Source organism: Haemaphysalis longicornis, unplaced genomic scaffold (assembly GCF_048455015.1).
Source record: "Haemaphysalis longicornis isolate Haplotype H1 unplaced genomic scaffold, Haemaphysalis longicornis Haplotype H1 scaffold_5, whole genome shotgun sequence".
NCBI lineage: Eukaryota > Metazoa > Arthropoda > Arachnida > Ixodida > Ixodidae > Haemaphysalis > Haemaphysalis longicornis.
This window is the reverse complement of record NW_027526385.1, coordinates 161,135,445-161,207,533: the sequence shown is the minus strand read 5'-3', so window position 1 is coordinate 161,207,533 and position 72,089 is coordinate 161,135,445. Positions and strand designations below refer to the sequence as shown.

The following is a 72,089-nucleotide window of genomic DNA, read 5'->3' as shown; positions in this document are numbered from 1 at the left end:
AATCACGTCTGTACCCTTTACGCTTTCAAAAATACACAAACGTTGTGACTGCTTCACAGCAAAGTATGTATTTCATTTCCAAGGCAAAGAAAACGGTAAATCTCAGTCGTGGACTTGCTGCAAAAGAAGCCGCAACAGTGAGGAGAGCGACGCGCGCCTTCTTTCGAAATGGGCCGCAAGGGGAATTTCAGTGGCGCTCCAACCGACCGCGCTCATGGCGCATTCTCTAAATACAAACTCACCGGTAGCAATTGGAAAGCAGCCTCATAGCTTACCCAGCTTTTTTCCCTGTGCTTCAAGGAAAAATCTTCGCCGCTGTTAATTTCGAAGTTACCACAAATAAGTGAGTGAATTTCTAATTCACCCGTAACGGGTGAATTTTTCGTCATCCCACCCCATTAAAGGTATTTCCGTTTCATAGGTACAACTTACAGCTGACGAGCGGTGTGCCGTACAGACACCCGGTAATAGTGCGTCGCTACTTATTTACCAATGCAGATATTGGTGATATATTTGTTACAGATTATCAACAGGAGAATACCACTTGTGCATGCAAAGGAACCGCGGGTGTACTTGATGTTATCGGCGGGTCGGCGTTTGAAGTCCCGAACAAAAAATATACACGGTCGAGCTCTTGCCTGCCATTTTTGCAAAGAAGATTTCTGGGCTACCGTTTTTCGCGTGAATGATTATCCCGCTTTCAATTTTCATTTAACACAGGCTACTTTTATTTCCTGCAAGCTCAACAAACTTTACTCTATGCAGTGGATGTCCCGGGTAGGTTACTGCTTCCAGGAGCCCGGCCTGCTGGACCTGCTGACCTCGTACGAGATTCTTTACTTGGTGGGCCGTCTGCGAGGAATTGCAGAATCTGACCTTCACCAAATTGTAGAGAGCCTCATCCGTGCCACCGACCTCGAGGCGTGTGCCGCCCAGAGATGTGATACTTACAGGTGAAATATTAGGCCGGGGTTTACATTTTGTGGAAGCGATATCCACATCAGTTCAAGTGCTCGCAGTTCTAGAAGAGACAACGGTACAAACATATCGAATAACACGCTGCTTTTGGCAACAAAAGCGGCAAATTTTAGTGCATAGTTCTTTTGTACATTGTTTCCTGCAATGCCCACCACCTTCAGTTACATAGCCTGTACGAATGAATGTTTCTGGCTCATATTATTGACACATTTACGGGGAGACGCTGGCACGTTGTGTCTTATTGTAGATGTATTTACAAAGTTGAAAACCAATTAGGGACTCCTCCTTGGTGCCAGAGCGGACGCCTGGCCTAACCTAGCTCCCAGCCTTCTACAGCGATACCCCCACGCGCTCCATGATTCACTGTTCTCGTCGTCTGGGACGCTTCCTTCAGAAGGATAAGTTACAATACCATTACATCAACAATATTTTTCATTATTCGTATATCAAGCACTGCAATACGCCGCTTTGAGTCCACACCACCCTAAATGACCAACTATCCTCTGCCTTTGTCAAATGACTTCGGCAAGAGGCCGTGTCTAAAGTGGATGTAAGGCCAATTTTACCGCTGCAAGTAGCCACCGCTCCTTTCCGAGCGTTCACATTGAGTTCCGAAAAAAGGTAGCCGCACCAGAGTTACTGTGAGCCCGCACACACCACAACGTGGCACTACTATGTAGGCCACAAACACGAAGGCATCTTTGCAGTGCGTATGGTAGGGTGTGCGTGGCTTTTCGGTCGTCGTCCTGTCTGTGCTGATTAACCCTATTGACTTCACTTCCAGTATACCGCCCACTCCACATTCCCTAGTCCCACCTACTTCTCTCTCCTCCCCCACTCTATTTACCCTCTTTACCAATTTGCCTTCTCACCTCTCTCCCGCACTTCCTCATTCAAGCAAACCTCACCTCTTCAACCTCCGGCCTCGTTTTGTTGAGGTCTCACATACCAATGACTCAGCTATACAAAACATAGGCATGTCGAAGGATGGGCGACGTAGGTTAGGGAGGCTAATTGAAACTATTAAAATTTACACATTTACAAACAACGTACCAGAGACTCCAAAACTCGTGTTCGCATCTTCTGAAACTGACAACGCGGTGAAACTACGCACTGAAATTCTGAGAGTATTGCTAGGAAAAACCCTGCCAAAACACGTAATGGAATACTACACCATGGGAACTATAACTGTTTCATGCAAATTGTTGCTGCCTAAACAAACCATGACCAGATTGTTTGACGCACTATATGAGGCGCAAGTCTTCGGTTTCTGTGTTTCATGAACTGGCTTTCGGGGTATGGAGAATTGGAGAAACAGAAGCAGCTGGACGTGTGGTCACCGCAAGCACGAGCCGGCTGTTTACCGCCGGGAAGGGGTACAATGGTATGGGGGAAGACGGGGCAGCTGCCGCGCGGGCAACACTGACCTCCTTGCAAGGTAAACTTCCCGACAGCGAAAAATAGGACGGAACTGGTTACGGTGAGGGAGAGAAATGAACCTTTGAAGGTGCTGTTTGTGGATTCGGGGTAGTGGGGACGGCCCGGTCGGAACATTGAAAATAAAGTTGACCACGAGATCAAGACAAGGTGAATTGGGGTGTCCTCGTTATATTAACATTACGTCTTTATCCTCGCGCGTATTGTTGTAGGCTGCGGCATTGAATAAGTATGTGAGATCTTATCTGAACCAATACGTAGTTCTGGTTACGACATGTCTAGGCGACGCTCACGGCTCTGATGATCGCCTTAGAAGTAGATGTTCGTAGGACCAAGTAACCGGTTAAACAAAAATGAAGCCACAGCCTGATGCAGGAAAACAGCTGATTGAATCAGACACAAATGAAAGGCCTACTTTTTCGGTTTAGGCGAAAGTTGGGTTGGGCAGATCATGCATATAAAATGATGGACAAAGCTTGGAGGACTGTTTACAGAATCACTACCATAGAAGCAGAAGCACAATAGGAACGAACAAAGATGTCGACGAAGGAGCTACTGAAATTGTAGCGCTCGTAATAAAGCTGAAAAACTTTAAACCAATCCGCCTTGCCAATGTGGATGACCTGTGGAGCTGTATCATTCACAAATTCGTTTCTCGTACACAGCCGCCGCCCCGCACCGCGCATAACTGAGCCCTCACCCGTTTCGCCAACATTTAACGTTGCCACGTCGCCCCATTGTGGAAAGAGTAGGCAGCCACAAGTACATTATAAATTGATTGATTGATTGATTGATTGATTGATTGATTGATTGATTGATTGATTGATTGATTGATTGATTGATTGATTGATTGATTGATTGATTGATTGATTGATTGATTGATTGATTGATTGATTGATTGATTGATTTCAGGGTTTAACGCGCCGATGCAACGCAGGCGATGAGGCGCGCCGTAGTGGAGGGCTCCGGATTGATTTTGACCGGCCTGGGTTCTTTATCGTGCGCCGACATCTCGTACACGGGCACTTTTGCTTTTCGCCGCCAGCAGAAATGCATTGTAGATTAGCACTGACGATATCTGGAAAGTTATCAATCACCATTAAACCATAATTGTACTCGCAGAAACCAAGTACAGCACAAATCTATCCGCAAGGAGGTGTCAAGAAACACCTTTTGAAATTCCCATCTGCATCCCGCTGCTCATCCAATTTACTTGCCTGGTAACATCGCCCCTTCAGCACAACCTCGTCGTCACGGTTGAGCGCCGCGGCGAGGAGATTCTACCCGCACCCACCCGCGCGACTAAATAACATGGTATTCGCTGCTACTCTCTCTAAGTGGAAATTGCATTTACATTAGCAGCGTTCGGCTTCATGAGCTGTGTGCTGTTTTGTTCTTTAGAAACCGATTCAGTGCTCTCATCAAGCATGTTATATGTTGCATGAGTAGATGTCAGGTTCTTTGTTTTCCTGTGTATACGCCAGCTGTCAGCACGCGCTTACTAGTTCGCTTTGTGCCTTCATATTTATGTGCTTGATGTTTTTGGGAAAAGGAAACACTCGACTAGGTACCCATATACAGCTTCGCACTAAACATGGTGATATGAGGCGTGGGTAGTCTTTGCGTGAGGTCTTTGTACTATAAGTGACCTTGCCGACGCTGTTGATCATAATGACAATATTATGCCGGTGATAACATTGATGCTGCTACTATAACGGGCCCACCTACGCGTTACGGGAGCCTTTACAACCAGGGAGTTTTAATAAAAACTGTTGCCATTCGTATCAGTACCTGACTCTCAAGCGACCTGCAGGGCCTTCGGTAATACTACCGTTTCTCACGTGTCAACGACACTTCTATACCAACCCGAAAGCGGTATTTTTTGCTTACAGATATCTTCGTAAGTCGCTAATGCGCGATTATGTAAGCCATTCGACGGTGACATCACTGAGACTTGGTACGCACCGTGCACACTGCACAACTTTGGTTAGTTGCTTTGATGGGAAATAATGGCGTTTTAGATGGCCGAATGGAACCAGTGGAGGGTCCGTATACCTTTAACGCCGTAGTGCAGTGCCATCAAAGCCCTTAATGACCTTTTATTTTGCGGTCTCTCGTTTCTTTTGTTTATGTTGCCACGCCAAGACACGAGCAAGAAATGCGGTGCCTAAGCAGTTCGCGGTAAAAACTTGAAGATAAAAAAGAAACCTACAACTTGAACTATAACTTTCTTCGCTCATGTCTCTCGTGCTGCCACTGCAAGATGAAAGACTAAGCGCCATAAAACAGCAAACAACTTGCACCTTCCTGCGACTGCGGAGTTTACGTCAAATACGGGCTGACAAAACAACTACCAACAAAGAGTGGCGCGTGCACTGTAGAACACCTACACAACGCTCCTGCTTATTATGTTGTGTCTCGTATTGTGTGTCGTGCGTTGGAAAGCGTTTTTTTCATCTGCCACACAATAGAACTGCTCCTGCGTTATTTATTTATTTATTTATTTATTTATTTATTTATTTATTTATTTATTTATTTATTTATTTATTTATTTATTTATTATTCATCTATTTATTGAGACGAAGAGGAAGAGGAGTTGATCGCGGTCCACCGTGGTCGCTCCAACTATAAATACGAGATTTTATTGCAGTTTTCGCCACAACACGTAATTGGTGACCCTAAATTTCCTTAGAATTGCCCAAAATTCCATTCAAGACATCGTTTTCCTCCTACATGCATTTTTATGCATTCAGCCTGCGGCTGACAACCGTGCAGTACGCTGAGTGCCCCGGGGTGAAGAACTGCTGCCTGCGCTGGCTACGGCCCATCATGACGTGTTTCTAACAGATGCAGTACGCCTCTCTACAGATGAGGCGACCCCACCACATGGCATTTCCTTAGGCCGCAAGCGACAGGCCCCACCGACGGGTGACCCTATAGGAATGAAAACCACAGCAGGCTCTGGCACAAGCGCGGATGTGGGGCTCACTGAACAGCAGCGCAAGGAAAAAATCGCCGATGCTAATTCAGACTACACGAATTCCACAAGCCCGAAGCGCCAACGCAACGACAACGATGGTCTTCATATGCCGTGAACATCGCGCGAAGACACCCTCGAGGCTGTCAGCGGAGTGTGGGAGAAGCCACGGAGTTGTCGGCAACGCCAGGTGGACAAAACGGTCCCACCTGTGCCTTCACCTAAACGAGTCAGTAATGAACGCCGTGAGCTCGGTACACGCGTCTTAAAGGTTCATCTGATGGAGCACACCAATGTAACGAAATTACCCGTTCATCTCCTGCAACAGGCAATCTACCGCCTCGCTGGAGACCCACAGCTGACCACGTATTTTACCATGAAAACTAATAATAATTCCAATAGCATTACTGTGACCACAAGGGACTCTGAACATGCCGAGCGACTTCTACGATTAAGCGTCATCCCTATTTAGCCCGACATGCACCTCCAGGTGCATGTATATCAACGTCCTACTGTCACGATTTAGCCCTGCATTCGTGAACCTGGGAGGGTCTGGGTACCCTCCAGCCGAGTGACGACACGCGGCGTGCTGGTGGTGACGGTGACTGACCGAGAGCAGCCGTGATCGTCGGTGTTTATTCTCCAGCTGTCGCACAAAGTTTCCAACCGAGCCTGGTGGGGCCACTGGACTTAGCGGCCAACAAACATTAGGGTCGGGGGGCGCCACACGCTTGTTCCACCCCTCACCCCCAAGTTTGTTCATCCAATGCAACCACAAAACAACCTGTCACCCCGGCGAGTAGCGGTCTGGGGGTCTCCGTTGTCTCGCACTTCGCCTGAGCACCGGTGTTAATGCAGGTGAGGCAGCACCAAGTGCTGCCGGTGTCCCTCTCGCACCGTCCGTCAGACTTGTAGGTGGCACCGGACTTACACATGGCGCCAGAATGGCGCGCGTAGCACCAGCCCCTGGTGCTGTGCTGGCAGCGGCCGGTGTAGTTGGCTCCCCTGCCTGCTGGCTTCTTGAAGGGGCGGCTGAGGTCGCCAGACGAGGCCTCACATGGTAGGCGTGCCGGTGCCACGTGGTCCCGTCCGACATCCGGACGAGCAGCGACGGCGCACTGGCAGGAGAGACCACATGTCCTGCAGACCAGCGTGGACCAGGCTGGAAGTTCCTGGCGAAGACAGGAGCACCAGACACCGGCAAGGGCCCAGGACGGCAACCTCGGTCGGCCGCCAGCTTCTGCTTGAGCTGCTTCTGGTGCGCTGTAGACCGGAGGTCTGGGTGCAACACGTCGAATGGTGTCTTCACCATCCGGCCCAACAGGAGCTCGCAGGGGGCACGGCCCTTGACGTCGTGGGGTGTGGTCTGGTACTGGAACAGAACTCGGGCAACTTGCGTCGGGAAATCCCCAGCCTTCCTCTTCTTGAGCTTGTCTTTAACCGTCTGCACCACCGGCTCGGCAGCACCATTCGACGCAGGGTGGTACGGCAGAACCATCATCCCACGGACTCCGTTCTTTGTCAGCCAGGCCACGTACTCCTCGCTGGCGAAAGCGGGTCCATTGTGGGACACGATGACGTCCGGCAATCCCTGGTCTGCGAAGACTTGCCTCAGCGCCGCAATGGTTGCTCCTGCCGAGGGAGTGGGGACTGGCAGTACCTGGGCCCACTTGGAGAAGGCGTCCACCATCACCAGGAGGTAGTGGCCCTTGAAGGGGCCCCCGAAGTCCACGTGCAGGCGGGACCAGGGCCTCTCCGGGAATGGCCAGGGGGTGATCTCCACATGGCACGACGCTCGCTGGTTCTCCTGGCAGACTTTGCAGCTCTGCACGATGCGAGCATTGTCCTGGTCCAGGTCAGGCCACCAAATATGGGACCGAGCCACCATCTTGGTCTTCTCCACGCTCTCATTAGGAAGGCGACGAAGATTGCGCTAGGCATTCCGATCAATGCCAGCACCAAGCGACTTCTTGAGACAGGAACGCACAATACGCTGGAGGAGATCGTAGCCGTCCACAGGTACAACCAACACCTCAGACTCCAAGCAACGGTTCCAGGGCAACAGATACTTCAGTGTCTAGGGTACACATCCCAGCAGCCTATTTTACGACTGGAACGTCTCAGCCCGCGCACGGCCAACCTACTCAAAGTTGCACCCATACCAAGACACATGCATTGCCAACGAAACAAGGTCAGAAGGAGCATTCGAGCCAAATACCTCGATAAACGAGCAGCTGCGGACCAATTCAACAACTACGTATACACAGATGCAGCAGTAACAGACACAGCAGCAAGCATAGCGTATGCTGACCTCAAAGGAAAATTGGAGTACCAGCAGTGCATCCCCCTTATGAAGCCCATCTGGGCTGAACTCACCGCCATCGCCACCGCCATTGACCACACATCCAGCCCCACGAAGAACACGTACAAATACACTGACTCAAAAAGCGCCTGTCACCAACTTCTAAGCATGGAACTGCCACAAGCCATAGCTACGGCCATCAACAACAGCATCAGGGGATCCGTAACAGTGTACTGGATACCTGGGCATGAAGGAATGGCAGGCAACGAAAAAGCTAATCAGCTGGCCCGAGAAGCCGCAGCCCGGGCTCCTGCCAACTTCGAACCAACTCAAACGCTCAAGGTCCCAACAGTACCTAAATTGAAGGACTACTCCACGGGAAGGAGGGAACTGCCACAGCTCTCTGACACGCTCACAAGACGCCAAGCAACCCTAATAAGACAAGCTCAAACGGACACCTTGGACACTCCAGCTAGACTACACAAGATATAGGGAGATCCTGACACACCACACCCTACTTGCTCTACCTGTAACGTCATACTCGACCAAGATCACATACTCTGGAACTGCACAACCATACACAACACTTAAAACACACCCAACAAAGGATGCCTGACCGCAACAAGCACCACCGAAGAGCAAAGGCAACTGGCGGCGTACATCAGGCAGCGGCTTGAAGACGTCACCAGAGGTTCTCTGGAATGTGAGGACTAAACAGGCCTGCGTGCATATTTTTAATAAAAGCTTTTCTCTCTCTCTCTCTCCACGCCTGGATTACCCACTTGCAGCAACTGCAACACCCTGGACCGCAGGCTCTGTGGAATCACCACCCTGAACCCCACTGCAGGCAGCTCTGCTGCAGGCTCAGCTCGGCGGCCTTGTGGATGTACGTCCGTTCAGCCAACTCCTCCCCTCGGGACACCACCTTGACCACCTGCGACATGACTGGGTCCCGGCTGGTCGCCTACGACACTGCCGATCTGGACAGCACTTCCAGGTAAGCGTGCTCCAGCATGAACACCTCGGCAGGTTCAGGAACCGCAGCAGGCACCTCCGGCAGGGGCAGTCGGCTCAGGGCGTCAGCAGGTGCCAGGTCCTTTCCCGGACGATAGACCAGCCGGTAGCTGTAGGCCGCGAGCCTCAAGGCCCAGCGCACCATTCGAGGCGACGCCTGCACTGGGACCGCCTTGTCAGGCCCCAGCAGTCCCAGCAACGGCTTGTGGTCCGTGACCGCCTCGAGCTCCCGGCCCCACAGGTACTGGTGAAAGCACTCAACTCCGAACATGGGGGCCACGCCTTCCTTGTCCAGTTGGCTCTACCGCTGTTCTGCAGCATGAAGCCGACGGGACGCAAACGACGCAGGCCGTTCCTGGCCATTCTTCTTCCGGTGGGCCAGGATGGCTCCCACACCGTACGGCGACGCAGCTACAGTCAGGACGACAGCCTTGGCCGGATCGAAGTGCACCAGCACCGGAGCCTTGTTGATCAGCTCCTTGCTGCGCTGGAAGGCCAAGTCCTGTTCCTTCTCCCAGGCCCACTGCTGTCCATCTCGAAGCAGAAGATGGAATGTCTGCAGATGCGACGACAGGTTCGGCAGGAAGCTCCTGTAGAAGTTTACGAGGCCGAGGTAGCTCTGCAGCTCTTTCTTGTTCTGAGGCTTGGGCGCCTTGCACACAGCCTCAACCTTTCGGGGTGCCGGGGCGAGGCCTGCCTTGGAAATGACGTGGCCCAGGTACTCAACCCTGGGGGCCAAGAACACGCACTTCTCCAGCTTGAGCTTCAGCCCGGCATTCTGCTATCGTGCGAGGACGTTATGCAGGTTTTGCGGGTGGTCCTCGTCATCTGTACCGGTCACCAGGATGTCATCCGAGTACAGCGCCAGGTGCACCATGCCCCTGAACAGGTTGTCCATCTCCCTCTGGAAAATGGCAGGACATGAGGCCACGCCGAATGGTAGGCGTGTGTACTGGAAGAGTCCCAGCGTTGTCAAAATGGTGACATACTTCCGGGACGACTCCTGGAGCACCAGCTGCTGGTACACATCTCTGAGGTCGAGCTTGGTGAACTTCTGTCCCCCAGACAAAGCTGACCAGAGATCTTCAATGCGGGGCACCGGGTACTTTTACATGGTAGCGACGGGGTTGATGGTGACCTTTAAGTCCCCGCAGATCCTTACAATGCCGTCTTGCTTGAGGACTGGCATGATGGGAGCGGCCCACTCCGACGATTTCACGGGCACCAGGATCTCGTCTCTCTGCAACCGTTGCAGCTCCTGGGTGACCCCGTCTTTCAGGGCGAACGGCAGTGGGAGCGGCTTGAAAAACCGGGGCCAGGCTCCCTCTGGAACATGAATGCTTGCCGCCATGCCAATGAATGTGCCCACCCCGGGCTGGAACAAGGCCTAGAACTTGGTCAGGAGGATCGGGACGTCTACCACCGCCTGCACTGTTTCCTGGTACTGTGGCAGCCGCACGCCCAACGCCTGGATCCAGTTCCTGCCCAGCCGCATCGGTGACGGCCCCTTGGTCAGGTACAGGAGCAGGGTTGCCTCCCTGTCGCCAAGGCGAACGATGACCCGGGCTTGACCCTCGACCTAGGCCAGCTGTCCGGAGTAGCTGCGCAGCATGACGCCCGACGCCTCGACGGACACGCCAGGAAAGGTGCGCTTGAAGGCTTTCCCGGCCATGACCGACACACTGGCCCCCGTTTCCAGCTCCATGGAGATGGGTCGCCCGCAGACTTTGACGGTCAGCATATACGGCGGCACAGACGAATGACGTATGTCCGTGTGCCACATGTCGAAAATCAGCGGTTCTTCGGCCACGACGTGAAGCGTAGCCGTTGCACCCGAAGCTCCAGCCGCACGCCCCCGCCACCTACACTTGCGCCGGCTCCGTTGGCCGTGGGCTTGCGGGGAACACGTGCTTGCCCCCGGCTGCTGCGTCTGTCCGTTCGCCGTCGTCCCCCCTCGGCACGCCCGAGCAATGTGCCCAGTTCTTCCACAGGCAAAGCACTCCACTTGCGCGAACTGACACTGTGAGGTGGGTGATCACCACCGCACCGACTGCACCTGCCATGCCGTGTCGCCATCTTGTTCACCGCCGGCTTCGTCGACGGTGAGCCGGCCGCACGCGATATCTCGCCCGCATCCTTGGCCGCAGCTTCCACCGCCAGCGCTGCCTTCACGGCGTTGTCCAGCGAGGCGTCGGGAATTTCCAGGAGTCGCGTCTGCACGGCGGGGTCATTGATGCCGCAGACGAAGCGGTCCCGGAGCAGCGAGTCGAGCTGGTCCCCGAAGGCGCAGCCGCTCGCCAGCCCTCGCAGCGCTGCGACGAACTGCCCGAGAGTCTATCCTTCTCGGCGGCTCTGGTTGTTGAAGCGGAAGCGCTCCATTAACATCGACGGAGCGTGGCTGAAGTGCGAGCGTAGCGTCGCGAGCAGATCACCCAGCGACTTGTGACGCGCGTGGCCGGCTTGAGGAGGTCGAGCAGGAGAGCGAAGACGCGGGTCCCGCAGCTGGCCAGGAAAATGTCGGGCTGTTTTGCCTCGGGTGTATCGCTCGCCCGTAAAAACACGTCGACTTGTTCCTCGTAGACCGGCCACGCGGACCCTTCACCGTCGAACGGCTCGAGCCTCCCGTACAGCGGCATGGCGCAATGGCGGCCGGCGTGGGGGGGCAGTGTCTCGGCGTTCGTGGTACCTTCGGTCTCTCCGCGGGCTTCGTCCCTCATTGCCAGTGTCACAATTTAGCCCCGCATTCGTGAACCTGGGGGGGGGTCTGGTTACCCTCCAGCCGAGTGACGACAGGCAGCGTGCTCGTGGTGACGGTGACTGACCGAAAGCTGCCGTGCTCGTCGGTGATTATTCGCCAGCAGTCGCACAATGTTTCCCACCGAGCCTGGTGGGGGCACTGAACTTAGCGGCCAACGAAGATTAGGGTCGGGGGGCGCCACACCCTTCTTACACCTACCCGAGGCATTACACGTGGCGTCATAAATAAGTGCGACCGAGGAACCGATAACAATACGCTCATGCGCGCTCTTAAAGCTGATGGCGTGGCTATACTCGCTGCACGCCCCATGGGTCGTAATAGAACAGTGCTTATACATTTCGCTTCCGGCATCGTTCCCCGGTTTGTAACTTACCACGATTTCTTACGCCGTGTGCAAATTTACCAGGCAAAGTCACTAATTTGCCCACGTTGTCACATACCAGGGCGTAAGGCACGTAGCAGTCCTTCCCTAACTATTATCTGTAAAGAATGTGGTCGATACCACGACTTGAAGAACTCTCCAGGTCTGTGTCCTTATAAGAAACAGGCACAGCACTGTGTGCATTGTAAAAAGACGGACAACTCGCAACTAGCCCAGACTGTCCAGCTCACACTCACTTCGTCGAAATGCTGAAATTACGCCAGCAACAAAACCGCTTTCAAAACCGTTACCAACACGGCAACCGTCAACGACGACTTACAGACCCCGGTGACTCGCCCTGAACCGTTGCATCGAAAGCTTCAGAAATACGCTATCTCAGTCAAGACTCCACGCCGCTGGAATCCGCCGTCAGCTACGAGGACGATCCCATAATTGCTGAACTACAACAAGTGCGTCAAAAAGCCAAGATACAATTCACTGAGGAGATGGCAGCTCTTCAGAAACAAATTGTGTTGCTCAAATGTAACCATGAGCAGCGAATGAATGACATAAAGAAACACATAGTCACACATAGACAGAATCTCTCAATCAAGCAAGCATGAAGCAAGCTTTAAGCAAACAACACTCTCGAAAGGCAACAAACCACCTCACCTGCCACTTCTCGTTGCCAGGCTGATACCTCGCCGGACCAACCACAGTTTCGGGTTAATTTACAAGCCCCCAGTCATCACGAAATTCTCCTCATGTCAGAAGAAGACACAAAAGATACAGCAACACTCCGAGTGGAACGCCACCAGGACATGCAATTATTTCAGCAATGCATGCAACAAATAGCGCAACAGCCAAATGAGACTCAGTAGACTCTGCAACGCATTGCCATGTAGTTAGACGTGTCTACCGGTCACAACCCTGCAACCATAGCGTATGCCGTCGTCTAAGCCTTATTCGCACCCTGATGCTCTTCAATGGAACTGCCGTTCTCTCAAGTACAGTGCCGCAGACTCTGCCGCCATATTCATCAGGAAGGACATACCTCACACCCAGGTTGATACCTCTTCTTATTGTAAAGAAATACTGGAAACAGTTGCTGTCCGCTGCACTATTAACAATACGAGAATCTCTTAGCATCTCAATACGCCCGCACTACAACAGATTATCGAGCTACTCCTGGCATTGAATATTCTTGGCTACCTAACTTACGCCAGCAATACCCGCATGGCAAACTCCTCTTCGTTGGAGATTTCAACGCTAAACACCTGGCTTGGCACCACAATACATCGAACCTTCGCAGCCAAGCACTTGTCGATAACGCTACAAGAGCAGGGCTGCAACTTCAGAACGATCTCGATTACCCACTGGTCACGGGCTTCACGCAAATCACGTACACTACCGTCGATCTCACGTGGGCCTGAAACGGTGTAGTTGGCGAATGGCGCTGTGGTACAGACCCCATGGGTTCCGATCACTACCCTATATGGATAACATCGGCAGACACAACTTCTCGTTGCAAATATCGTAGCACAGTGGTAGACTGGGAAGGCTTTCGCTCCCTCATAGCGGAATACGAGCACACTTTACCGTAAGCCACTAAATTAGCTCGTGCTGTCAAGCATGCCACCAGACATTTTCACGTCTGGGACGACCCTCCGACACCTGACAAACACTTCACCAACATTTGGTCGACCCGCGAGAACTTCCACCTTCAATATCTCAGCAGTGGAAAACAATTGAGACTTACTCAAAGTTCGGAACAAAACAGCACAAGCTAGACGATACACCAAGCACCTCAGAGGAACTCGCTGTCTTGACCACTGCGCAAGCTTAATTGAACTAACCGGCTCTTATAAGCTGTGGCGCCCTTACAAAGCTCTCTTTGGTACAACAAATTCCCTTAACACCACGCAAAACATCCTGCTTGTTCAGTCTATAGGCGAAGATGAACTGTAACGAGTTGCAGCCCAGTCATTCTTCCCCCAATATAACGTATACGACTCTACTATCTACGCCCCAATCTACGGTGATCACCTGAAGCCTGAGGACACATTCTTCACCATTCAAGAACAGCACATAGCGCTTGAGGCTGTTCATGTCAAGAGCGCTCCTGGGAAGGACAAAATTAATTGGCAAATGCTCCGTAACCTTGATGAGAAATCTGAAGAACAGTTTTTAGCGGAAATTAACATAGTAATCTGGGATACTCCCTGTTGAAAGGAAGTACTCTGTTGTGCACTAAATACCAAAACCTAAAAAACCCCTACTTCCATTTCGAATCTTCCTCCCATTTCACTCACATCCACTCTTTGCAAGTTGATAGAGAGCATGATCTTTACTCGTCTCACTTACCTACTCGAGACAGCGAGTGACGCCAGTTACCACCCTGCACAAACCGGGTTTAGGCCCGGTCTCACCACTCGTGACAGCCTGCTCTTATTACGACCAATGCTAGCGAAAAATTCGAGAAAGAATGTTAAGACAGCTCCAGGAGTCCTTCTTACTATTGACCTAAAGAAAGCGAATTGAACATCTTTGAAGTGTCCAGGACTCCACGCGGAGCACACCTCTTGCAAACGAAGTAACGTTACGTGTTTGGAGGTCTGGCTCTACCCACCCACAGCCATAGCCAAGCAGGTGTTTGTCTCTTTGGGGGACTTCGCTCTCGCCACTGGCGTCCATCTGAGAATGTAAAGTTTTCCCCAATCGACACCACCCTCCCCACCCACCCCCACATAGACCAACTCGTTATCCTTATGTCAATAAAGTTTCATTTATTTATTTATTTATTTATTTATTTATTTATTTTTTATTGTTCATTTATTTATTTATTTATTTATTGGTTTATTTATTTATTTATTTATTTATTTATTTATTTATTTATTTATTTATTTATTTATTTATTTATTTATTTATTTATTTATTTATTTATTTATTTATTTATTTATTTGTTTATTTATTTATTTATTTATTTATTTATTTATTTATTTATTACATATACCTACACCGCCGAGGTGGCATTATTGCAGGGGGGTTCGAATCTTGTCGCATAAAGCAATCACAAAAAAGGGCAAACACAAAAGGGCAACATCACTTAGAAATACAATGGCGTAGCATAATACACAACTGTTACATGACACATCACAAAACCATCAATGGCAATGTGAAAATCAGATGCGGCAACTACTTCACTAGGAAGAGCATTCCAATCTTAAATCGTTTTAGGAAAAAATGAGTATTTAAAGACATCAATGCGGCACTGATACGGTCTACTTCTTCTTGGGTTATCTCGTCTAGCAGTGATGTATTGAGGTTCTTTCATATAAATGTTTCTGTTAATTCCTGTCTTATTACTCAGAATGATAAATAAAAACTTTAACCTCAATACTTTCCTACGTGCTGCCAAAGTTTTCCATCCAAGTGCGTCAACAATACTTGAGCTTCTGACAGTGAAATCATAATAGCTAATTAGTATTGATATAACGCAACAATGTTTTGTGTCCGTACCTTTCTGCCCCTCGTGACATTTCTACGGCTCCACTTACTCCACCTCGATACAGCGGCGGCAACAAACGCAAGCTGGGAGTGGCCATCGCTCTCATGGGAATGCCTCCTCTCGTGTTTCTGGACGACCCGTACGTCGGTATGGACGTGATGGCGCGCCGCAAAATCCTCAAGGTTCTCAACACGCTGAAGATGCAGGGCAGAAACACCATTGTTCTCAGCTCACACAAGTAAGGAACTACTACTTCGAATGCGTGCTAGTATGTTAAATGTAGGGAAGAAACACCAGTGTTCTCAGCTCACACAAGTAAGGAACTACTACTTCCAATGCTTGCCGGTATGTAAGATGCATGGCTAGGAAACATCAAGTCACCAGCAAGTAGGTGGTTCTGAAAACACGCGAAGTCTCTCTACACAACTCTGCTTACGTCTACACAACAAATGCGGTGGACAACTGCCACCTCTGGGCATTTAGTTCTGCGTGGTTCGGTGATTGCTCTCTCTGGGCTGGACTAAGCCAAAAATGGCTTAAAAGTCCTGCTATGCCAATTGCGGACGGAGGAAAGTTTCTAGCTCAGATATAAATTCGTTAAAATTTTGCTAAAGCAGCCAGATCGAATGAATAAAACTATCCTAACATTTCTAATACATCACAAAAATCAGTTAAAATGCATTGTGTATAAAACAAAGGTATTGGTTATACTTTCATCAATTGGGTTCATTTGCCGTAAAAACCCTCTGAAACTCACCTTTAAAACTAAATACGGTTGACACAAACAGCCTTGAGAAAAATACTTGCGCTCTAGCAGAAAATATGAGGTAGAAGCCTCTCTAATATCACGTGTCAGCAACCAAGATTGGCAACTCTTTCCATTTCTTCTGAAGGTTGTCGCAAGAAAATCATGCTTTATTTTATGAAAATGTCAAGTTTCTGATACCTGAAACATCGACCATGGCTATTGCCGCGCATGGAATATTTGACATTCGCCTACAGTTCGACGCGGCACTTTAGCAAAAATTTCCCCAGTGGGATGTTTTGTAACCTAAATAAATGTGAGTATACAGTGTGGAGAAAATAGAGGTATCCAATAAAGGGAAGGAAAACCAACCGACCATTTTTAAAGTATCGGCCGAAGGACTTCACGTGTAGAATGAGAACATTTAGTACAACAATCTCTCAAACTTGCCACGGGGTTTGCAGCCTCTAGAACCATTGTAAAACAGCAAAATTACTTCATTTCTTGCTGTTCCAAATTTGTCGAATTGATAAAAATTGTGGCTGATGCCCCTTTTATAAGAATGGGTAACACACCAAAGTGAAATGTTCCTTCACAGGAGCATGTAAATTTTCATTGTGCATCCATTGAACTTGCACATATTCATTTATATTACGTCATATGGCACCGTTAGACGCATCAATATTAGATACTGGATTGTACGCGCTGGAACATCGCGTAAATCCGGCTGAAACCACAACCACTTCAAAACCATGCACACGAAACTGAACCGAAACCGAAAGCAGCAACTGGCGCGGCGTGCTTCAATTCACCCGCGTCCCGCCTACGTGAAGACGCTGGCATAGAGGCCCCGACTGTCGGCGCTCATAATGTCATGATGAACTACTTCGCTTCACTTCTGCACGGCACCACCGTCTGAATAAATAAGGTAGTGAAAAATATATAGGGCGCGTTCGTAGACCACCTTGCGCTTGAATTCGTAGCCCAGTAGGCAGTGCGCTGTGTACCTCCCGTTGTGGCGAGAGAGTTCGTGGCTCAAATCCGGGCGCAGTCGGGTGGAGTCGATTGGATTGAATAAACTTTATTTAAGCCGTCAGAACTATGTTTTTACGCGCGTGACGCGGGCCTCGGCGTCGTCCTGGTGGCTCGGTACTACTCAGCTGAGACGTGAGCTAGCCGTTGCGACTCGCGTGTCCCATGCCTTTCGAGCGCCCGCAGGACCTGCAGAACGGCCCAGTGTTGATGTTCGTAGGTGTAGCTCCTTGTGGGTTCTGCAATCCGTGGCGGGATGTGTTCTTGATGTCTCTTCTACAGGGTTCATGAGACAGTCCCACAAGATGTGCTTCTGGTCTGCAGTCTCCCTGCAGCATAGCTGGCACTTGTCGGTCGGGTACGCCTCCGGATGCATTCGCTGCATTCGAGCCTGATTACGTTGGTACCCCGCCTAAAGCTTTCATAGTAGCACTGCCTCCGCCCTGCTCAACACCGGGTCCGGAGGTGGGAAGGTCTTAGGAGCCAGACGGTAGGCTTTGGGGATTTCGCCATAATCTGTCATTCGGTCCTGAGAACCGAAACACGTTGGACGGTCAGTTGCGGCAGCGCGGTTGGTTAGTGCTCGCACCTCCGCATGTGCGCTTCCGTTGTGGTTCGCGTTCTTCGTCAACGCTTCTTTGTCTGCATGCGCCGGGATCCACTCGACTCGAATACTTCTTGGGCCATGTAGACATGCACTGCGTAGCACCTGCAAAGCTTCTTTGCAAATGCGTCCCTTCGTGTAGTTCCAAACTGCCGTTCTTGAGTAGCTGATCACCGACTGGTAGCCTGTGTTGGTAATGGCCAGGGCGATGGCCACCTGCTATGCGCGTTCTGCCTCGGTGCACTTGACGCCTGCCGATGTCACAGTGTCTCCGGTGGTTGCGTCTATGAAACGGCAGCGAAGGCTTCATGTTGATATTCCGCCGCATCTACGTAGCTTATCCTGGGCGTGTAGGTCGATGAGGGCCTTGGCCCTTGCTACCAACCTACTCTTGTTGTAGTCGCGGCTAATGTTTTTCGGTAGTAGATTCACCCTGATACGGCGACGTATCTCGTCCGCGATGGTGAGTTTGTTGTCATCTCCGCTGTGGCGTACGTACCCTAGGTCCTCTAGGATCACTCTTCCAGTCTTCGTTGTAGAGAGACGTTCGAGCTGGTCCGTACGTTTTGCTTCCGCTATCTCCGCGAGCGCAATATGGACTCCTAAATTGAGGAAAAGCGGTGTGCTTATAGATTTAAACAGGCTTAGCGTGGACATATAGGCCCTCCTAATGATGGCGTGGATCTTATTACGCTGGTGCTGTAACCAGTTGTGGTAGGCCACGACATACGTGATGTGGCTGATCAGAAAGGAGTGGACATGTCTGATGAAACTGTCATGTTTCATGTCAGCTTTCCGTGGTGTGACTCGTAGCATGAGCCTCATTGCGTCCGCGGTATTGGCTGTGATGCGAGCGATTGCCTCGCCGTTTTTCGGTGCCATTCGATGACCATGCCGAATACTCTGCTCTAGCTGACTTCGGGAACAACTTTATCAGATTGCGTAGTGATCCTGACCGTGCGTTGTTGTCTGTCTGTGATGCGACCCCTCCGTGGCTGAATAACAATAGGTTCCGATTTCTTTGGAGAACAAACAAGTCCTGACCCATCCAAATGTTCTTCAATGGCGTCCACTGCTTCTTGTAGTTTCGTCTCAACGTGACCGTCGAAACCCCTGTTTATTCACAGTGTAAGATCATCGGCATAGATTGTGGGCCGGATTCCTACTCTGGTGAGTCTGTTGGCTACTCCAATCATTACTAGAGTGAATAGTAATTGCGACATCATGGACCCTTGCGGATTGCCAGTGATGGCGAGCTTCTTATCCTCTAATTGTAAATGACCAGCTCTTAGCTGAGCGGTTCTACCCGTTAGGAAGTCCTGGATGTAGTTACAGCTCCGTTCACCCATGTTGAGCTTAGACACTTGCGACAACATCGCAGAATGTTTTGCCGTATCGAAAGAAGTCTGGATATCAAGCCCGAGGGTCGCCTTATTGTCTCTTGAGGCACCAGAGTCGTCAATGATTTCGTGCCTCAACTGAGGCATCGAATCTTGGGTAATTAACCTCTTTCGTAAGCCAAAAACCGTGGTTGGGTATAGTTCCTCTCTCTCCAGGTAATCCTGCCATCGATTCATCAGGACATGGGCTAGCACCTTCCCTACACACAACGTAAGCGATATTGGCCCAAAATTGTCGATGTCCGGCGGTTTACCTGGCTTAGGGGGGAGAATGTTGTTCGCTGTTTTCCACTGTCGTGGCGGTGATCCTGTTTTCTAACACTTGTTGTTGAATTTCGTTAGGTTTTCAAATGAGAGGTCATCTAGATTCCTGAGAGTCTTGTTTGTTATTAAGTCCGGACCACATGCAAATTTGCTCCTCAAGTCAAGTAGTGCTACTCGAACCTCTTCAACATCGATTGCCCGATCAAGCCTTTCGTTTGGTAGTCATTGGTATGGAACCCATTGCACAATTGTGGTAGGTGGTATGTATTTGTCGTTGATTTTCTTGATTATTTCCTCTTCACTGTGTTTTGTATGGCGTGGTGCATAAGCTTGGTTTCTCTATCACGTTGATGGGACTTGCATATAGTGTAATTCAAGAGACGGCAGGTCCTTCCGCAATGCAACTGTCCATCCGCTGCGTCGCCGATCTCATTCCACTGCTTCACGCAGAGCACGCGGCAGTGTCCTTAGATCGCCCTGTTGAGCTCAGCCATCTTCTTTCTGAGTCCCCTATTCAGCCGTTGTTTCTTCTAACGTTTCAGCAAGGACCGTTTAGCCTCGATGATGTGTGCTACTTTGCTGTCCATTTGCTCAATTTCTGCATGCGTCTCAATTGTTTCTGTAGCTTGTCGTACATCCTTGGTAAGCTCCCTGTTCCAGGCTTCTATGTCCTTGATTTCATAGTGTTCCTCGGGCCTATGGTCTCTGAAGGCGTTCCGTGCGTCCTGATGCTTGTATCGTTGTATTCCGGGATCTGTGCGGTATTACGTATTACGTATGGCTTGTTAGCTCCAGCCGACATGTCTTTTAAAAATCTGGCAAGTTTTTTCATATCTTTCACTCATATTCACTCCAACTGTCTCAGAAAGAGTATTCCTTTGCCACCCCTGCCACTAAAATGCTTATATTGTCTCACGCGTACAGCTGTCACTCTATTCGTATCTCGTCTCGCTCTTCCTACGGCATGAATTTGCTGAAGTACAGTGCTCACGGATTGAAACTTGACACTGCGAGCGCTTAGCCTGCGGTACATGCAGCGCTGCCCGTGCACGCCAGTGGAAGCTAGGTGTTGCATTGTGGTATACCTCGAGGATGAGAGCGTTTTAACCGTAGGCTTGCAGCTTCCAGTTGCCAATGAGCGGGACTGCGGTTCCCCGCAGCGACAGCGGGGCGCTGCGAGCCTGGAGCGCAGGAGCGCGTTTGTGCGCCGGTGGCAGTAGCCCGGCGGTCCGCGCAGCCAATTTCGTGACATCGTCTGCTCGCGCGCTGTTCTTACGCGTGCTTTTCCGATGCGACACAGTAATGTGAATGCAAGGCGTGGTCACGCTTATCTGAATAAAACGAGCGTCTGCACGAAGGAACAGCCAACCTTAATCCATGCTATAAACTAAAAAAAAAAGAGGAGAGCCGACGAAGTACTAATGCACCGCACGACACGCGAACGTGCCTGCAATGGAGTCTTTCCTTTTTGCTAGATTACATCCTGTAATAAAGTTTGCTGTTCCTTCGTACAGAAGTTTCTTTTATTCAGATGAGCGTGACTGTGCCTTACATGAACATTCCTGTGCCGCATTGGAAGGGCACGCGTAACAAGAGCGCGTGCACACGATGTCGCGAAATCGTCTGCGCGCACAGCTGGGCTACTACCGTCGGTGCACAAACGCGTTCCAGCGCTCCGGGCTCGCAGCGCCCCGCTGTCACAGCGGGGAACCGCAGTCCCACACATTGGTGACCGGAAGCAGCAAGCCTTCGGTTAAAACGCTCTCATCATCGTGGTATACCACAATCCAACACCTAGCTTTCACTGGCATCCACGGGCGGTGCTGCATGTACCGCAAGCCAAGCGCTCGCAGTGTCGCGTTTCAATCCGTGAGCACTGTACATTCAATTTTTCGGACTACCATGGCTCGCGGTTCGTCTACCGGAGCCGTTTGTTGCTTTAAGCGTCTGGCAATTCCAACACAGGGTCTGCGCTAGGGCGCGAAGGCTTTGTGTATTTGACTGTCGAAAAAAATCTGAAACGTGCAGTTCGCAAAAATAAACAGCCTAGTATTTTTATTAAACACTGCGATTAAGGAATACTCAGGTATTCACGATACCGTCAAATATCCCTGATCTTTTATTTTTGCTGAAGAATGTTCACCAGTGCAAAGGGTGTATAAAGGTCAAGTGGTTTGGAAAACATTTTCTGTTATTTGCATTGGAAACAGCGCGAAAAAACGTGGGAGAAATCGACGAGAACCACGACCGCTGCCTTTATAGGGTTGTAGCTCAAGAAATCTGTTAGGCTTTGAGCCGAGTGATTGATTTGAGGGGCCGAGAGGCGAACCACAACTTTTTTTGTGTTGCCAAAGAAAATTATTGCCTTGAAACCTTCACGCCATTTTTCCTATCATAAGGCTGCTTATATAGCAATGTTGGAGTAATTGTATATATGTAAAATACAGCCAATTTGGAATCCACTTTTATCGCACAATGCCGGCAAGGGGCTATAAAAATCGAGTTTGTAGGGGGTTTTCGGCAGCTGTTGTGGCAACTGGAACTTTTTTCAGGAAGTGGACCTTGGTTACTTGCATTCAAATTCAGACTACTCAGGTCCCGTCGGAGATAAACATCTTTACGGCCACCCAACGACCTTAGCCAACAAACCCAATGCTTTCTGGGAATCATGGGGACGTGGGTTTGTAGGATTTAATTGTAATGGAGCAGTAAGCTGTGTGACATTACGGAGAAGGTGGCAGTATAAAACATGAAAGCGTAAACCATCCAGGTTTCACCAGAGATACAATGTGCGCTGTAGTAAAGGCCTTCAGAATAATTTTGGCAACCTGGGGATTTTTATCGTGTGGTAAAATCTCAACACAAGGGCGTTTTCACAGTTCACCTCTACCTGAAAAGCCGCCACCGCGTCGGGGATCATACCCCCGTCCTTCGGCTGAATAGCACAACGACGTAGCCACTGAGCCACCGTTGGGGCAGAACCTGAAAGTCGCCAACGGTTGAGACCCACGTGCTAGCCTAATTTTCCTGTGGCGGTTTTTGATATTGCCAAGAAGGTAAATGCGGTGGTGATTGAGCTTTGTTCTGGCCTGCACAGCATGGAAGACGCCGAGTACTCGTGCGACCGCATCACAATTATGGTGTCTGGTCGAATGGAATGTCTGGGCTCAATTCAGCACCTGAAGGAGAAGTTTTGCAAGGGCTACCGCCTCGAGTTCCTGCTGAAACGGGGAGGGGGCCATGATCCTGCCCAGTTCGTGACCGCTGTGCTTGAGCAATTTCCAGGAATCAAGCTTTCCGAGAGGCACGATGTAAGTCTGCCTGCCACAACATTTCGTTCTTACGTACGCACAAGTTTACCCCTTTCGGTGGGATTTAAAACGTAAAGAAACATTGTAATAAGCTGTGTCGTGTCCCCAATCCGACCTAAAGCCTTATGAACAGAAACCGTCAAAGAATTGATCTTATAAGTTAGTTTAATTAAGAAATCACAAACAATTGGGTAGATCTGCTCGGTCTTAACCCGGGCTCTGCGCGTCCGTAAACGAAAGTCTAAATTCAGGCCACAGAGGCCGAACAGAGCGCTCCTTCAAGCCGTTCATCAAAAATACTGCCGGAGTATTCAAAAGAATATATAGGGAAAACTATGCAGTCAACACCTCACTTTAGCAAACAAGGAAGCGGAATCTCGAGTCCCAGTTACAACTTTAGAACGCCAGCCTCCTACTACAATTGGGGCTTTCTGCCCCGGCCAGGAATGGCCGCTTGTGTGCACTTTTACTTCATCCGGGAAGCTTGTTTCTGTTTCTTGGGAAAAGGATAATTTTCGAATGTATTAAAAATAAATGCGTAGTTCTAATGTTTTTCTTGGTTACTTCATCTTTCACAAGCTCCCCGCTTGTAGTTCTTAACTAGGATTGGCGTTTGTTGTAAACCACGCGTTACGCCCGTCACCAGATATGCCCAACCTTACTATGCGAACAGGGTTCCACCATTCCATTGAATATATTAACGATTGTTTACCTCTGTTCTCCGAAGTATGTCTAGACATGTTCAAGCAGGACATTCATACGGAAAAAAATTGCGCTGGTTCTTCACGTTTCTAGGAATGTGAATGCGAAAGCCATTCGGCCTATCTGCTTACCTGTCGTGCAACTTTCCATTGAGATTTGTTGCCGCGTCCACCAGCACTTCTCCAGCTCTCTGAACAGCTAGCCCCTGAATATCGTCCCACTCGGTAACCACCTTTATTTTGTGTCATCGCAATTCTGAGAGCCAATCGTCCCTGTTCACTGGTGTCACCCTTATCTTGCGAGTGATACCGCGCTCCCACTGTCAATGTAACCAGACTTTATTTTTCCGGTTAACCTAGTTTTTTATCCTTACAACGCCCGTACTTGCAACAGCGATTCAAGGCTTTCGAATTGACGAAAGAGTTCACAAAGTTTTTAGTGAAGTACAGGAACAATTCCGGCGGACATATTCTCACATGACAATTAGTATAAAACATTCGACAGGAGAATATTATTGCTATTTTGAGCCCTCAATATTTCTATACGTTCGAACGATGTACCCTGATTTGCACACTGGGATGTCTAGTGTGCCGTTCCCACAAAAACCCCAGAATAAAAATGGCGACACTTGGAGAAGCACACAGGCGGGTCTCCATCCCCGGACAACTAAGATTGGTAACTCTTTGCTTTGCCGGGAACCCCAAGCGCTGCTTGTTCTAACGCTCTCAACTATAGAAGCCTATGTATCATTTTGAGGACCAAATTCTACGCTGTTTCTACTAAGGATAAAATTCTTCTTTAAACTGGTGATAAAGCCTCCACGCAATCCTCACGACACACGGCCTCAGAACGCCTAAAAGTCTGTGGTGGTTTCGGCCACAAAAGCACTTGCTCGTGCACTTTCGCTGTGCGCTATAGACGCAACCAGTTGTTTCAAGGCAGACAGCTCGTATTAGGTATAGAAATCAGCCGACGTAGACAACAATCCCACATTTGAACACTACAAGCGGATAGGGGCTGTTAGAAGGAATCCACGCCATTTGCTAAGCGCAATGATCGCAGAGGGGCAGGAGGCCCGGAAAATGGAAAGGGATGGGAGGCTTAGGCCCCCTTCCTTCCCGGTTATCTAAAAGAAGCGGCTCAGCCCCCCGGTATAATAAAGAAAACTCAAATTTTTTCTGGCTTGTAACATCTCTGAAATGTAAGCACAGAAAGAGGCGCACGTCGTTTTTTCCGTAGAACGATGAACGTCGGTAATAGAGAAAGACTTAACATCATGCGAGGACAGCCTTAACATGTGGAAGCTATTTGCGTTGCAAACAGATTGCAGCCAGTACCGGGACATGTGATAATGTTTTTCCAGATCACACTCATCTTAGATACGAAGCACATTATGGCTTTCGTACAAGTGAACGAACCTGTGCCTGCTATTCTGCCATGTGAGGCAACAGCTACTTTTCCTTGTTCGCGCGAGCAACAACAGCTCCTTACTACGAGGAGTCTGATTATCGAAAAGCGCATATCTCGTTTTGCTGCGCTAACGCGAGAGCGAGCCTGCATCTATTCTGGATTCAAGGAAAACAACCTAAACCACACTGTAACAGGCGGTTCTTTGCCAGGCCACCGCACAAAAACGGTGCTTCTCATCCAAGTCTGATTTTTGTCGCTCGGGAAGTTAACGTTTTCGATGCACAGTATTCACGTTTTCGAGGAAGTATTCACTTCTCGAACCAACCAATAAATTATATCTCGGAATTCTATCTCGGACTGTTCTTATGTGATTTTTTCTGATCCCGGGGGATGTGCCAGATTGAACACGGTGGACAAGTCTCTTGAGGACACAAATGTCGCAATCCTGTTTATCAACTTTAGCGAGTACGCTGTGCTACTTTCTGGAGAGAAACTACATCGAAGTTTCAGTACTTCCAACTGCTCTCAGCAGTTTTGAAGGTGCACTAACCATGCTCTTAGTGGGCAGAAGGAATGCAGCATTGTCCTTCGATGTCTTTAGCTGAGCACCAAAGCTTATGCTTTCTGACTGCGTGCCGAGGGTGCCACTCTCGATCTGTGCTGCTCCCCGTGTCGCACAAATACAGGTAGCCTTAAGAAAATTCCTTCTTCGGCGGAAGCTAGTAGCAGGTTTGCCAATGCATTACCAAGATGGTGGACATCGCCACATTTCGTGCACGTCAAGTACATTCCATCTTGAGGAACAACATCGTAATATATCAAAACGTGCAACGCTGGTCCGCATGACACATTCGCCTCAACACTGCCAGCAGCAGCAGCAGAAGACAGTGTGCAGAAAATGTACAGCAGCATGGTAGGATAAAATAAGCGACCTGCAAAGCCAGCCATAGGGTAGGGTTCAGTGGGATGAAGGTGCTGCCGCTGTCGTGAAGATTGATATGCAGTCCTTTTCATCATGCAGACCCACGACGAAGGTGCAATCCTTTTATAGGAGGCCACGCTCAGCTGACGCAGACACATACGCATCTTGATTATGGGCTTTATTATTGATTATTGAACAGGGTTATAACGACATGGGACACATTCCTACGATCAGGTCTTATAGCAGAGCAGTACATAGAAAGGCTTCTCTCCTATTTATAAAATTAGTAAATAAATGATTCGAATCTGCTCGTGTAACTGAGCTCAAAGCGTGCCATAGCGCGAAGTTAGGTCGGGCATTGGCTAGGGGTAGCCGTCCATCTCAATATAATAGCGCCTTCAATATACAGACGTAACAAACCACTAAGGCTGTGCTCGCACCTGGCTCATCAAGACCTACGAAGCCACCCTTATAACATAGAATTCCGGGATTTATGGGATTATGCATTTGACTGCTTTATAGGAAGGGCTGCTTTTACAAGTCCTAGCATCTCGAATGCCACACCACTGGGGCAGTAAACTGGGCGAGCTGTAGGCGGGCGACACAAAGGGTGCAGTGGTATGGGTAGGTCATGTTTAGTTAAATCTTCCAGAGAAATGCCGCTCACAGAGCCAATACGTGACCATACACCTGGGGCCTAACAACAGTTACGAGCAGCTAGGACCGACGAATAGCGAACTCACGATGCTGCTGGTCCGCTCTGGGCATGAGTGGGCAAGCAGGATTCCCAAGCGAACGCTGCGGATAGGTGACGGGGGTATCAATCCTGGAAGTTGAATGGCTGCAAGGTTGCTATCATTTCAGTAAGGGGAATATTTGACATCAGAAACCGCGCGCTTTGCAGGATTCGTTCTCGAGGACGGTTCTCCTCTTGTGCCATCCCATGCGACTGACTGATGTGGGGATCCTAATTGGGGCTACTCCCAATTACGCGAGCACGTAGCCCGCGATCCCCTCTCCCCGAGGGGCGAGGATAGCCCCTCGCGCCCTCTCCCTGCAAGGGGGTACGGGCTGACCAATGCGCGCCGGTCCGTGGGCCACGTGGGGCGTGACGTAGTGGCCCCGCCGAAGGGCTCGCGGCGGCGGGCGCGCGCTTCGGTCGGACCCGGGAGAGATTGGCTGGGTGCCGACTCCGACAGGTACTTCGTGCTTGCACGCTGCTCGCCTCGCTTCGGCCTGAGCGACCGCCGTTCTCTCACTTCTGTGAGGTCGGCGAACGTACCGGGAGTTGGATTTCTCAGTCAGTCTGGTGGTCGGTTCCGGTCATTGCCGGGCCCATCACCCGCAGCGTTTCGGTGGCTTACGCCACTGGAACAACAGCTGCCGAGTACCCCCCCTGCGCGTCGGGCTCTGTGGCTTGAAGCGTACGGTCGGCGGGTACCCCCCTCTCTGCCCCAGGGCTAGGAGTGTAATACCAGGGCTGGTTGCTGTACCGTGGATTACCCGGAATAAAACCACGTTCTGAGGAGCTACTTCGTCTTTGCGGAGTGACTGCACGCGTGGCGAGGGCCGCCGTGGCCGTTTACGGCTGGGCTCGCTCGAACCCATGGTGGGCACCTTGGCAGGCTGCACTGCATTACAGAGGTGAGGCCCACATTTCTGGCGCCACAACGTGGGGCAGCCTTTGTTCTTACAATCGTTGCCTCCCTTTAGCGAGCTTGCAGAGCTTCGCTCATGCAATAGGCCGCCCGCGCCATGGACGCTAGCCTTGAGGAGACGCTTACGCGGGCGTCGCTAGCGAACATCGCATCCTTCCGCGCTTCACCGAGCGTGGACGCCGACCAAAGCGATGTACGAGTTTCGGGAATTCCCGAGTTCGCCGTTCCTCCGTCGCCTGAGGCCACATGTGTTGGGTCGACGCCGCTCCTAGCCGGGAGAGCTCTCTGGGCCCCGGCCCCTCCGGCCTCTGCCGGTATAGTAGAGCGAGGTGAGAGGCCGCACTCAGCTTATGCGGGGAGTGTGCCGAGTAGTACGCCGCGTCTGGTTCAGCCAGGACTCCGGCGAGTGTGCTCACTAGATAATAGTCGGTACGGTTTGGGCGATAGTGATGTGTACGCATGGCAATCCGGGTGTGCTCCCGTAGCCCTGGATGGTGGCGCGCGCGCTGGCGAACGCATAGGCGTATTGAACGCATTCGGGTGTGCTTCCGAAGCCCCGCTTGCTAGTGATGTTGATACATGTGCATGGCAATCCGGGTGTGCTCCCGCAGCCCTGGATGGTGGCGCGCGCGCTGGCGAACGCATAGGCGTATTGAACGCATTCGTGAGTGCTTCCGTAGCCCCGCTTGCTAGTGATGTTGATACATGTGCACGGCAATCTGGGTGTGCTCCCGTAGCCCTGGATAGAGGCGCGCGCGCTGGCGAACGCATAGGCGTATTGAACGCATTCGGGTGTGCTTCCGAAGCCCCGCTTGCTAGTGAGGTTGATATTTGTGCATGGCAATCCGGGTGTGCTCCCGTAGCCCTGGATGGAGGTGCGCGCGATGGCGAGCGCATAGGCGTATTGAACGCATTCGGGTGTGCTTCCGAAGCCCCGCTTGCTAGTGATGTTGATACATGTGCACGGCAATCTGGGTGTGCTCCCGTAGCCCTGGATAGAGGCGCGCGCGCTGGCGAACGCATAGGCGTATTGAACGCATTCGGGTGTGCTTCCGAAGCCCCGCTTGCTAGTGATGTTGATACATGTGCACGGCAATCCGGGTGTGCTCCCGTAGCCCTGGATAGAGGCGCGCAAGCTGGCGAACGCATAGGCGTATTGAACGCATTCGGGTGTGCTTCTGTAGCCCCGATTGCTAGTGATTTTGATATGTATGCACGGCGACCCGGGTGTGCTCCAGTAGCCTCGGAATGTGGCGCGCGCGCTAGCGAGCGCATAGGCGTATTGAATGCATTCGGGTGTGCTTCCGTAGCCCCGGATGCTAGTGATTTTGATATGTATGCACAGCGACCCGGGTGTGCTTCAGTAGCCCCGGAATGTGGCGCGCGCGCTAGCGAGGCTGCGACTGCGCGCGAGCGCTTAGGCGTATTGGGCGCCTCTCATGCCGGGCGAGCTGCATTGCAAGCCCCGGCCGGTACTTTCATCGACGGTCCGAGAGCCGCAAGTGCCAGGCCGCTCCCAGTTAGTACTGGGGGCCAGCCATGTATCCAGCCAGCCACAGGATTACCTGGGCTTCGGCAAACCGCCCCCGTCGTCACTCTCGGGGCGCGCGGTATCCCCGCGCCGTTTCACACCGGCTGCGTCGCCGCTGAAAGCCTGGCTCGCACCAGAGAGGCTTTCTTGCCGCACAGGCCACCCGTTTTCGGGAGCAACGCGGCAGGAGACCCCGCTGTCATCGCTTACGCGGAGGAAGCGGAGGCTCGGGAAGCACCACCCGCCAACACCAGCGGGCTGGGCACACGAATTCTCCCTCCGGCCGCCGAGCCGCCGAACGACCCGCGAGTATTTTCTCGCCCCGACGCGGATCGCTCCGCCGCGCACGCAGTCGTTCATAACGGAGATGCTTCCCCAGATGCAACCTCGTTGTTGCAGCAAGCTACTCGCTTGATCCAGTCCCTTTCAGGCGCTCTCCAGGTTTCCCTGGGGGCACCGAAGCTGTCAAAGCCGCTGGTGAGGCTAGAAGTGCCAGTTTACCGCGGCTACGAGGATACCATCAGCGTGACCGACTTCATTGAGTCTCTCGCGCACTACCAGACAGCCATGGGGCTCAGCGACAGCGATATGCTCGCTCGTGTCGTGCCAGTTGCGCTTACGGAGCGAGCAGCGCAGTGGTACCGGCTTGCCGGTCACCGAGCCGCCACGTTCACTGAACTGAAGGCGGCAATCCGCCGCGAATTTCTTCCGGTGGACTACCATCGGAGGATGCGGCGTGAACTGGAGCTGCGCACACAGGCTCCCGAGGAATCGCTCCTAGAGTTTGTGCGGAGCATGGAGGAGCTATATCAAATCGCCGAACCGACAGCCCCGAACGATGAACGCGTCGAGAGGGTTATCAGGCAGGCGCACCCCACTTTTGCGGCGTACCTGCGCGGCGCTCGGTTCCGCGACCTGGAGGAGTTAGCCGCTGAGGCGAAGCGGATACAGGGCCACATACTCGCTTCAAGAGCGTATCGCCCTCCTCCTCCGGCAAGCGAGGCTCTCGAGCCCCGCTGCGCGTGGAAGGGAGCTTCCTCTTTTCCTCGCCACCCGCCGCACGCCGCCCACGCAGTCGGCGCGGAAGAAAAAGGTCTGTGGGAAATTAGCGCACGCGCTTTGGACCCATACACCTACGGACGCCGCACGGCTAATGCCGGAAAATGGCCTCCAAACAATTCTGCAGCGAACAACCGCCCGAAACAACCCCCAGGTCCGGCGGCAGGCGGAGACGCGCCGAGGGATGCCAATCGCGGGAATACCCGTGGTGGGCTGCGCTGTTTTCGTTGCGGAAAAGAGGGCCACATGATGCGCAACTGCTCCCAGCCGCCGGCCCACTTGGGAAACGCTGGGGCCGGCCGAGCGGGAAGGCCCGTTCGGCCGAAGTAATTCTGGCCCCCTCCCTAGGCCGCCCGGGTTGTCCCGTTGGCGAGCCTGCGCCGTTCATCACTGTCGTCATTGCGGGACGAGAATACCCGGCTTTATTGGACACGGGAGCTAGCGCTTCTTTGTTCGGAGACGAAGTGTTGAACCTCTTGCAACAGCGTTCTGTTCGCCTCAGGGAGTGCCGAGCTGTGTTCAGCCTTGCCAGTGGTGCAGTGCGCGCCGGCGGCGCCGCAAGGTTGACAGTTCGATGGGACGGGCGGATGAGACGATGTCGTTTTATCCACCTGCCAAGGCTGAGTGTCCCCGTGATTTTGGGCCGCGACTTTCTTCGGAAGTCCAGAATTACGATCGACATTGCGAGCGGCGGTTACAGGGCCGGACTTTTGTCCCCCCTTGTTCCCTTCGCTAGCCCGCCTTCGCCGGCTCTCGCTTGTGCGGGAGAAGCTTTGCCGCCGTGCGGAGTGCTGCGCACCGGGGAATACCCCGGGGCGGAGCAAAGTTGTTCGACCGCTTCTCGGTTGAAGAACAAGCCCGCGCGCGACGATGCGCTCCATCCCTTGATCGCCGATGTGGCTGGTTGGGATCGGAAGGAGAAGGCCCGCATCTCGGACATTTTATTCCGGTTTGCGGAGCTTTTCACGGATCTGCCGGGTTGCACTGATCTCGTGCGACACAGGATCGAGACAGGAGATGCGCTTCCTTTGAAGTGCTACCCCAGGCCGACTAGCCTCGCTAAGCGGCGGGCTATTGACGGCGCGCTGGACGAGTTACTCGCGACAAATGTGGTGAGGCGCTCCGACAGCCCGTGGGCGTCTCCTGTAGTCCCGGTAGAGAAGAAAGACGGCAGTTTTCGCTTGTGCGTTGACTACCGAAGGCTGAATGCCCTCACCCGGAAAGATGCCTACCCGCTGCCTACGATCGAGTCGATAGTGGGGAACCTGGGGTCAGCTAGGTATTTCACCATTCTGGATGCCTCAAAGGGTTACTTGCAGGTGGAGATGAATTCGGAGGATCAGGCTAAGACAGCGTTCACCTGCCACCGGGGTTTGTTTGAGTTTACACGTATGCCATTTGGGCTGTGTAACGCCCCTGCAACATTTCAGAGGCTGATGGACCGGGTTCTTGGGGAGTCAAGGTGGTCACATGCAATGTGCTACCTTGACGACATTGTAATATACTCGCGTTCACTGGAAGAACACGCTAGTCACTTGGAAGATGTGCTCGGTAGGCTCAAGGCAGGGGGTTTGACATTGAATCCGGCGAAAGCGCAGATAGCGCGAACTCAAGTGCAGCTTCTTGGGTTCACGCTGGGCGGTGGCTGCATCGAGCCAAACGCGGAGAAACTCCAGGCTATCCTGGGCTTCCCTGCGCCCACAGAAGTACGCGGCCTGCGCCGCTTTCTGGGAATGGCCAATTTTTATCGGTCATTCAATCCGTCCTGCGCTAAACTCCAGGCTCCCCTGACGCGGCTGTTGGGGAAATCTGTCGAGTGGCATTGGGGCCCTGAGCAAGAAGGTGCGTTTCGCAGCCTGTCCCGCGCAATTGCCGAGACAGCGCAGCTCAAGTTGCCCGACCTGAACAGGGAGTTTGTCGTACAAACCGACGCAAGCGACCTCGGATTGGGGGCTGTCCTCCTTCAGGAATACGATGGCGTGCTGCACCCCCTGGCTTTTGCCAGTCGATCCCTTCTCCCCGCTGAGAAGAATTACTCAGTGACAGAGAGGGAGTGCCTTGCTATCGTGTTTGCGCTGCGGAAATACGACGTCTATTTGGACGGGACGAAATTCGTCGTGCAAACGGACCACAGCGCACTCACTTGGTTGATGCGGCTCCGAGAACCTTCGGGGCGATTGGCACGCTGGGCTCTGCTCATACAGCACTACGATTTTTCCGTGCAGTATCGGAAGGGAAGCAGCAATGTGGTCGCCGACGCGCTTTCACGCGCCCCGCTTTCGCTCCCGGCCAGCGCCGAGAGGAATGTTTCGCCTGCCAGCGCAGGCGAGGAGGCGGTTGCGGCGGAGCCCGCAGTCGGAAAGCCGTGCACAGCGGTACGGGAGAACACAGCTGGTGCATTGTCACCACCCGTAGCAAGCGCGGTTGGGTCCTCTGTTGTTGAGGCCAGCGCATCTCGAGCGCCGAAGGGGAAAACCGTCTGTGTCATGCCCCGCGCAGAGAAAGGAGAATGCGCTGCTGTTGCGCTGTGTACGGAAGCTGGACACTCTCGAGGGAACGCCAGCAACGCTCGTGAGCCAAGACGGCCCCCCGAATTCGGGCAGCCCCAGGCCACGACGCCGGAGATTCAGGTCCGTGCCTGGTCTCCTTTCGGGATTATATTCAGCCGGGAAGAGCTCATTCAGGCTCAGCGAGACGATCCTTTTTGCCGAGACATTCTCGGACGCCTACGAGAGGCGGAGCGCCGTGACGTTGCTGGCTTTGCAACGGGCGCAGAGGGACCGGAGCCAGCTTGCATTGCTGGTAGTCCCGAGGATACGTACCTGCTGGACAACGACGAGCTCGTGCTGAAATACGTCGCCACTGACGACGAGTCTATCAACCCGTTCAAGGTAGTGATCCCGAAACGTCTGAGGTGCGCGCTTTTGCGGTACGCTCACGACGAGCCACTGGCCGGACACCTGAGCGGCTCGAAGGTCTTTTCAAAGATCAGTCGCACTGTCACCTGGCCCGGCATGAGGCGGGACATTTTCCGCTATTGCCGGTCGTGTCATGCCTGTCAGTCTGTCAAATCGCGCGGTGGGCGCCCGCCAGGGCTGATGAAACCGATTGACAGCCAGCGGCCGTGGCAAATAGCCGCCTGCGACCTTATGGGGCCTTTCCCCAGAAGCAAGCACGGCTATCAGCACCTGTTGGTAGTGGTGGACCACTTTACGAAATGGGTGGAATTGTTTCCACTGCGTAAGGTGACATCCCGGGCTGTGCTGGACAAGTTAATGGAGGTATTCACTCGCTTCGGCTTCCCGGAGCGCCTCATCACGGACAATGCCTCCTATTTTACTGCCCGACTTTTCCGTGAAACATGCTCATCCTTGCGGATCGAGCATCGTCCCACGTCGCCCTACCACCCCCAGTCCAATTTGACAGAACGCTTCAATAGGAGTGTGAAGACAATGCTCAGGGCTTTTGCCACGAGCCAAAAGGACTGGGCCGACCACCTGAACGAGCTCGCGTTCGCTGTTCGGACAGCGGAGAGCCGTTCAACGGGATGCTCGCCCGCATTCCTCACTTTTGGGAGACACTTGGCCAACCCCCTGACCATTGTCACGCAACGCCAAGACTCGGACGAGAGCGCGCACCGGGATTGTTCCTCGTACGCGTCCCAACTCTGCGCCCGGCTCAATCTGGCCTTCGACAAGGCGCGGAAGAGCCTCGGCGTAGCTCGAGCCCAACAAAAGGCTCAGTACGACAAGAGTCACCGTAGCATTTGCTATCAGGCAGGTGACTTTGTGCTCAAACGCAGCCACGCTCTTAGCGATGCCAGCAAGGGGTTTTCCGCTGCATTGGCTCCTAAGTGGGTTGGGCCCTACCAAGTTGGGAGGCGACTCTCACCGCTTGTGTACGAGCTTAAGGATCCCCGAACAGGGAAATCCAGTGGCCGCGTTCACATTGCCGACCTGAAAGCCTACCATTGTAGGCCGGCAGAGTTGAAGCCGGGGTCTGACGACCTCGCGCCAGGGCAAACGAGCACACCCGGTGTGTCGGGTCGCTTCCGGCCCCCGCATCGGTACGCCCTCCGCCGACGCCCACAGTTGGGAAGTCGGCCGGCTTAATACCGGGCTTTTCCCGGTTGAAAGCCCTACACGCGCACATCAGCCTTCTCACAACGAGCTTTTCTCCGTGGCATTCCCGGGTGAGCCAGTGATCATGCCTCCAGCCCCTTCACGTGAGTGTAAAAAAAAAGTGCATGTTTCTCTTAGTGTAATGTATCTTGTCGCGTTTAGGCAAAGTGTGCATGTTCTTTTTAATTGTAGCGTGTGTCGCATGGCGTTTAGAAACTAGTGGTTTGTTCATGATATGTATACAGTTGCTTAAAGAAATGCCTTATTTTTGCTGTTTAGCCAACCGCATTCGGTGGGAAGTATAATAGTGTGGTTCATTTTAAACTGTGTGCAAAAGAACGCGTTTCCTCGCATTTTCTCGGCCCCGTTTTCGAGAGGCGAAAACTTCGCTTTTTTTTTGGGGTCCCGGCTGAGCCCGGCAAGGCCGCCTTTCTTTTTCTCGGAAGCTCCGAGGGGTAGTGTATTCTTCTTCTTGTTTTGGGTTGGTTTCGCCCGGCTGCCGTTGCTCGACGGTGGCTTCCTTGGAGGGTCGGAACGGGAGGGAGCATGGGGAGCCGCGGCGTGGACCGTCTGGCGGCGTTGCTGCTCGCCGCCCGTATCTTTCAAGGTCCCAGTAGTTTGGTGTGAATGTGTTTATTTTGTGCGTGGAATGAGTGAGTTTCGGTTGCGTCCTTCGCGGTGCTACACGCGGAGGGGGACTTTCTGCCGCAGAGATGCGCAGGGGACTGCTCCTGTCTTTTTCTTTTTTTTGTCGTGTGTGCGGGGCCGACGAGTGTGGTGTGTCTGTGAGCACGCGGGCCGACGGAGGACGATTTGTGCGTTAGGAAGTGCGTGCCTGTTCCCGTGCACCGTGTCGCTGTGCGAAACTGCGTGTGTGCGCGTGCGGGCCAGCTACAACGGATCCAGCAGTGCATCCCGCGGATGGTCCTTGTTTCGTCATCGGAGCCTGGCATTCGGGTCCTGTGGGCGTTTCCGGGCATAGCGCCACCGGCAGGCGTCCGGCTGCTGCCTCGCGGGCGCTGAGCGTCCAGCATGCCCGCTCGTCACCACCCTTGCCGGGGCACTCATCAATGCTCCGCAAGCCCTGCTTCCCGGGTCAACGCCATCATGATCCTGCGACCTGGCAACGGGCTGAAGCTCGTGCCCTGCTCCCCTGGCTGGTGCCCCATCCATCAGGGGCCTATTCCGGACCCCTGGCCTCCAGCAGGTGCCCGCGCTGCGGCGACTTCCAATGGCTCATCGACTCTCGCTCTTCTGCCCGTCCGCGAAGTCTGCTCGACGCAGTGGTGAGCCCGTTCCGGCATTGCCGCCCCCTCTTCCAACTTCTTCGTGAGCCCTTCAGTGGCATCGACGCGTTCTGCGACGCTCTTGGGTGAGCAGGCATTGCTCCCCGAAGAAACGGCCACGCACGCTTGCCGAACCAGAACTTTTCGCCCCTATTCGCTCCCCGAGCGCCGAACAATCCGGGAACCCCGTGAGAGACGCTCTCCGTCCCCATTTGGTTAACGTTATCGAGTGGCGGTTATTTTATTCATTTTTCCTCAATGCAAATGTGCGCCACGTTGTGTGTGGGTGTGAGTGTGTGTGTGCGTGTGTAGATAGGAATGAGTTTTGCAGACAGAATGAAAGTTCCACCTGTAAAGTTAGTGTTCGGGATATTCAAACTTGTGTAGTTGGCTTTCCTTGTAGTGTTCATTTCCCTTGTAGTATTTCGCAGTTTTGACTTGCTTAGTTATTTCTGTGCAGCGAATTGTACATGTAGCCTTCCGGTTGTCGGTTTGACATGATTTAGTTTTTTTTGTGTGGTAGTTTGTATTATGTATGTCGTAGTTTGCAGTTCTAGCTGTTGGAATCTTTTTTTTGGTAACGTTCTTGTGTATAGTGTTTTTTTTGTTTTGTTTTTAATACGGTGTCAAGATGTGTAATAATAGTTGTAGTTTAGGTTTGAGAAATGCATGAAGTGTATTGTTGAGGGCTGGAGGAGAGGCTGATGGGCACTACCTTTTTACTTGCATGAAGATTGTTCTTTTTGTTGGTAGTAGTCGGCCTGCTTCCAGGTCGGCGAGGGCATTTAAGGAGGGGGGGATGTGGGGATCCTAATTGGGGCTACTCCCAATTACGCGAGCACGTAGCCCGCGATCCCCTCTCCCCGAGGGGCGAGGATAGCCCCTCGCGCCCTCTCCCTGCAAGGGGGTACGGGCTGACCAATGCGCGCCGGTCCGTGGGCCACGTGGGGCGTGACGTAGTGGCCCCGCCGAAGGGCTCGCGGCGGCGGGCGCGCGCTTCGGTCGGACCCGGGAGAGATTGGCTGGGTGCCGACTCCGACAGGTACTTCGTGCTTGCACGCTGCTCGCCTCGCTTCGGCCTGAGCGACCGCCGTTCTCTCACTTCTGTGAGGTCGGCGAACGTACCGGGAGTTGGATTTCTCAGTCAGTCTGGTGGTCGGTTCCGGTCATTGCCGGGCCCATCACCCGCAGCGTTTCGGTGGCTTACGCCACTGGAACAACAGCTGCCGAGTACCCCCCCTGCGCGTCGGGCTCTGTGGCTTGAAGCGTACGGTCGGCGGGTACCCCCCTCTCTGCCCCAGGGCTAGGAGTGTAATACCAGGGCTGGTTGCTGTACCGTGGATTACCCGGAATAAAACCACGTTCTGAGGAGCTACTTCGTCTTTGCGGAGTGACTGCACGCGTGGCGAGGGCCGCCGCGGCCGTTTACGGCTGGGCTCGCTCGAACCCATGGTGGGCACCTTGGCAGGCTGCACTGCATTACAGAGGTGAGGCCCACACTACACAGCGGCCGTACCGCATAAGCCCCGCCTTATTTTTTGCAATAAATCATGGCCAATGTCACTAGGCCACTTAGGGTGCACCGCAGTGGCAATAAAGACATCGTGGCAGCCATCACGAAATAAAATTGATTTTGGTGCCCTAATGTTTGTCGTTCGTAAACAAGAACAATAAATAATTACGGAAATCATAGTTTATTTTATTTTCGATAGAGCGACGCCACAACTTCACCATTAAAATCGCATGCTCGGTATCCGTCCGTCATCATCAGCATCATCTTTATGGAGATTTCCTGTGTTATAAAAGTTTCATCCCCGTTTTGGACAGCCATGGCTCCGGTCTCGCTTTCGTCGCTATTTTGATGCCCTGAGACTCGGGATCATGACCGCGCGTCACCACGGCGACCCCTGACGTCCCTTCCGTCATAAGGTATGAAGAAGCCCGGAATCAGACGAATCTTTTGTGTGCTAAGCCAACCCTCAGACGGAAGCCAGCATGCCTGACCCTGACCACCTAGTCACAGACCGAATGTGTGCGATCAATAAGCAGCGCCGACAGCGATATATCCTTCGCGGGGCGGCGCAAGTACCAGACTGCTCAAGGCATCAACGGATCTTCTTGAAGCCGCCTCAGCGACTCCGCACGACCTTCAGGAGGCCATTGACCTTCTTTAAATTAAGGACACTAGGCTTTATGACGTAGAAAAGTAAATAATAGAGCATCTGGGCCATGATGAAGTTGACCGATATTAATTTGACGCATTGGCTTACCGAAGATCGACACGTCGTGCCATCAACCGTCTACCCTCTGCCTTGAACTGTCGGAAGGCGACCGGAATGCACGCAATACCAACGGTACATCAGGCACCCCGTTTTTGCCCTCGAGATTCACTTATGAGATCAGCCGGCAACGCGTTAAAGCGGTCCCTCTGACGTGTGCTCACATACATCGACCTCAAAAGCTACCTTACTAACGTTGCAGGTTTCGCCATTTGAGGGTGCGGCACCTGTAGTGCAGAGGCTTGGAAACAACTTCGAGGGGAGTACGCGCGGACACGGGTACTTTTCCGACATGTAGCAGACAGATGCGCGAACGTCCATGTATATCGTGCCAAGAAAACAAAACTAAGGGACAGCGCACACCGCGTTGCGCACATGACGTACGGATGAAGCATCGACTCGGGACAGCGTGAGGCCAGCAGGCACGTAGGAGTACAGCTGCTCCATGGTGGTGATGCAGGACCCACTTTCTTCTAACACGACTCGCGACGCGGAGAAGAGCTCATTGCCCCAAACAGAACAAAAGAAGACAATCAAGACTGTCCGTGCACGTCTCACAAGTCCCCGTATAGGAACAAGCCATCGTCGCAACTCGGGATTCAGCGTTCCAAAATGCCGAAGATGGGGCTCTGCGCAAGGACTTGCAGTTGGGAGCCTGCTTCAAGGCAGCATCAAGCATCCCAACACAACACGGGTTGGGGGGCTGCGCCTGCCGCAGACAAACACGGCTCGGCAGCTTCCGCGCAAGCAGGCGACAAAAAACGTGAGGTAAAGGACGTGAAAGAAAACATTAAAGCGACACCGTACGCGTTCGAGTACATCTTCTTTGCAAAATTCGTGAAGATCGGTTCCTTACTTGAACTTTTTGGAAATCCGTGGTAAGCACAAGACCGGCTTCGGATCCCCGCTTGACTCGCTGCAAAAGTGCTACCGCAAAAGCGAAAGTTCGAGAGTTTCACAACATCACCTCCAGCAAACTAGGTACAGCACTGAACGATGGAGACGTTTCAAAGAGCTTGTTGCACGGTTTGATTGGCGGCCACTTTAACTTGGCTGCCCTTTGCTGTCTTGAAAGCGGCAAGACGGCGCACGCATTGCTGCAAACGGAAGAGGAGCCAGAGTTGTCCAACAGCTTTCCCTGTATTGACCTGGACCGAAAAGCAACTTTAAGGATTGTGAACATATTGTTCGTCGTCGCACCGATTCTCTCAAGGGCGCGAGAGAGAGATGTGGTCAGTCGTTGAAGCAGTGTAACCTAAGAATATGGTGCAAGTCTGATGACTTTGATGAAACTTTAGCAGGCTCCCCCTGTCTCGCTCTACTCGCAAGAAACCTGAGCAGTGCGTCGGGAAAAGAAACGCCGTCGCATTGCGTTTAAAAAGGAAAGTGGCCCACGTGGTTTCGAACGACGTGTAAATGATCCGCGCGCTCAAGATAGAACTGCCCATCAGTATAGGCGAGTCTGAAACGCTGCAGGAGCGGCGCATCAGCTCGTAACTCAAAACGTTTTCCAAGCTGCCACTCGAGCTATCGGACCACCTAGGCGCAATTGGCGCGACCATCGTCCCATAAGCAACGTGTTAGAGCAGTACGCAGGAAAGGGATTGAGAGTAAGAGAGATAAAATTTATTTTTCTTTTTATCTAAGGCCTCCTCACTCAAGGAGGCCTGTGGATTTCCTGAGTGGTGGGTCTTCCGGGGGTCTTACCGGGAAGGCGGGGTGCCTACGGTCTTCTGGACAAAGCCTGCCAATGATAGCTGCTGCTGTAGCATGAGCGGTCCAGTATAAACTCCATGTGGATATTGCTTCTATCTACCTTGGGGCATAGCCACGCCATGTGCTCTTGACTGATGGGTACGTGCCATTCATCCCACACTAGCGGGAAGAAAGGGATTGAGACGCCGCGCCAGCTGAAGCCCTCCAACACACAGAAGTGCGGTTGGCGGTGCAACGATTGTGCCGGAACATTAAAGGGCGCGCTGGTACCTCTTAATGGCAGACGTGAACGTTGCGTGCGCGGAAATGTGTTAAATTTCATGCTGGGTATGCATCTTGTCGAATTCCCGTGTCGTAAAAGTTTAATCTCCGTTTTGGACAACCATGGCACGGTGTTGCTTTCGTCGCTTTTACGTTACAGGTTGGAATCTGCGGAGATTACTTCTTCTCGACGGAGAAAATATTGTTCTTCAGTAATCAAATAAATCGTATCGCTGTGTTTTGTACACCGCTCCACGTGTTAGTTGTATTTGAAGTAATTTTTGAGGATACGTAACGGATTTATTCTACGATCATGACGTTATCAAGTGGCGTAACATGAAGTAAATGAACCAACCTTTTCAATATTTTGTTTGTACTTTCCATTCCTAACTTGATACGAATATTTAATATACAATGACGGTGTCTTCCCGAGAGGGAAGATGAGTTTGCTCTGAAAAACAGTTCAGTTAGGGAGGCACGCCGATAGCTCTTAAATATGAAATGAACAGCTGTCTTTCATATTCGAATTTATGAATGTTAGCGAGAGTAAAGGGTCAGAGATTAAAGCGGCATAATCTAGTACTGGAAGCAGTACCCCTTTGTATACAGGAAAAACAACGAATGGAAGGAAAATGCTCAACGTTTTTCTTAAGATTACTTTTTGGTTAGCCTTCGAAGTTTCTATGTCAATGTTTTTTTGTCCAGTGAAGGCATCCGTTATCCAGCAACCAAGCTGTTTATTGATCTGAAGTTCAGAAAAAAAATGAATTGTTTTGTAGAGTACTGAAAATTTAATTTGCTTTGCTTATGACAAATGGACATATACGCCTTTTTTTCAAAATTGATTTACATTTGCCAAGCCTAGCAGCAACAAACAACATTGTTTAGCGACCCTTGAACGAAACTTCTTCTTGCGGGGACAATGTACATTGCTTCTTTTTCAGAATATGTGCATCTTTATTCTGGATGACAAGTTGCCCTGGAGCAAGATTTTCAACAGGGTGGAGAAGCTCAAGAATACGTTTACGCTGGAGCACTTTGTCATTGGAGAACACAACCTGGAGAAGATATTTCTCGCATTAGCAAAAGTGATGGCGGAAAACGAAGTAAGTGCTGAAGTTAAGGACAGGGCTAAACGGTCTTCACGTGAAACAGTTTAGGCTAGTTTTCAAGCAATTTGTCACTGTGTCGTTCGTGGCTCTTCATTAGAGCCAGGGCACATGAACAGACTGAAAAAAGCGTCGCGTCGTCGATATGCCTTCCCTCGATGTTCCACCTAGCCACCACACTATCCGCAGTGTCACGGAAGCGACTTTTTTTTTAATATGAAAAGTTTTCGACATGCCCCCTGGGCTCGCGTTAAAGCTCATCTTCTGATCATTGGGGACACGGTGCTTCAGGTGACTTAATTGAAGCTAGCTTTTGGCTGAACATTGTACCCTTCTAGGAACTGTACGCCCTCTGGTGGGCAACCGGGCAGAATTTTCCTGAGGAAAAGCGACCTTTTGTCCCCTGTTTGGCTACAAACCGGAACCTAGTGTTCGAAGAAGAAAATTAAACGTTTGCTCACGTTGTATTCCACTCCGAAATTCGGCCTCACTACCCCCACCAGTTACCATCGCCACAGGCAAAACAGCGGGCTCTGGTTATTTGCAATCGAGAAGATAGAAGATATGTTCTGAGCAAAGCAGCAAATGCCGCAATGGGTATACAATACGTCCGGTCTTTTATCTACATTAAACACAAATGTACATTCACCGAATGGGAATAGTTATAGGCAAACAACGTGGAATAACACCAGAAAGAAATGCGGTATTCCTTACAGCTAAAGCCAAACGGGCTACGTGTGACTATCGTTAATACAAAGTTTATGGGTACTCCCAAAATCTTCGAATTACAGAACTTCCGAGAAAACGGAACACACAACAACATATTTTGTAGTCCGCAACGGGTTTCTCTCCTTATATCCGCTCATAAAGTTCACTTCCATACCCATGTCTAGCCTGCGTCACGGGCTGCATTGATAGCTGATTCGTTTGGGAAAAATCCAAGACAAGCTTCCACCACACACACGGCACACGGGGCGCAGTGCGCAAGGATTTCAATTGATGTCCTCAAAATAGAGTGATGTCCATGTTGGCCCAAGTGTATACTTTCCAGCTGCTTTAAACACTTTCCGCTGTGCTACTTTAGCTCGCGAGGCAATCAGTACAGAACAAAGCCCATTCTGCGGCCAGAAAGTTTTTTAGCGTGAGCTACACTAGCCGAGGTTGATCGACCAGATTTAGGGTAACCCCCGAGGTCGAGTGCGTTTCTGCGAAGGAAAGTTTCACATCCACCTGAATGCAGCCATCCGGCTACAAAGGAAAGCTATACAGCTTCCTCAGAAACTTCGCAGTTGAAGAAAAATTCGTCCAGGTCCAGGAACTTTCCTTCGCACTAGCCGAGGTTGAGCAGTTTCGCACGGCTCCAGGAGAGCTGTGCTGCGTAAGCGCGAGGAGCAGTGACGTCACACGGCGCACAGAACGTTGCTCGCTGCCCGGAGTCTTACACACCCCACACTCCCAGCCTCTTCGCCGACCTCCCTTCCGCACGTGGTGGAGCGGTCCAGTTGATGATCATTCGAGGGGTAGCCGGGTGTGGAACCGATGGCTAGTGCGTCGCAGCAACACCGGCGTGCGCCTGTGGAACCAGCTTAGCTCTGGGATGATTGTGACGCTGCGTCGGGGCCGCTTGATAAATATACATGCGTCACATAATGCGTATACCGTATGTGTGTCATTGAAGCAGCAGTAAGCATTATGAGCTAATCCTAGATAACCAGGAAAGCTAATAATAACCAGCTGAACCTTTACTCACGAAAAGTATATCCTGACATACCGAGGCAAGCCACTGCTAATTTTTACCTCTCTCAAGAAAACACACTCACCTCGCTGCTTCTTATTCAAAATACCTTCCAATTAACCAAAACATGCCGTTTAGTGCCAAAGTATTGTGCATTTTCTGCCATTGGATTTCATGTAATGTTGCATGAACCGGCACATCTATTGCAAATAACCTGAAATTCTAATTAAGCGAACTAAAAAAACCGAGAGCCGACTGTACTGAGATTTTTCTGTTTTACAAATTTACGTTGTAACAAATCCACCCCAGTCACCTACAGGAGATTTCGATCTAATTATCCGCATTTTTTAGAGCAGCACTGCTAACAACATTCAAACGGAGAATTTTCTTCGCCCATCAGATCAGCAGTCGTTTGTTGGCGCTCCTCTGAGTGTCCGCAGTTTGCAAAATGCATTTTCGTTCCGTTCCAAGGAGGTTTTGAAATAAAAGAAAAGAACAAGGGCTTTGCATGATTGCGAATACATGTGGGTCTGGTAGCCACATATTTTGATACATGCCGTTAGTGCTATATGGTTTCCCAGCTTCGTACCCTTGCATTTTTAAGCATAAAATTGAGCGCCGGCATCCAAGTGTGGCATTCCGGTTCAGGGAATTTTCTCAACCTACAAATGGCTACTGTCTTCTTGCACTGTGTAGCACGAATTATTTCCGCATAGCCAGTATTGCGGGAAAAATCTTGATACGTGCTCAGTCTCAGGTTTTTAACGTTGTTTCTATATGTGCAAAAGCCATCAGAACCATTCCATTCAGGTTACGGGCAGTACCTTTTGAAAGCGGATTGCTCGAATGTTATTTGGTTCTGCAAACGTTACAAAATATACACTACAGTTCACACCTTGCTTTCTGCGAAGCATCTTTTTTAAATTAATGTTTCGCTATGTTCTTGAGAAGTCTGAATGTTCAGCGAGAGAGCTAGATATGACACGGAACGATATAAAGAGTCAGGGCTGCTTGTCGTGGAGCAGACCTTGAATGAAGATGTACACTTAGCCTCGGTGTTGTATTTTTCCCAGCACTGGGGTAAAAGTGACAGACAGTCATTTGGCCTTACCAACGCAATATGAAAACACATGCACATGGTCGTCCGCGTTTCTCATATCTTAGGGCGCCCAGCCTTCCTTCATAAGGTTTCCTTGGGCGTACTTTCCGATCGCACCGCTGATTCGGGTGCTTAAGACGTGGCGTAATTTAAACAAACTCTTGCTGGATCCGCTGCTTTGAAAAAACACAAACTTGCACAGAATCTGGGCAGTGCAACTCAAGACAATTGCCCTAAGTAAACAAAATTCATAACACTCGCGACGCATATTTAACGCATTTGCACGTTCTTATGTGCAGATATTAGCATCATGTCACATAAATGGCATTCGAGACATAATATAAAATTTGAAATACGATTCAAGGCAACGATTTCATGCTTTCTTTGAAGAAACGAGGTGTGACTTGCACAAATTTCTATTTAATATGATAGGCTACTGGCGTTTCTCGCGCCCTAATGTCACCGCATGTACGGAGCGTATTAACACTGTACAACAGCGGCATCCTCGCGCAGGCCCACAAGCGAATCAACAAGTGTGGACTGGTGTCGTTAGGTACAACGTGTGTTGAGGCATTTGGTTAGTAATTATAAGCACCCCATATGCCGTCGCCCCTTTTGTGCATGATTGTCATATCTGGTAAATCTTACCAAAGCTTCAGTTTATAATCACCTTACATACTTTTTTACCCTCACCCTGTACCTAGGTTACCTGTTTGACGACGCTGGGGCCCATGCGCAAAGGTTTGAGAAGGCTGAAAATGTTCGTTTTACTTCGTTTTTCCTGGACATTTTTTGGGTGAATGCCTTTAATGCATGGCAGACCTCAAACCTACTTACCAAGGTCTTCGCGACATTACCCACTAGTTACTCCCGGAATTCTGTAACCATTAGCCAACAATGTTCTGCAGAGATTTTTAAGGCGCTGCAGGAGTAGGAACTTTCTTAGGTACTTACGCAGTGCATCGATTACGTATCACGCGTTGTACGTTCTTCTAGTCAGAATAATTTTTTTAAGGTACTACATCATTTAGGCAGTGGTTCCCACAGTTGACTATTATGAAATTAACGCGAGGTCTTGAAAATGGCATTTTTTTAATTCTTTGTCACTTACCGAACCAAAGAAACCTATTTTCTAGCCCCAAAAAAGCTCTCAAACATTCCCGATGTATGCAGTTACTCCACGATTACGTCGCCGTCTTCAATGGACAAGGACACCATCAACTTACCGAAAACATTTCTCCCACGTCCCCTCGCGGGAACCCCTGTGTAGGTGCGACGCATAGGGGGTTCCGTTGTTGTTTCCGTTAGGTTGATTCTCCCATCGCGTTAAACGTGACGTGAACCCCCTGCCGCTGCTATGACGCAATGTGCCGCGGCTATGACGCAACACAATCCAGCACAATCCACTTTAATCCAATCCAATCCAAATCCAATCCAAGTCAAGCCAAGCCAATCCAATCGAATCCAATCGAATGCCCCTCGCGAGAGAGTGTTCGCTATCGGAGTGGAGATGGGGTGAGCGGCGGAGAGCGCAGCTCGCGCGGCAAGGAGAAAGGGGGAGGGGTGTGGACGGACAACAACAACGTTGTATGGAAGGACAAGGCGAGTGAATGACATGCAGTCGCATCTAAAACTAGGATTTGATTTCGTCAACCAGGTTATTTAGTGTCTGGTACATACCATGAATAGATGTAGCATAAAACAGTTTGCCGACATGACCTTATTTTTTGCCGGTTACACCCAGCCTAAAATATTGCTGAAAATTTAGCGCGAACTATAAAACACGGACAAGAAGGAAGGACTACACCGTCGCTTACTAACAACTGAAAGGTTTATATTCACAGAAACCACATCTGTATACCCCCAGGGCCACCATAACAAACACGTCTCACCCCTGCACATGCGCATATGTAGGTAATACAAGAAACTGGGCTCCTTCGTCCTTCTTTGTTGTCCGTGTTTATAATTCGCGCTTATGTTCAACAATGTATGTTCACCAACTAGATTGACTCTCAATTTTACCTAAAATATTGAAGTTGGAAACGAAAAATTTTATGAAACATGTGTACACTAATAAAAATTCCTCGATGTTTTTCCCTCGAGAACAAAACGCAGCCGCCTCTTCTAAAATTCCGCCTACATCTTTATTTTTCGATATGATTCTCCTGAACTTCGGAGACTTCAAGGAAAACCTTTCTGTAATTAAAATGAAGAAAGTGATAAAACTGCTCATACGCCGGTCATGATAATTCAGTGTTCAGGGCCGCAATATGTGGGGGGAGGTGGATTTCTCATTCCACACTTTTTTGCAGGTGGCCGCAGACAATTTGTCTGAACAACCAAGCCTCCCTCTATACAAGATGCAGTCCGGACAAGGGAAAGGACAGCTGCTTCGACTGGCTGAACGTCCAAATAGGCAATCCTGTGAAGCTAGCAAAAATCAGACAGGATATTCAGATTATTGATCTGGTTCGATTAGCTTCGTTTTCTACGAATAATACCACAATGAGAATCACGTATGCCACGAGTGCTGCATCGTTATTTCCTAATAGTGTACCGCAAGTTCAAAATAATTTTTAATGTGATCGTAATCTTAATTTTATAGTTTACGTCGAGTGATAGCCAGATAGTTACCTCTTAGAGGAAATTTGATGTGGCTAGACAGAGTCCACTCCGCTCGCAGATTTATGACGACTGGTGAAAGATGGGCGCACTAAACGATCCCTTGCCCAGACAAGTGGTCATCCTACACATGCCTCTGTAGAAATCAGAGTACGAGTTCACGTTAATTTTGTAGCACTTTTAAACTTGCCGCTTCACTGCGCTGTACTTTTTAAATTTTGTAGACACAGCAGTATACTTTGTACGCCCTGTCTGTGTTTTAATTGCTTGCAAATTTATCCTTGGTTCTATGCTTCAGTATTCTCCCCCAGGTACATTGAGTATTCATGGTCAGTTGAAGTGAGTCACAGCGGAACCTGAGGCACCGTTATCTTGTAACCTACATTAATAAGAAACCGACCTAATACTGAAACGGTAGACATGTTAGCGTTGCTCAACTGCTTTTTGTTTTTCACCTCCGGCACCTTACTTGATTCTCAGATTACCCTCTGTGCATCACACTACGCTTCCTTGCTTTTTCCTTGCCTTACGTTATTTTATAAGCCTCTCATGCAAATGATCGGTTGGCACAAATGGGCTACACAGATATCTTCTTCGAACATCTAGCCAACTTGAACTTTAGTAGCTCTAATAATTTCTTTCACTTCATTGTCAAGATATCAAAGTACAAAGAAAGCGCAATTACCGGCCAATCCTAATTTGTGACAACAATGTTCTGTGAAACGGTCGTTGATAAAACAGTACAAATGAAAGAAGAAGAAGTAGAAGAACGACAACAACAACAAGAATGGATGGATGGATGGATGGATGGATGGATGGATGGATGGATGGATGGATGGATGGATGGATGGATGGATGGATGGATGGATGGATGGATGGATGGATGGATGGATGGATGGATGGATGGATGGACTGATGGACGGCGGACGGACTTACGGACGGACTGTTGGATGGATGCATGGATGGATGGATGGATGGACTGATGGACGGCGGACGGACTTACGGACGGACTGTTGGATGGATGCATGGATGGATGGATGGATGGATGGATGGATGGATGGATGGATGGATGGTGGAGTCGGTGGGTATTAGGCACGGGATGGCGTGGACAAATCAGCCGCCTCGGTCCAAGCAACCACTGAGGGCTCTGATCATGTGGGCAGCCAGTCCCAGTTGGTCTGAGAGTTTCCGCGGCAGCCAGCCGCTCTCTGGTGTAATTTTGTGGTTTTGTAGGGTTGTGGGGCTCTCGTGCAGATTGTGTTTCTGAGGAAATGAAATAAGTCAGTAGAGACACAGACGGACTGGGGTGTCAGGCGTGCGTTGGAATAAATGGAGACGAGTGAGTGTTTGCACTGTATTTGTTTCTGTCTACGAATGGGTGTGCCCGGCATGAAGAGGAGGGAACGTTCTACGGTCGCTTAAGAAGTCTCCGGTTGAAAAGTTTTCTGAAACTGACATGAAGAAATTACACGTGAGTCTTTTCATCGAGACGGACATGCATGACTTAAAAATATCTTTTACGCCACACCGAGAGAGCGAGAGCGAGATAAACCTTTATTGGGTCCATGTCATTCAGGTAGCGCTTGTAGCCGGTGGCATCCACCACTCACCGGCGACTGCCACAGCCCTATCGATTAACCGGACCTGAAGGTCCAGATCGGAGCTGCGGAGCGCGGCCTCCCAGTGCTCCTCAGAGGTGATAAGTGGGAATGTATTTTGTGGGCATGCCCATATGATGTGAGAAAGGGTGGCGTGATCTCCGCCCAGGCAACAGGCTGCGGTTGGATAGAGAGTTTGGTGTATGTGTGTCAGACGAGCTGGGTTGTGGAAGGTATTTGTTTGTAGTAAACGCCAAATGTGCGCTTTGTGGTTATCCAATTGCTGGTTCGCCGGTGGGTAGATCCAGCGGGAGAGGCGGAAGTGTGTTGTGGTGTCATTAAATGTGACCAGGCGATCGATCCCTCGCAGACCGCGCCCCGTGATAGGGATAGAGGTTAGGCCCTGCCCGGATAGTGAGCCCTCGGGCGAGTTCGTAGGCCGTCTCATTCCCGTCGAGGCCGGAAAGTGCGGGTGCCCAGGTCAGGCATATTTTCTCGTCTGGGGATTTCGATTGAAATTTTTCCGGAATTTCGAGTGCCACTCGTGTTAATCTGCCTGTGGCAAAATTTTGGATTGCAGACTTTTAATCGGAAATGATTGTCTGGGGGTTGGATTTTGTATGATGGCTAAGGCTATGGCCGCCTCTTCCGCCGTTTCTGGGCGGGTGGCTCGTATGGTCGCCGAGTTTAGTAGTTTTTTGCAGAAGTCTGTTGTAGCAACCTCATTTGCGTCGTGGCGTCTGTACTCTTCTGCGTCCACATAGATGGTGTTTGGGTTATTCCGGAATAATTTATGGAGTGCTTCTGCCCGTTTCTTTCTCTTGGCTATGTGATGTTCAGGGAGCATGTTGCGTGGGAGAGGTTTGATAGTTAGCCTTGTGTGGATGTGTGTTGGTATAGGGTGGAGGTGTGTATAGTTGGTGTGGTGTCCAATAGATAGCTCTTGGAGTATGTGTCTCCCTGCGGCTGATCGTGCGAGTCTTTCATACTGGCTAATTAGGTGGGCCTCTATGAGCTCGCGGACTGTATTATGGAGGCCTAAACCGTCGACGCGGGCAGTGCATGTGCCGGGGATGAGGCGAAGTGCAAGTTTGTATGTTCGCCTTCTGAGTACATCGACCCGCTCTAATTCCTGCCTGGTTAAGCGAAGGTGAGGCAGCGAGTATAGCAAACGAGTAAGAACGAAGGCCTGCAGAATGCGGATCTTTTCATTTTCTCTCAAGCATTTATGGCGGTTCGTTATTCTGCGTATTAAATTGGCGGTTTGTGTCGCGTTTCTTTCCATGAGATCTAGGAATTCTCCATTTTTTCTATCATTCTGGATAAGTAACCCAAGTACTCGGATGCGCGAGACCTCTGGGATAATGTGTTCTTGAATGTGAATCTTGATGTTTGGCTTGTCTGGCCTACGCGTTTGTGGTGGTAGCAGAAGTAACTCCGATTTAGTGGGTGAGCATGCGAGTCCTGCTTTGGCGGCTTCTTCTACCACTCTCTGGATGCCTTTCTGGAGGATTTCTTCTAAATGCGCGTCACTGCCTTGGTTTGCCCAGAGCGTAATATCATCTGCGTATAGGCTGTGGCACAGTCCTGGGATTTGGTTGAGTTTTTGTGGTATTTTAAAAATGGGTAGATTCAACAGAAGTGGGGACATCACTGCTCCCTGGGGCGTGCCGCGGCCACCTACGTCTATCGAGGGGGTGTGAAGGCCACCTATGTGAAGGGTGGCGGTTCTGTCGGTAGGGAGTCTTTAACATAGTTATGCATTCGTTCACCTGCATTCACTGATTGTAGGCCTGCGAGAACTGCGCCATGGGTGACTTTGTCAAATGCTTTGCTTAAGTCCAGAGTAAGAATTGCAGCGGAGTCATGACTGTTTGTTCTTCGTTCGATGATGTGATGGTAAAGCCTGAGCATGACGTCTTATGTGGACATGTTTGGCCGGAAGCCCACCATGGTGTGTGGAAACTGATTGGTGTCAGTAATATAATATATGAGTCGTGCATGGATGACATGCTCCATGAGCTTACCAAGCCATGACATCAGAGCAATAGGGCCGAGGTGTTCTAATTCTAGTGGTTTATTTGGCTTAGGAATCAGTATAGTTCTGGCACGCTTCCACGATTTGGGTATAGTGCCGGTTCGCCAGCATTCGTTAAAGTACTCAGTGAGTAATGTGATTGCCGTATTGTCCAGGTTGCGTAATGATTTATTTGTGATTTGGTCTGGGCCAGGGGCTGAGTTGGATCGGAGTTTTGCTAGTGCTGCTCTGACTTCCGTCTCTGTAATATCTCGGTCCAGCTCAATGGTGGTAGTTGTGATCTTGGGGTATGTGGAAGGTATATGTCGCGGAGCGCATCTACGAATTCCGAATCCGATCCTTGGTGTTTCTGTATGATCTAAGTGAGGCAGCTACTTTGTTTCGTCTTACTGAGACTGTGATCAATCAAGTGCCTGAGAAGTTGCAACGTTTTCTTTAGGTTTAGGTTGCCCTGCAGACGGTCGCATATCTCGTCCCACTGGTTTTGAGCAAGTTGCGAAGCGTGTTTTTCAATATCCGACTCCAGTGCGACCACCCGTAGTTTGAGATTTCGGTTGAATTTACTCCTTCTACAGCGTGTTTGGTTACTTTGAAAGGCTTCCCAGAGATGGGCGAGCCTGGAGTCCACGGTTAACGAGGGAATATCTGTATCGATTTGTTTCGGTACAGTTTTGATGTCCGATAGAAGTTGCGCGGTCCAGTTCTCAATGTCTGTAATTTGGGAATCTTCTACTTTGCTTCCTCGTAGCGTGCGGAAGTCATCCCACTCAGTTAGTGTTTGTTTCCGGGGGACATATTTAATCCTGACAGTGTGCGCTATAATGGTTTCTATAATGTAGTGATCACAACCTAATGTATGTCCTGTGTTGTTCCAGCTGTCTTCCTTGGTGTGTAAAGTGAAGGTAAGGTCGGGGTTGGTGTCTGCTTGTGCACTATTGCCGACTCTGGTGACTGTGCTTGCGTCATTAAGGATGTTAAGATGGTGTTGTTCTGCCTTATCCCAGAGGTCTGTGCCTTTAACACTGCTTTTCTTATATCCCCATGCCTCGTGTGGGGCGTTAAAATCTCCCACAATTATGAGCGCATGTGGTCCGACCTCCTTAGGAGTTAGCGAGAAGAGGCGGTTGAATCTGTCCTTGTGGTGTTTTGGAGAGCTGCACACATTCAAAATGAAGATTTTTGGGTGGCTCCGTTTTTTTAGGTATACTGTTATTAGGTCGTGGGGAATATAAACACTATGAAACTGTTGATGGGCTGCTGTTAGGTTGCGGTTGACCAATACCGCCGTTTGCGGGAAATGTTTACTTTGAAAAGCCTTGTAGCCCGCTATCCTCACGTGCGTATTTGTTTCTTACAGCGCAATTATGTCCGGTGGGTTACCTTGAGATTGAACCACCAATTGTAAGGCGGGTCGTTTACGTTTATATCCCCGGCAGTTCCACTGCCAGACTTTACCGTTACGGTTTGTTCCTTCTGCGTTCAACATGAGGTTCTGAGGACTGTTGCGGGGTGTCTGTTGGTATCTGAAGATGCTGTGGTGATTCGATGCATTTCATAATGTTGTTTAGGAGCTCCATACTGTTGTGGAGTTTCGTGTCTATGTCATGAAATTTACTTTCGGGGGTTTGTTTTAACCTGCTAAGCCTATTATTGATGACGTCGAGTTTTTCATCGTGGTCAGTGAGTTTACTAGTTACATCTTTAGTGACGGGAGTCTCTACAACCCGTTTTGTAATAGGGGGAGAGTTCGTCTCTGCCTCTCTGTTCGTCTCCGTTGCCTGTGATAGGCTGTTGCACAGTGCCTAGTTCTCTTTGTGTAAGGCCAAGTTGTTGTTTTTCAGCTTTAACATGCGTTGTTTGAGCGCTTCGATTTCCGCTCGCATGCTAGTTAATTCGTGCGCATGTGCAGTGGAAAGATTGGGTGCTTGGTGTTGACTCTGAGGAGGGTGGGAGCCCGCGCTGCCCCAGCTCACCTGCTTATTGTTGGGCTGGGTCGGCGGAGGTGGTGGCTGAGTTTCTTCTTCCTCTTTGCTCGTTGAGCGACCCTTTTTGTTGGCCGATGAATTGAAACGGCTTCTTTCCCCGCGCTCCGGGAGACCAGGCCAGTCTTGTGGGCAGCCGGGTAGAGGTGGCGGCGGTGGTGGTGGTGGCAGTTGCCATGGTAGGTGCTGCTGTTTCTTCAAGGGTGGTGGTCTTCGTCTTGGCTGGAACCTGGATCGGCATTCCGCAGAGCCGGTGATGTGAGTGCCTTGGCACACTACGCATTTGGGCTGGCACGGGTGTTCTGGGTTTGGATTGAGGAGTCCACACTTTTGACAGCGAACTTGGGAGGTTGGGCATACGTCTGGTCGATGTCCTGTGCGCCAGCAGGTGGTGCAGGCTTCTGTTTTCCGTCGGAACGGTTGACATCGGTAGGTAGCTCCTCGATATGAGATGTGGTACCGTATAATAGTGCCGCCGAACAGTATTTGGACCGCGTTGGAATTGCCCATTCTTCTGGCGTTTAGGATACTGCATGTCGTATTGAATCTTACGCGGTACTCAGTAATGACCTCAGGTGTGTCGTCAATGGGACCGTTGAATATTATCCCTGTAGCAGTGCAAGATGGGGCGGTGACATTTGTGGCGACCTCGAAAGTCTGGCCTCTGATGTTGATATGTTTTATCAAGGCGATCACACTGCATCTTTCCTCTGAAGCGGTGTTGAACATGGAATAGTTCGAAGTCACGTTCGTTCTTAGCTGCTCACCTTGCAGGTATGACAGTCCCGCTGCTTTATAAACGGCGTCCAGTATGTCAGCTCGGCTTGTTGTGCGGACATTGAGTCCGCCATGAGGTCGGAAGACGATTTTGAAGTCTTCTTCAGGGAGCTTCTCCGGCGGTGGAACGCGACGCCTCGGGCGCGGACGATGCTGCTTTATCGCATGGTCGGCCCCAGCGGTTGGGTTGGGCGTTTCGGCTATCTTCTTCTTGGCGGCGGCGTTCTCACGATGGACATGGTGGACGTGCTTCCAACCATCCTTTTATAGTTCGTCAGGGGGGATGTGTTCTCCTTCAACGACGACTTCCATGCCGCCGCTGGTCGGCAGAGTGGAAGCTAGGCCTAACGAGGTACGCCTAGTTCCAGCGTGGTCTCCCTTCGGGGTAACGATCTCGGAGATCTGGGCCCAGGGCCCGGAAAGCTTGCCAGGGTCCAAAACTTACACGGTAAGAGTCCTGTTCGCCAAAACACGCGGGGCAAAAGGGTGGTGTCCCGATTCAACGCCGAAAACCGACGGAGCCGAAGTGAGGCACGTCTTTTCGCAGCGGCGACTAGAGCGCCTCCTACGCCACACCAAAACCTCCCACCTTAAACAGCGTGATTTCGTTAACACGCTTGATTTGTGAAACCCAATAGGTGCTCCTTGTTGACATGGGTCTCCAAAGCGTCACCGCTGTGAAGACAATAAGAAACGGACACGATGGTAAAGAACTAAACGCCTAACGCTAAACTATTTTATTTCGACCGAAGCATCGTAATGAAATAAAATCAGCCATTGCAGGTTTTTTAAACAGCAAAACGAGATGATTCGTTTCTAACCCACGTTACCGCTTTAATTTTCAGCGATGTGTGGACAGAACCGCTACCACGTTGGAAAGAATAATGTACAATAAATGTGCAGGATAGAAACTGCCGTTCGAAAACCCTTCTTCCAGCAAAAAGAAATGTTGTAACTGCAGATGACATGATCCTGTACACTCTAAATAAAGTGATATTCAAAACTGAAAACACATCTTTAACCTAAATATCACGCAAAACGTCACGAAATAAAAAAGGATGCTGTCAGCCGACCCTTTTATATAGGAATGCTCATGTGGCTTGTGGGGATGAACGGCGTCTGCACGCGCAGGTGACCAAGGTAACTGAAAGTCACTTGGCTCCCTCCCGCCCCGCCACCCAAATGACCATCTGTGGTAGCCCAAACAAGTCTTGCGCTGGTTACGGTAACAGCACGCGTCACACCTGAGCATAAAAACACTGGAATTGGCGTGTCTTAAGTTCATGCCTACCCGCGGCCTCCGCAACATCGGCGGCGATGACCGTAGGTAAGGGAAAAGGGAAATCCCTGCTCCCCCTCCATGTCTAGCGTACACAAAAGGTGCCGGCGAGACAGGCCACCTCTTCAATTACGCTCGCGGTGGATATCGTAAGGCCTCTACCTCGTCACCACCTCAATCAGCGAGTGGGGATCTTGATGTCACGCCCATTCGTCCAGCATCCGAGTCAAGTTTATGTTTCAGGAAAAACATTAAGCGGACCTCGTCGAATGGCCCTCATTATGATTCAGTTACCTAGGTGCAACCCTCCTCCAAGGCACACATGTTATGTCTTATGTTTTTATGGCTGTTCTTTTATTGAAAGTGCAAATGAAAAACACGGGTGATGTATTCGAAATGGTCTAGAAACAACGATCAAGAATGTTTGCCTGCAAGAACCGCGAACGATAAACGTAATAATCAAGCCGGTAATCGCAGTGTGGGAGAGACAGCGACAGCTAGATTTACTTCTTTTCCGTCAGAGCGATTGCTGTGTAGAAAACTTTCCCTCGTCTACCTCCTCACTTCCGCATTTTCTTTGAAGCAGTGGTTGTGCGGGAAATCTTTTTTAATGATATAATAAGAATTTATTATTTCTATGCATTCATAACTACCGCCTACCGAGTACGGAATTCGAGTCCTAAAAAACGAGCCTTCGAAACCTTTCGTATTAGCAGGCGACACGGCGCTCAGTGAGCTGAGGGTATCTTCAGAGATACCCTTAGATACCGGTAAGCCCGGGAAAGCTTGCCGGAAGGATTTTTGGTCATCTGTAGCTTTTCGATTTAACGAACACTCTAGCAAGCTGCACTACAACACAATACATGTGTTTCCATATCGAAATGAACGTACGCTGTTCTATTTATTTGCGTCCTAAAAATGGAAGATGATTAAATTAAAGTGATCGCATCTGAGTCACTCTCCAATCTCTAGATATGTTTCCCGGTATCTAGTTTAACAATACAGCTTTAGTGAAGCTGTTTCCGACTCTCCAAAATTTAAAATATAAACTCTCAAGTAGTCTGCAAGACAAACTTTTAGACACTTAGGGATTTATAAACCTTGTGATTTTATCATAGCACGTATCAGCAGCGCTTCTCGAAGTGTTTTCCTCAGGGCTGTCTCACTAGTAGCAATATTGAGATGGTTTGGCAGAGTGCTAACGCTCGGGTCGCACGATAGGCTGAAGAGTAGGAGTACTTTGACCTACGCAGACATGCGACACCCAGAAAGCCCATGTCCTCCCAGCGCGCAAAACACTCGGGAGGTCTATTCACCGCCATTCGTAAAAGCACCCTGGAAGACGTTTGGCGGATGCATGTGTGTTAATATGTTCAGGTAGATGAATCACCTCCTTCAAAAATGTTAAACGAGCCATGTAGACAAACCACAAGTTCGTGTTATTCGAATGTTTTCGTGTTTCACAGTGCCCCCACCACTTGTCCGAATACAAACGATGCATTATTCACTGAGAAAAATAATTATTTTAAGTTAAAATTTGGATTTTCCCGCTACATCGTGCATATTAGTTTTCTGCAATGACATCACATGGCCTTGTTTACCGTTAGTGAACCTGGATGGCGCCAGCACACCGCGGAATGCCGTTTTCTGCCTCTAGTTTGTGAATTGTTTTGTTCATGGAGACAATCGTTTCGTGAAACATGGTGCTCGCTTAACAAATACGGTCACGTAAGACATCGTCACTTGCGTCAATCGGCAAGTGTCGTCTGAAACAAGCACAAAGCCACACAATTCTGTGCAGCTAAACCAAGCATAGTGCGCGCAGTACTAACAGCAACATACGCATCGGTACTTGTATGTTTACGTGTGCTTTCGTAACTTCCACTGTTTGTCCCACCATTCTAAGGGCTTTCAAGAGAATGTTCCCTACATTTAAGCGCCAATAGCTCGTTCGGCAAGCTTATAAGCTCTGCCTAATTTACGTTTGAGTTTGCCGCCCTCCACCAATCTGGTATGACATCGTAGGTTCTGTTGCGGGAAATGAGCTAGTGGGTCGCATGGCCATTCCCTTTTTTCCTAATTATGTAGCTTATCTGAACGAAGTTTACGTTGAAAGTGGTGTCAGTATGATTCTAACGAGGCAATATTTTGAATGCACCAAACTTGTGTTTTCTCTTCATGGCTCCTTTAAGGCGATGCATATTGGTGCGGTTGTTAGAAATCGAATCATCGCATTTTCGTATAGTTGCGATTCCTCCACCTATGTCTTCTCTTCGCACCGCGTGAGGGCTACGCTCGTATATTTCCCATAATGCCTCCTTCCACGGTAACCTCTGCAACAACATCCGGTAGCGCGCGCGTGCTCCTGCAATAGTTTGTGCCACAAGCATGGCTTTAGGACGGGGCCGTTTGATTTTCTGCGTTCTGTTAGTGCCGTGTTTTAATGCAAAGCTTTCTACCCCTACCAGCCAACGGTTCCGCGGCGAAGGCGGTGGTGGGGGTGGAATATTTCACTCACGGTGCCAACTGTAGATGGCGTGGGGGATTTACCTAGTGTTGCCCGCGCGGAAGTGCCTGCTCGCCGGCGCGGCGTCGGAGGTACGGCCTTGTCGTCTGCTTCAGCAATGTTGTTTTGGGCCTGTTTTGGAGCAGCCTCCCGTCCACTGCGCGCTGCCTTCGCATGGCTTGATTAACTTGTGTGACAGCACTTCCAGGGTAACACGCACCCGACATAATTAGGTGGTCGTGCGCCAAAGATACGTTAAGGATTGGTTTGCAGGGCGGGAAAACAAAATGTACAAACACAGACAGACATCTGGCCGCTAGAGAAACGCTACCTTTTGCGCACTGCTTGCCACGAATGGGACTCGGTTTTCTATATTGGTGAATACCAATGCGGTTGTGTTTTAAGTTGCTCCTTTCCAGTTGCTCCTTTCGCCTTTTGCAATACGCAAAAGGCGAAAGGAGCAACTGGTTCGATAAATACCGATTATAAAAGTTCCCTCAGATTTCTCGCAACTTTCAAACTTGCTAAACTAACTAGTTTAAATCGGTATAAATTGGAATCACTAAGCTCACATGCCGAATAGTTTCGGTGTGTGCGCCTGTTTCACGCGGTGGTGTAGGCCCATGCTAGCACATTGGGATGGCTAGGTTCCGCTGCCTCACCCTTCGAAAAACGCTCCTCTCTCCGCTTTCTTTCTCCCTACACTTCCGGGCTACAGCGGCGGCGTCAGCCGCTCTAGCGCGGCCATTGCCGACGGTGCTGCTGTGTTCGGAACGCCGCCCCGGCTAATTCCAAGTAATGTCTGGCAGCATCTCTGGTTTCACTCTTTGTAGAGCCACGTGGGTGAATTCAAGTGACGTCGCATGGGCAACTGCTGTGGGTGTCGTTTAAAGCTTTGCTTTCCAACCACCTTCAGAGCGTGGATTGGAGCCAATTTTTCATTTGTCATTCTGCTTGTAAATCACGCACGCTGTTCATTGCTGGGAAAGCTCGCGGAAGCAATAGCACAGGACTTTTAAGCTTTCACACTACGCCGAAAGATGGCGCAAAGAAAGAGAAAGACAGAGTGAGTGTCACCATGCGGACGCGGCAATGACGTATTGGTACGTATTGGAGTCTAAAATATGTGCGCGAACGATTAAAGTAAACCCGTGCATGCGTTCCGAACAGACGTCGGTTTATATACTGCTTACCTGATCCTTTGCTCGCGCCGTTGTCGAGCTTGGCACCATTCACACACGCACAAAGCAGTAGTATTCCCTTCTGAAATCAAGGGTAGGACGGAAGCCCGTCTGGTCAGTAAAACACATGACAACAATTAAAAACTGGCGCCGACCAATAACATTTACAAAAATGAAAAATGACATTTCGGCTCCCGTAGAGCAGCCTTGTTCAAAATAAAAAGGGGGTGAAAGTCTTTCTCGTTTTTTAGAAACATTCTTGCTTGGTGCCAGTTTTTACTTGTTGTGAGTATTCCGTTCTGGTCATCCACGCGGTTCTAAACCTTTCCAACCGTAACAAAAAAATTACGCCCACCTCCGCTCGCGGGAACCCTGGTGTGATGCGACGCTGAGGGTGGGGTTCAAGCGCAAGCGGAGGGCAACCGTCGACCGAAACGCCGCCGGAGAGCGGCACACCCGTTATATGCGCAGCGCGCCCGAAGGAGAGGAGGCCGCGGAGAGAGAGAGTACTGCACATGCGCAGTACCGCGCGCAGCGCCGCCCACCGGCGGAGTGAGAGCGCGCTGGGCCGCACTCCCGCAGATGTTGAGAGAGTGTTCGCTCTCACCTGGGCACGCGCCGGCGCCAGTGCGTCTGCCGCGGCTATGACGCAACACAATCCGACACAATCCAATTTAATCCAATCCAATCCAAATCCAATCCAAGCCAAGCCGAGCCAAGCAGCCAATCGAATCCAATCCAATGCCCCTCGCGAGAGAGAGTTCACTATCGGAAAGGAGAGGGGTGAGCGGAGGAGAGTGCGGACGCCGACGACGACGACGACGACGGACGCACGCAGGAAGGACAGGGCCGCCGACAAGAGATGCCCTCAGCGTCGCATCTAAAAGCAGCCGAAGCGTTGCAATGTTCGGCGCAGGCAGGGCCTTTTCCTTTATCACGCGTCGTGCATTGGATGCCCCCTCCTCCCGTTTTCCGGAAACTTCTAAACGACCGTGCGCTTCTCAATTAGACTAGCACACCGTAACCGATATTACGACAGTACACCATCACTTCCTGAGACGCATTTCACTCCGCCGACGCAGAGGCTTAAAGTCACCGCTGTCGAGAGTGTGTCCTGGAGAATGAATGAGGCAACCGGTAATTGTGCTTCGTCTACTGTACAAAACTTCTTCGCCTCAACATATATATATATATATATATATATATATATATATATATATATATATATATATATATATATATATATATATATATATATATATATATATATATATATATATATATATAAGACAGAAATAGGAATTGGCAGTCAAGAAGACCTCGGAAAGCAAAGGGGAGGATGTAGTAGTTCAAGATAAAGAATTTGGAAAATAAGAAAGTGGAGAAAAAATGCCCGCCAGGTGGGATCCTATTCTGATTCGCTACATGCATAGCGAGGGCCTCTGTTCGGGCAGTCTTGGTGCCATAGGGAGCTTAAGATGGTTCAACGCTGGTCGGCCGCTCTCGACATGTCGTAGACGCTCGAGTAACGGCCCGGGGGCTAAAAAGAAGGTCCCCTTCACCCCGAGTAGTCCGAGTGGCGCTGGCTACCACCCCCAAGCGCAGGAAACAAAAACACCTGAACATAAATACCCCAGAAAGTGGAGGCTAAAGTAGCCCCGCCGGTAGCGTAGTGGTTATCGCACCAGACCGGCATTCTGGAGGTCGTTGGTCTGGATCCCACCTGGCGGGCATTTTTTCTCCACTTTCTTATTTTCCAAATTCTTTATCTTGAACTACTACATCTTCGCCTTTGCTTTCCGAGGTCTTCTTGACTGCCAATTCTTATTTCTGTCTTATTTTCAACGAACCCCTCATTTCCTATTCTGATTCGCTATATGTGTGCGTGCGTGCGTGCATGCGTGCGTGCGTGCGTGTGTGTGTGTGTGTGTGTGTGTGTGTGTAGCGACTCCTAATAGAAAATGAAGGGCTCGTTGAAAATCTATCTATACCAATGGTAACGGGAAACGAAGATTTGTTTGTTATAGCCGCTATTTCGTTAAAACTAGGTTCGTTATAAGTGGGCTACACTGTATATATATATATATATATATATATATATATATATATATATATATATATATATGGAATGACCATTTGTTTTCGTAAGTAAGTTTTTAGAGTGCGTGTCTTCTCCGCCTGGTCACAAAGATTTTCTCACCAACACTTTTCTAACAACCGTTTCGCCGACATTCCGAAGTTTTGACAAATATATAGCCAAGACGCTTTTACCTCGTCCCATTAGCAGTGGGGAAGAACGATGCCACCAATTTTGGCAATGTGAGCTACCTCCACGATCGTAGAGGCAGCAATTTGGTGACAAGTGTGTCAGCACGCCCTCCGCATCTGTGTCTAACCTTGAATTTTGCTATCTGGATGTTATTTACAAGAAAGTTCCCTTGTGTCTGGCCTAAGTTATGCAGTATCTTATTTTGTGTGTTCCCTCTTTTCCACGTGCATATATGTTCGTGTTTTTTTTTTTCAATAAAAGTTTATTTGATAGTTCTCCATCCCGTGTGCTCCTCCTGGTTGTCGTTATTTCCTCGCCCTTCGTGTCACCATGAAACGTTACCAACTGGCCCAGCTTTCTTTGTTACTTCGCGATTGTGCCGGGAAGAACGTGCCTTCAGTTCGTTACTTTGTTAGTAAGAAATTACAATCAACCGACGCTTTCATTTTATAGCGTAAAACCAAGGTGCACGAAGCACTTATTGCGCTGGGCGAAGACAGCATCAGCCGCATGACCACACATTAGATGAGATATTTGTGGGAATTTGCGGGACGCTTACGAAACCAGCATTATTCATGAAATATTCGTATAAGCAGCTTGGAATTCTAAAACTGAAAATGTGAAAAGCCTAAACAATATATCCTTCATATTACTGCGAAGCACTATACCTCTAACCAGCCAAGAAAATTTTCGTGTCCGCTTCAGCAGAAAACTTCTGGGCTACTACTAGCTACACAAACAAACATCCAAGGCTACTACTGGCTACTCGCTACACCCAGGGTATACAAACTACTGGCACCGCCATATATCGCACCTGGGCCAGAATTGAAAAGCGTAGCGAGAGCCCGTCGCCTTGCCGACTAATCTACGCCCACAAGGGGAGACGGGGAGGCAGACGGTGGTTTGGATTTAGCGTCTCTAGGGGGGGGGGGTAGAGGCTGAGGGCGCTTTTTGTACGCGACACATGAAACAAGAGTGAGGCGGAGGGCGTTGGAGAGATGACACCATATTCTCACGCGGAGACCATTTCGTCACCCTTCGAAAGACGCTCCTGTCCGTTTTCTTTCATCCGACGCTGCTGCGTTCGGGGCTCCACCACGCGAATCCCAGGTTACTGCTGGCAGAGTCTCTGGTTTCACTCTTTGTAGAGCCACTTGTGTGAAATCGAGAGACGTGCGAGGGTAATCGTTATGGCAGTTGTTTACAGTTTCCACACCAACCACCTTCACAGCGTGAATTGGAGCCACTTCTTTTTCGCTCGTGCCAGCACTGGCTCATGGCCGAGTTGTCTGGAGCTCCGGCTTTGTTGTTTGCCACTCGCAAATTCGAATCCTCGGTAGTGCATGTTTTTTTTTATGTTGATTCATTTTTTCGATAATGTTTTCTATACTTAATTCACCATTTTTTCGCTGCGACGGTCATTGCTCCATGAAGGATTTTGCAGACCCGCGAAGACTGCCACTGACGCCCTGGCGAGTTCTCGTTGGCGGGGTGTAGCCATAAGCACGAACTGCTTGCGGTTTACAGGTAAGAGTCAGCCCGCCCTTGACCTGGTTCGAACACGTCTCTTGCGATACAGCCACGAGCCCGGCAAGCTTCAATGGTGAAGGAAAAGCGCATCGCATTTGAGCGTCACCGGTGACGCGGAGGGCGTTTATCCACTGCGTACTTCTCGGCGAGTGATCGTTGCAGTTGCACGTCGTGCTTGCAGGCTTCATCATCATAATCATCAGCCATCTCAGTTCTACTGCAGGACGAAGGCCTGTTCATCGACCTCCAACCCCTCCTCTTTTGTACCAACCGAGTCAACTGTTTACCCCCGAAATTGCGTATTTCATCCCTCCATCGTGTTCTTGCCCTTCTAGACACATCTCTTGGTACCTACTCTGTTACCCTATTTGTCCTCCGGTTGTCGGTTCGTCTGCCCACATGGCCAGCCCAAGTCCATTTCTTTTTCTTTACTTGAATAAGATATTGTCTACTCGATTTTGTTCTTTGATTCAATAATCTGCCTTCCTGTGCTAAGGGTTTCTTTTATGATTAATGGTTCAATGGCAAATTTGTCTTTGGCCTCATTAATGATTATTTTCAATTCCACAGGTGTGGTTCAATTCTCATGTTTCTGGACTGTTTTTTTCTTGAACCGGTAGTAGAGAAAACTTTTTTTCTTTTTTCCTTAGGCAGTGACCTAAAGCGGTTGCTACACCTTGGGTTATTTCAATTGGAGACAACGATGATTTTAAGATATATCAAGCGTTTTTTTTTTTCGAAATGAGCCATATCCACAAACCCGAAACTAGGTCAGATGAGACTGCAGTGCAAGTAAAACTCAGCAACTTTTCTCTAAAAAAGAGGTGGCGATAAAATTGGTGAGATAACGCCCTGGAAATGCGTACGCAAATGTTAGTTCGTATTAAAAAGCCAGATAGCGCTGTTTCACGCGTCAAAATGAGTTCTATCCATTTTCCCAATGGGAGTTTGCTTTGGGCTCCACTGTTCGGACTGTTTCGTAGGTGTATTCTGAAGGGGCAGTTGTTCCTGCTTTTCGGAGCTGGCTTATCATGAATCCAGACTAGGAGATCGCTGAAGGATCGGTCCCCAGACGTTGACGGCAAAGTGAACGGAATAAGTGAACGAAATGAAGCTCTGAGAAGTGAAATAATAATTTCACCTCGTCTCCCCCGCATCTACGGAGGAAATGTGGTTGTATTAGGTGCGGAGCACCTTAGGACCGCACAATGTCCGTCCGTGTCCGTGCCCATACCATTCACAATCGCAAAAAAATCACACCTGCACCGGTAGGATTAAGTCTATGTCTAGAAGACCAGACAGAGTCAGTGTCAGTCGTCTTATCCATTTGGCTGCGACTGTGAATTAGTACACGAGAGTCAAACGGCTTAGGTAATCCCTCGCCTGTAATGGTGCGGAGTGCTTTAGGACCTCCCAAAGTCCGTCAGCGTCCATCCGTGCGCACACCACCATGAAAAGAAATTCAAGCGAAATGCGATTTGAGCCGTAGCTGCAGTTTCATTTAAGGAATAATCAAGGTGCAACTCACAGCTCAGATCGAATGACGGTCGGGGCGCAAATCGGATGTCACTCGGGGGCACAACTTGGGTGTCATTTCGAATCCCCGTACTCCGCACCCTCGCCATCATCCACGGAGTGGAGATGCTGCCATTTTTATTTTATTACTCCTATACTTAGCATGTTAGTACTTAACTAAATAACCGCTGCTTACAAGTCTTTGCAAATCCCCCCCCCCTTTGAGGGTACGAACCACGACATTAAGGTGAAGAAGAGGAGATGAGCCGCCCTTTTGTGAAACGTATTGGAAATTTGTCGCAAGAAAATGAAGAGTTTGCTTACTTCGTGAGTGCCTTCAGGCGTGCCCAAGAAAGGTATTCTACAGAAGAATTCGAAGAGCTGCTTGCGCTGCCAATAAGACTCACCTGCGCTTGATGTATAGTTCTACTGGTCTTGAAGCCAAGTTGCATATTTTAATGTCCCAACCACCAAAACGTCATTGTTCTATTCTTGAGAGGCCATTTAAATAAATTTCTCATAAGAATGCCGCATTCAAAACGCAGTCAAAAAAGTGACATGTGCAGACTGGTGTCGGTGAATCGAACACCGCGGCGTCTGCTCTGCAGGCTTTTATCTTTCGGCGCGAGTGTATCTCGAACCATCGATATACATCGAGAACATTCTAGACGAAAGAAGATTATTGTAGGCTATCGAAGTTAGGGTGAGCAGCTCTCCTTATCAGAATGAGAAAACCTGTGCGGCATAAACATAAAAAATAGAACACGCGCTTCGCTTGAGGCACACATAACACAGCCGGGCGAGGCCGGGCAGTACATAATGACACCATCTTCCCGTAAGGGAACCCTGAGTAGTATGCAAAGCAGCCATGGGGTTGATTCAAGTGCCCATTAATTTTCAGTTCGTCGTTTCCGTTAGGTTGAGGTACGTAGCTACCATTATATTTACAGTTTTTTTTCCATGGTAACTACCACACTTTTCGCTTACCGGAACTACGAAATGGGAAATTGCGTTGAGCCCATGGCTGTTTCGCATACTACTCAGGGTTCCCCTACGGGAAGATGGTGTAATTTTATTAGATGCGACGGAGCTATGTTCCTCCCTTGTCGTTGTTGCGCCGTCCACACCCCCACTGCGCATGCTCGGCTTGCTGAACGCCCGGTTGTGTCTTACCCTTTAATGGCTCCTGGAGCGACAGTGTTACCGGTGTCTTCCTTGGCCGGCCCGAGATGAACCGAGCATGCGCAGTGGGGTTGTGGACGGCGCCACAACAAGGGAGAGACATAGAGATGCTGGAGCGACAGTGTTGCCGGTGTCTTCCTGGGCCGGCACGACAGGAGCACGCTTCCCCTTAAAGGGCTCCTGGAGCGGCAGTGTTGCCGCTGTCTTCCTGGGCTGGTGGATGGACGGACGACGGACGACGGAGCCGAGAGCAAGAGATGCTTTGCATCTAAATCAAAACAGAAACAAACAAGCTCAATGCCTGGTTCGCTGCAATATAATCGCTTTTACAGCGTTGCATTTAGGTCCGGTAACAGACTTCAGGTTTTTTTGTCACATACGCTTTAGGTGGATTTGGCTGATTTTGAAAAATGAACCAGAACTTTTTTATGTTCAACGGGTTTTCATAGTGGTTCCAACTGGAATTCAGATTCGGTTGCGTCAGACTGTGAAGGTTTCATAAAAGCTTGTAAGTTCGCCAATTATTAAGTTTAAATTTTCGCAAATATTGTTCGTGATTAAATTATTGGTAGATGGTTTTCTTTTAAGTGGTAGGGAAAGCGATACCTCAGCTAAGGCGGTGCGCTGCTGAGCACGAGGACGCGGGTTCGATTCCCGGCCGCGGCGGCCGCTTTTCTGAAGGAGACGAAATTAAAAACGCCCGTGTGTACGATATTTCGGCGCACGTTAAAGATCCCCAGGTGGTCAATATTAATCCGGAGCCCTCCACTACGGTGCGCCTCATCGCTTGTGTTGCGTCGGCGCGTTAAACTATACAACCGAAAGCGATACCTCAAACAGGCTCTAGTCCATAATTCCAGGCAGTACTGTTATACTTGATATTACTCCTGAGTAAGAGATGAATTGTGTTACCGCATTTCCTGGTGCTCGTTATTTCTTGATAGAAGGTAAAGTCTAGCAATAACTTTAAACAAGTCTGGATGTATTACATGCAATTGATTAGTTGCTCAAATATGTGGCAATTCATGGAAGGGTAGTTGACACCAGCAAAAAGGAAGATACGTCGATCGAGGGATTTTTTCAGGCTTGTAAGGAAACTGTCGAAGTGATCAGAAAAAACAGTGAATGACTTTCTGGTATTTTTATCATGAACCGATTTAGCTGAATAGTTCTATACAAACATCCATGATACTTCTAATTTGAAATCATGCCAGATAAGCGGGGAGGATATACGTTGTTATGCACACAGTTACCTGATATAGCAGTTGCGAAACTCCCCATAGACCCGATGCATATGAAATGCCCGTGCGATTAGTTCACTGTTTTGTTTGTTTTCGTACAGTGGCGCCATCGGTTGGTGACAAAAATAAACTACCAGGATGCTTCGCCGCTTGATGGCCTGGGGAAAGAAGGTAATTCCGGGCTTGCGTAAACTTTTAGCACTGAAGGGGCCTACTGTTTTGTACGTACAAGTGTTCTAAATGCATTCGAAGCAAGAATAGTAAAAAAATATGTGACCGTGTCGTCAGCTAGATAACCCACCGCTTCCACATTGTCATTTGCTGCAGGTGATCTTCGGTCTTCCGGCGAGAAAAAACAAGACTTAGAAATTCACTACCACTGCTTTAGGCAAGCATTAAAGGATTACTTAGAGCCATATGAGGAGCTACTGGATTAGTTTTAGTAGTTCAGGTCGGACCTATGTTGTGCCGGAGTGCCCGCACAAGCGCCAACTGGTGAAGGCCACGGAGGAAAGAAAATTCTTTCCGCCATGGGTAGAGGCAGTTGTGCAGACGCACAAACAATCGAAACATAAAACTTGAGTTAAGAAAGGAATGAATAATTTTTGAAAGTACAGAAACCAAAAATTATGCCTCCTTAGAATAAAGTTTACGTTAAATTGTCAGGTTGAATAACTTCAGTGTTTTTTTTTTTTGTTAGTGCGTGCGGTGGCCGTGATGGCGCCACCATACGCACAATCCAAACTTGGGGAGGACGGGTAGGGTCCAGGGGCGGGCCGTTTGTTGGGGTGGGGTTCCGCGACTGCCTACATCGAAGATCTCTGGTTATGCACGGCCAAAAAACGCCGGCTGCACTACTACCCTTTCGGCCATGATGGTACACAATGAAATCAAGGTTGAAAGGTATCTATTCACCAAAAAATGATTACCACAGCCGCAAAAGATACCACAAAAGATTACTGGTATTGAAAGTACAAACAAAGACGCCTTATAAACGAAGTGGTAGCTCTGTTACTAGTCAAAAAAATCGGCATTTTAATGGCGAAATTTAAACAATAAAAATTTCATAAAGCTAATGACGGTAAAAACTCGGTTATTAAGGAACAACAGATGCGCGTAATCTTCCTGATACTGCTCTGAGAAGTTTCTCCCAAATACTGCTTCCACTACTGCGTTAACGAATAGCTTAAGAATGTGGCCCGCAATCTAGCTTTGCGATTATCTCCTCAAAGCTATTTCAAACAGCCAGCTCCTACTGTTAACTCCCTTGCTTTCATTTGCATCACTGCGGCCAAAATAAGGTTAACTATTCGTAGCCTACTGCAACAGCAGTGGGATAATAAAATCACAGCAAATATGCTAAAGTGAAATGCAGAGGGGCTTATAATGTATTAAGTCAACAATGTTTAACCTGCCCTTACGCTGGGGCTTACTTTGACCTGTCAGAAATATAAAGTAACTCCAACATACAAAAGTGCGACTAAAACTTTTTACAAAACTATAGGTTTATTCCTGTAAGCAGTGCTAATAACACGGTACACGAAGAACCTATAACTAAACGAGTTTTAACAGTTTCATAAACTACCTTACATTAGCATCTCACCAACATTTCCTTCCATGAAAGCAAATCCGCTACCACTGCTGCGAGAAACGTTAAACATGTACCAAACACTTCTTTGGATAACGGCAAATATGTTCCTGTATTACTTTGGACCTAAGCAAAATTTATGGGCCCCTCCGTATAACGAAGATGGTGGTTGAATGTGAAGCTTTCTAGAAAGGGACTCCTTGGTTGTCGTTGGAGTTTGGGAGTTTGTACTTTGACTCGCGGACGAATTGAACTGCGACTCCTTGAGTTTGACTGACTCGCAGCCAGTTTGGACTTTTGTTTCCAGCAGCTTTGACTTCAAAGTGAAGTCTCGAGTCGCCGTTTTTCCTCTGGCTCTCTTTGCGCACCCGATGCACGTATGTAGTGCTGCCTGCTCCGGAAGTAACCATCATCCAGGTAACCTGCGGGCTACTCTAGAAAGGTTCAACCATGCTAGCAAGTCCCTTAGGGAAATAAACTGCACTACCTCACCAGAGAACGATCTGGACACCCTGGTTTAGTAGTTGGCTACCACCTCCTATGACTGACCAACTCAACTCTCGGCCTCAGTCCTCAGAAGCTGTAGAGCCCCTCTCCACTGCGGCAGTCAGAAGAACAGCGATACAGCAGAGGGTGCTAAGAATGTCTTGGTTCCCACAGGCCGCCTTTGGAAATTGACCCTCGGAAACGTTCAATGCACGCACCTTGTGTAGGGAGGGAAGCTTAGCTGTACTACCGGAGGAGCTCCGGGCATTCAGTGGGATATCATAGGGTAGGCGAACTTACGAGGACAGGAGAAGGCTTCATGGAACTCACTAGCGGGAATATTCTATACTATAGCGAACCCCAAGGGAAGAAAGAACGCGAGCTTGGATTTTAATCCACAGATAAATAGCAGGAAAGGTGGAGGAGTTTTTCCAGCCTTAGCAGGAGAGTCGGGGCTGTTGTGATCCACCTAAACAAGCGATACAGGTTCAAGATAGTACAGGACTATGCGCCAACTACCAGATAATATGACGAAGCAGTAGACAGCTTCTACGAGTGCTTCGAATCACCAATGAAGAAGGCTACAACGCTGTTCACTATGGTGATGCGAGACTTTAACGCAAATGAGAAAAAGGTCAGAGGGGGAACTTCGGAATAGCCAAGCGCAACAGTCGGAGAGATACAATGGTAGGATTTTCAGAGAGAAATAGTTTGAGGTTAATGAACACATTCTTCTACAAACTAAAGAATAGGAAACGGACACAGAAAAGTCCCGGTGGTAAAGCAAAAAAAAATCATATTGACTTCCTTTGAAGCGACAACCCACCCATCGTGCAGGACGTAGAGGTGCAAAGTAAGATTCGCGGCAGCGATTAAACGATGGTTAGATGCAAGCTACTGCTGAATCTAGAAAGAGATGGAAGGAAACTCGTGAAAACTAAGAAACCCCGCATGGAGTAAGTCAGGGCCGGATCGCAGAATTTTAAAATAACGGTTCAAAACAAATTCGTGCTTCTAAACCAGGAAAACCAGGTCAGTGTAGACAAGCTAAATGACAACCTAAAATCGGCACTCAGTGCATCAGCAGTAGCTATGGGAGAAGCAAAACGTAGGAAACCAATTCAAAAACTAGTTATGAAAATGAAGGAACTAATTGCCAACGTAAGAACATGAAAATGTCAAGTACGGCTGATCGGATTGAATTAGTCTACCTTTTAACCAACAATGGATAACAGAAGTAAAACCAAAGAAATTCCTTCGTCTAACATCGCAGTGATCGAGGAAACGCTGCAAATAGGGGGAACCTTGAAAGTAACTAAAAGAAAGCTAGCCACCGGCAAAAACAGGATGTACGCACTCAGAGACGAGCAGGGTAGCATTACCCGCAACGTGGACGACATAAGAAAGGTAGCAGAACGATTCTGCACCAGGTTCTATGCCAGCGCCGTTAGAACAGGCGAAACTACTGAGGGTAAACGCCCAACTTCCCATGCCCTACTAGTAACTTCAGAGTAAGTTGGGGAGGCTCTCAAAGGCATGAAAATAGGAAAGCTGCAGTTGACGACGGAATAACCGTGCATATTTCGAAGGAGGTAGGAGATATCGTACTGGAAAACATTGCGGTACTTTTTTCGGAATGCTTGAGAACTAAACAAGTGCCCATAGCCTGGACAAACGCCAACATTATTCTGATTTGTAAGTGGGGAGATCCCAAGGGCCTGAAGAATTACAGACCCATCAGCGTAATCTGTTTTTTATAAGCTGTTTACCGTAGCTATAGTCAGCCGCACAGTTGACAGCCTGGATTCCCGACAACCCAGAGGGCAGGCTGGGTTTAGAGAAGGGTACTCAACCATGGATCACATCCACATCGTCAATCAAGTGATATAAAAATCCGCAGTGTACACTAAATCCCTTCACTAGGCATTTATAGGCTATGAGAAAGCGTTAGATTCCGTACTAACTGACTCCGGGCTCCAAACAATAAAAGACCAGCGAATAGAGAAAACCGACATAAAAAATGCACAGGCCGGATAACCCTCGACAAGTAAAGCTACCAATTTCCGATCCGAAAAAGAATACGTCAGGGAAATAACTTGTCGCCAAAAGTATTCATAGAGTGTCTGAAGGAGTGTTTAGAAAGCTTGACTGAGAAAACAGAATTAAGGATAATCGGGGAATACTTGAGCCATTTGAGGTTTGCGGTCGACATGGTCTTGCTGAGTGAGAATGCAGAACATATGGAAGCAGTGCTTGAGAAGCTACTATCAGAAAGCACGGTGGTGGGGCTTAAATTAAATGTGTATAAATCGAAATTAATGAGGAATAACCATGCCAAAAACGTTCGCTTCATCTTAGGAAACGAAGCCCTAGAAGAAGAACAAGAATACAACTACCTGGGACAGATCGTTAGTGCTGACCACAACCCCGAGAGAGAAATCTGTCGCCGAATATGTGTTGGTTGGGGGAGAACTCAGCAACCACTCACAAATGATGAATAGTAAGCTTCCTCCGTCACTCGAAAGAAACATGTAGAACCAGTACATACTGCTGGACATTACACTTGGAGCTGAAATTTGGCGCCTTACAAAACAATTAAAAAGCAAACTTTGGTCGGCTCACGTGCCATGGGATGAATAATGTTAGGAATAACCCACAGGGTCAGGAAACGAGTTGCCTGGATCGCAGAACAAACTTCAGTAGAAGATATCATAGTTCAAATAACGAAAAATAAATGTACATGGGCTGTTTATCTGGTAAGACAAAGAGACAACCAGTGGACAATTATGGTAATAAAGTGGATACCAAGAGATAGGTCTATAAAAAGGGGAAGGCCATGAACCGGATGGCTGGATCAAATAAATAAATTCCGGGTTAAACTGTGGACTTGAGCTGCGCAAGAAAGGAGCGGTTGGAGAACAGTGGCAGAGGCCTTCGCCCTGCAGTGGACCTGAGTAGGCTGGTGATGATGATGGTGATGATCATGATGATGATGAGGATGATGGTGGTGGTAGTGGTGGTGGCCTCGACTTTGACCCTTCGCAATTTGATTTTGCACAAAGAAAGCGTCTCCTTCAACTATCCTTTTCGTTATACGAAGGGGTGCATGATTTTTCTGTCTAATTTTGCACGTCAATGATTGCACCCTTCTCGAAATTTGAACTGCTTCGACCGTTTGATAGATGTCGCCTTCATAAGGCCATTTTAGATTCCCAGTTTAGATTCCAACCGTTTGACGCATTTTTTTTTCTTGAGGTGCTTCCATGATCCCCATCTTCATCAGAGGAAGTTGGCGTTTCCCGCAGTGCGCATTTGGCACTCATGGACTAATGAGTGTATAATAAGTGATACATAGCAAGCTTCGCTTTAAAAAACGCCTTTGGTGCGGTAGGAAAATGGGATACGTTTCCAACAGCTAAATTGTTATGGTTTTCGAGGCCCTTCACTCAACTTATTTTCAAAGCTATCGGCATGAACCCTCGCAAGAAGTGGACATAACAAAAAACAGTCAATGATTTTCTACTGGTAACGCATAGAATACCGCAAGGTTCTGTTTTGGCTACTTTTTTATTCGCAGCTTGCGTGAACGATATACTCGATTCCATAGGTAAAGGGCGAACAATAATTTCCGGTGACAAAACAGCGGTTCTTGAATGGGGGTTACACCAAATTAAAACAAATCACAAATAAACAACTAGCAAACATCTTTCAGCTAACGCGTGACACTGAATGTAACCAAAACAAAATCTATATTCTTTTTTTGGTCGCATCCACTTGAATTATTAAACCCGTAACGCTACAGATAGGCAGAGCAGAAATTACACTACGTTAAACTTGTAAACAAGGTTGCATTGTCCTGTATGCGTACATGCACTATAAATAGCATATAAAAATCTATTCCTGTTCATGCCTCTGTAAGCCACGCTGCCATTTCCCTTCATCAACGCTTATAGCCTCTCACCTACCGTGTGCCGTGGTGGCTCAGTGGCTAAGGCGTTGAGCTGCTGAGCACGGGGTCGCGTGTTCGATTCCCGGCCGCGGTGGCCGCCTTCCCGATGGACGCGAAAATTAAAAACGTCTCTGCGTTCGAGATTTCGGAGCACATTAATGATCCCCAGGTGGTCAAAAATAACCCGGAGCCCTCCACTACGGCGCGCCTCATCGCCTGAGTTGCGTCGGTGCGTTAAACCCTACAATCAATCAATCAATCTATTAGCCCCAGACTTCGGAATGCTGCTCTGCCACTTAACATGCTGCGTCGAAGCATAAAGCAACACTTATAGCTAGTATCTTCATCCTGTCATCACCCCGCAAAAACTAGCGCTGTTACTTATGACGCTGTCTGTATGTGTGGCCCACTTGGAACCACTCTTAAATCATCAGAAATATTTTCTTATTGTTGGTACGCAGTGACAAAATAGCTTACTTACGCAAAACATATTATCACACTACAAAAAGATGCCGTCCTGAAAATTTATAACACCGCAGACGGAAATACGGAAGCCAGATCGCATCCCAGATTTAACTTTCTCATAGTAGATATCTGTTATGGTTAATCGAATCCGCAACTCTATATCGACTGTATATAGCCATATTAATTGTAGAATATCATAGCCCTTCGCATTGGGCAAAGTCAAAATTTTGGCAGATGCAAATAAAAAAATCGCATCGCTTATCTAATTACATAAACTTTACTTTCATACTCAGGTACTTAGG

The 72,089-nt window shown here is 49.5% G+C and overlaps 1 protein-coding gene across 1 annotated transcript; it reads left to right on the top strand.

The window, feature by feature from the left end:
* Positions 1-15,445: 15,445 nt before the first annotated feature.
* LOC144139985 (ATP-binding cassette sub-family A member 9-like) lies at positions 15,446-46,137 on the top strand. The gene is made up of 4 exons (XM_077672202.1): positions 15,446-15,573; positions 22,478-22,691; positions 40,581-40,742; positions 45,892-46,137. The coding sequence occupies exons 1-4, from the start codon at positions 15,446-15,448 to the stop codon at positions 46,042-46,044; spliced, it is 657 nt and encodes a 218-aa protein (XP_077528328.1). The 3' UTR covers positions 46,045-46,137.
* Positions 46,138-72,089: the final 25,952 nt, after the last annotated feature.

Excerpts from the sequence above, each read along its gene's own strand:
- LOC144139985 (XM_077672202.1), top strand. The coding sequence starts at position 15,446 with ATGCCTCCTCTCGTGTTTCTGGACGACCCGTACGTCGGTATGGACGTG. Across the intron at positions 15,574-22,477 it reads ATTGTTCTCAGCTCACACAA|CATGGAAGACGCCGAGTACT; the intron begins GTAAGGAACTAC and ends TGGCCTGCACAG. Across the intron at positions 40,743-45,891 it reads AAGTGATGGCGGAAAACGAA|GTGGCCGCAGACAATTTGTC; the intron begins GTAAGTGCTGAA and ends ACTTTTTTGCAG.